This window comes from Artibeus jamaicensis, unplaced genomic scaffold, assembly GCF_021234435.1.
Source record: "Artibeus jamaicensis isolate MK-2021 breed Jamaican fruit bat unplaced genomic scaffold, CSHL_Jam_final scaffold_660, whole genome shotgun sequence".
NCBI classification, from domain to species: Eukaryota; Metazoa; Chordata; class Mammalia; order Chiroptera; family Phyllostomidae; genus Artibeus; species Artibeus jamaicensis.
The window spans coordinates 2,851,807-2,922,011 of record NW_026522052.1 but is presented as its reverse complement, the minus strand read 5'-3'; the positions used below and the strand labels follow the sequence as shown (position 1 = coordinate 2,922,011).

Sequence of the window (70,205 nt, the reverse complement as noted above, 5' to 3'; positions counted from 1 at the left end):
CTGGCATCTTCTTCATTCCTGTCCCCAAAGGTCAGATATCTTACCTTATCAACAGCCAGTTCATCCATGTATGGGCTAGACCCCTTTTATCATCGAGGACCTTGTTACTTTCATGATTACTTTTCTCTCTCTGATCAGTCTCTTCTTCTATGGGTTCATTCCAACAGCTTGAAAGATACATTAATATCTCCCAATTTATAAACAAATAGAGCCCAGACCTAGCTGGGTTACTCAGTTGGTTGAAGCATCATCCTGTACACCAAAAGATTGTGTGTTCAATCCCTGGTCGGGTACATACAGGAGGAGGCCAAGTGATAGCTCTCTTTCACAGCTCTCTCTATTTCTCTCCCTGCCCCTTCTCTCTCTCTCTAAAATCAATAAACATACCCTCAGGTGATGATGAAAAATCAAATGAAGCCCACCCTGTGGCATCATGCCCTCACTGGCTACCACCCCATGCCTCTGCTCTGCACCCTTTGCTACAAGGTGCATTAACCCTGGCTTTTATTTTCTGTACTCGAATGCTTTGCCATCTTTGGCCATTCTGCCCTTCCCAGGTATAGCTGGTTTCTAGAGACGGTAGATAATTTGCCCACAGTGCACTTTTCAAATGCAAACCAGCTAACCCAGAGTGCACAGCCCCAGCCACCATCTTCCCCAGACTCACACACAGGGTTGGTGTCCACCTGTCCCCATCATGCCTGAGCCAGGCACCAGTCAACTGCAAGCAGCCCTGTGCACTGGAGCCCGCTGAGCTTATCCAAACTAGCCAATCCTAGGCCTGCTTACTCCACCTCCCTCACCTGCTCTTGCCCATGACCTCTACAATAAGGACTCCTGCCTGCAATCCCCCTTCACCTTCCGCCTTCTGACACACCCTGGTGCTTTACAAAGTGTCCCCTCTGCTTGGGAAATGTAACACACCCAACTCTTTCAGTGCCAATTGCTTGCTGGTCTGTTGACCTCATTATACCTCAAATTTTCTATTAATATTGTACATTTTTAAATACTAGGCTTCTCAAGTGTTATGTGTATACACTGTCTCGAACTGCTCATTTCCTATCCCTCAACTTACTCCAGTCTGGTTTCTGTTCCTATCACTCTGTTGAAGCTACTCTTATCAAGGTCCCCAGTGACCTTCAGATGAAATAATACCAAATAGAACAGGCACTCTTTCAGTAAGTCATTCACAAATCGCTCTTTTATGATAAACACTTCGGCTCCAACGATGAACAGGACAGAGAGGTCCCAACCTTCAGTGAGTTTACACACAAGTGAAGCAGATACACACGTGCAAGTGTGACAGTGTTAAAGGGCACTTAGTAGGAAACACCTGCTACTTCAAACTGGCCATGAAAGCCCCCAACTGAAGACAAAGAGGAGCTAAGAGCCTGTCCTCCTCAACACGGCCACAGTCCTCAAGAGGGCCAGTCACCTCCAGCGCAACCCATCCAGAGGCTGCTGCACTGGCATTTAGCAGCTGCAGCTGGTGAGGTAGAAGCCTGGGGGGGGGGGGGCGGGGACAGAAAAGGGAGGGCACAAGTGGCAAGCGGCTTGTTCCTCTCCTCCTATGTGGGCAGAAAGGGCATGCTTTCCCTCCAAGCCAAATGAAATAAGGGCTCCAAAGTAATCTGTTGTAAAGTTTGGGGACACCAGTAAAAGAATGTCATCTCTCTCCTTGGAATGGCCACTGGCTGAGCTACAAGACCTTGGTGCTTAGCTGTGTGCTGCTAAGGAAGCTCCAAAGGAAGCTGGGTCCATGCCCTGCCCTTCAAAAGGGCAGAGAACGTCTACAGGGAGGGTGCTGGGATGGACACACAGAAAATGGGCAAACAGACACCCTTCCACCTGTGGTTTCTGAAGGAGAGAAGCTAGCAAGAGGAGCTCCCTCTGGAAGCTTAAGGGATTTTCTCAAGTTTGTTGGTCACTAAGTGGTAGAACCAAAACAAGTATCTCCGCAGGTGGAGGCAGGGGCAGGGCAGGGGGGAAGAGAGCAGAGCATAGTAAACGCAGATGGAGTATAGCCTGGGGCTGAGGAGCGAAGGGAAAGGCATCATTTTTCACGAGCAGAGTGCTCTACAACCTGAGAATTTGGGGTCATGAGGAAAGGATCCCGCCCACCTCTATGAGCGGTGAGTAGGCAGAAGTGTATATATGAGGCTTCTGGCCATGGAGAAAAAGGTTGGATGGAAATTCCCCTATGGAAATAGGAGAGTGGGCCAAAAATGGGGAGGCTGGGATGCCAAAGCAAACCTGAGCCACCTTACAGGTCTGCCTCCAGCTCACCCTGCTCCCAGGCTCCTACCTGGTCACAAAGAGCCCCTGCTGCCAGGGACCAGCCTGGCTCCACTCCCAAACCTAAAGCAAGGCATCCTGACTCCCGAAATCAGTAATCTCTTGAGGTTTCCAAAGTCTATGAAGTTTTTCCTTATCATTTAACTTATTGAATTTTCAATAAGAAAGGTATTGGCATTGCTCAGCAGGGTTCCAGTCTCATTTTCCAGGCTCAAGGAGCTCTGGGGCCTCACCTTGGAAACACAAGCCTGGGGCTCGATTCTGCCCATCTGAAAGGAAGTCCAAGGGGGGAAGGTACTAGACAAGGATTAAAAACTGAGGCCTCTTTTTATTTTCTGGTCGACTTCTTGCTGCCCTTAAGCCTTTGTGGAACAAGAAGTGGTATGGAAGGAAGGCAAGGATGGAATGGGCAGTGGGGTGGAGAGGAGAAGGGATGGGCCAAGGGCGGGGAGGGAGAGGGGAAAGGGAAAGGGAAAATTAGAAACATGGGTGACTGGCTCATTTGGGGGTTTTCACCCCCTCCCCATCCCCATCTCTAAAAAGGAGACAACATAGCACCCATCTCACTTCCCCCATAAGGTTTCTGTGAGCACCAAATGAAATACATGCAAAAGAATTTTTTCTAAGTATGGCGCACTGGGCCAACATGAATTTAGGGCCAATTTTGAAAACAGGTTAAAATCCCTTAAAGAACATAATTTAACACAGAGCAGAGCCTCCTGACCCAAACTATTTATTTTTTTTCTTACTACTTAATTTTTTAAACTTAGGTTGGCTACAAGGCTGGCAGAGCCAACAAACACAGGTCTGCTTCAGCCTATCCTGGCAAACCCTCACTCATGGAAGGCTTAGGGGCCCTGGGCCAGCCTGGCTCCCAGCCCAGCACAGCCACCTCTGCAGGGTGGGTTTCGCGATGTTGGCCACACTCACTTGTGTGCAAACAGGAGACTACAAAATTCTCCACGTGTCTGCTTTTAAAAATCAAGACCAGAGTATGTAAGAAATATCAAAAAACTTCTCATTGTGGTCTGCTAAGGAAAAGGGAAGGCAGAAAGAAGAGGCGTGGTTGAGACTTGAGAGGAAAAGAAAGCTGTGGGGGCCCTAAGAGGCCCTTCTTGTGGCGTTTAGGGAATTTTATATGGAGACATCTTACACCATGGCAGATGGCTTTAAATTTGTAAATGAACCTATTTTTGTTTAGTCGATGAGTTCATTGATTTCCTCACATGGTTAAGCGATTTCCTCATTTAACTATAGGCATTAAACAGGAATGCTACTTTGGTCTTTGCCTACCACCTATAGACCAAATAAAAATGAAAATAAGCAAAGTGGGAGTTGATAACCAGAGAGAATCATCAAGATAGAGTGGAAGAAAGAATGAATGTCAAAAAACGAGAAAGATGATGTGATCAGGGAAAAGAAAGGATGTGATTTAGGCAGTTAAACCCACCAAATCAAGCCTGGAAGTGGCCGAAGGAGAGATATGGATGCCTGCTGAGCCCTTGGAGTGAAAGGAGAGCTGTAATTCAATCAATCGTAGGAGAGCCACTGCACCGCTGACTCTGAATGTGGAGCTTTGCCTCGGGCCAGCCTCCGTGAGAGTCGGAGACTCGTTTCGACAAAATGTTATCAAACCAAAAAAAGGCATCATCACAGAACTGAGGAGTCAGCACACCTCCTACTAGTTCGTAAAGATTTCAGGCATTGTAAAGAAATGTACAGTTCAGAAACTTCATGTGCGTTAGACACGAAGAGAGAAAACTCCTACCCTCACCCTGAGGCCCCCTCTGGGAGAGGACTGAGCTGTCTGTTTCAAACTGCAGCGGACAGGCTCCTTCACACTGCAGGCGCCCCGACTCTGCTCTGAGTCCAGAAAGTCTATGCAATTCTTTTTATTGCCATGATTGTTTGTGGTCTGTCTTTCATTGGACTACGAGCCCTAGAAGAAGAAGAAGCTCATCTGTTTTGCTCACTGACGGGTCCCAAGTGAATGGAACAGTGGGCAAACACGTCATTTGCCCGCACTGTACATTTGCTTCCTGAATGAAAAGTGCTTCCGTGATAGCTGAGCCTTAATGTCCTCCAGGGTCACATTGAGCCATGACTTTAAAGTGGCTTCATTATGGAGACCTAAGCCAGGGGTGAGATTAGATAACATCGGGTATAAATAAAAATTAGAGATAAGCTTTTTTTTTTTAGCAAATGTTTATTTATATCAAAATACAAAACATTTCTGAAGCAGACTAATGTTACATGAGGAGCAATTAAATACTAAATTTCTCTTAATCAGTTTAATTTGCAACACTCCCAGGAATACCTTCAGGGGCTACACATCTTCTCATGTGGTGTGCCTTTTTTTTTCCTTTTTGTTTGTTTGCTTATGTACGTGTTTGCTTGTTTTATTTTTAACTCACTCTATGAACATGCAGTGTTACTGGCAATGAGTTGGTTAGTAGCCGGCAAGCCTGAAAATACCAGCGAGTGGAGCCGGGCACGCAGCCTGAGCCGTGGCCAGCCACAGACTCATTCTCTCCCTGACTGAGGTTAAGGGGTCACTCAGCTTTTAACTGGCAAGAGACTAAGGCCAAAGGAGTCGCTGTCCTTGGTAGCCGGGGAAGGCATTATTGCTTAAAGCCACAGAGCAGGTGTGGCTCAGGGGCCATTTCCATTCGGGTCTTCTCTGTTGACTGGGAAGAGGGGGAGGACCACCAACTGGGAGCCCGCCTGGTGGGGCAGCAGGTAGAGCAGGCCCAGACCCAGGAATCGGAGGTCAAGGGCCACTGTAGGAGGAAGCCCCTTTCCCAAGAAAGCCCACAGGAGCCGAGGAGGAGGGCTCCTCCCCGTCGTGGCGGCCTGTGATTTGGTGGATGGAGGAGGCTGCCTCTTGGACAGGCCCTTTATAAATGCTTAAGAGTTTGAAGACTCAGAGGAAAAAGCACCTAGTGGAAAGTGTAGCTGATTCCACGCACTTCCCTTTCCTGACAGCGAGGACAGCGCAGGGGACAGGAAACGGGGGACTGAACGCGCTCCCCTTTTCATTACCGTGACCGCCCCACACCCAGAGTCAACCTGGGCTTCCCTTTTAGGCCCCCAGTTAGTGCATTCACTTTGGCATTGTGCACCTGTCAGCACACCCACACACGTGTGTACACATACCCCAGCCCTCACACACGCACACGCAGACTCACAAATGCCTGCTTTCCTTTCAGAGTCCACTCAGGAAGCAGAGAAATGTCCCATCTTTACCATCATCCCCCGCTCCGAGGGGTCCCCTTGGCCACAGGCCTCCCAGACCCAGGCCCAGGCTTGGCACCCGCTGGTATTCCCAGGCTTTGAGGAGAGGGCGGCGGGGCAGGAAGCCCACCGGGGACAGGTCACACAGAGCACAGAGCATGTTCGTATAAGGCTTTGGTGCAGCACCAATTCAATGTTCTTACAGTTCGGGTTTTAGGTTGTCCTTTAGAAGAAAAAAAAGCTTACTGAAAAAATAGTGTTTTTATTTACTTTTCAGTTACATACCTGAAGTTCAAATAGTAAGCCTCTAGTTGCCATTTAAGTTCACACTCAAAGGTGTTCTGTGTGCAGCTGTACAATGCGTTGCTTTGTCTTTAACAGTTAACTGAAGTCAGCCGACCAATGCCGTGGGTCAGCTGCCCGTGACACTGACCTGCACCAGCCCATACATACAGAAAAGAGAGAGAACACAAAAGCCACCCCTAAGTCCCCACCCCAAACCCCTAGGGAAAAAATCAAATAAAAGACAAAATACAGCAAATTTTAAGGAACCACTGGGACAAAGGAGGTTCAGCCCAGCTGGCCTCTTCAAGAACAGCACCATAAAGCACCCTAGCGCAGTGATGTTGTAATACTTGACATTCAAGAAATGGAAACGAGTTGGAATGGTCTTCAGAAGACCTAGCATGGATGGAGGGTAACCCCCAAAGAAAGTTGGAGAAGGAAATGAAAGAGTTCGAAATGAGAGCAAGAACTCCCACAACGACACTGAGAAGTCATATCCAGACTCGTTAGAAAAGAACTAATGCGAGAGGTCACTGGGCATCCAGACGTAGGGGGTTTTAAGGGGTCCTGGGCTGCGGCAGCAGAAACCCCTCCCCACCCTCGCTGCCCGGTCAACCCCCATCTGCGTGTCGACAGACCACTGGGTGAGATGGGGGACATACAAAGTCGCCTCCAGGTGTGAAGTGGAAGATTACAGCGCCAGGATGACAGGTGTCTCCTGGGACAAGAGGAAATGTTGAAGAGAAAAGGAGCCTGATGTCGCCGACAGGTACGGAATGTGGTTCCTCCAATCAGTGCTATGAGAAAGGAGCACCTGGTGAAAGTCCATCCCACCCATGCCCTCAACCTTTGGCCCCACAGACGGTAGCTAGGAAATTAAATCCAAAAGTGACGTTAAGGTTTTTTGAGGTTGATGTGTGCGACTCAGTAAATGGAGCTTTGAACTGCTATTCTCTACTAAACCAACTGTTCCACTCTCGATGCTTCAGCCTGCAGTTCCAGAGACTGGTCGGCCCATGAGGCGTTCCCTCCCCACCCCGGGTGCTGCACACCCAGAGACCTCGCACGCCGGTACCACGGCCATCTCTCGTGGACAGGATGTGCGCTGCTCCGCTCACCCATGTCCACAGTGGTTTACTCTGAACATCGACAGCAAACAGGAGTGAAAGGGCCTAGCAAGAAGCCAAAGAGTGATGAACAAACCCCTCTTCCCCAAGCTCCTAGTTGATGTAATAGGGGAAAGGATGGGGCCCACACGACCCTTGGGTGAGCAGCCCCCAGTGGATCTGTTTGCTCCAAATGTTCCTTCCATACAGCAGACAGAGGTAGCAAAATTCCAACAGTGCCACTGCATGGGAGCCAGAGAGTACGGCATAGGCTTACGGAAAGGCTCATGTTCCTGGAAGTCACATGGGCCTCAATCAGAGCACCCATCCCCCCACCTGTCCCTTACCTGAAAGGTTCAAAGACAGGACATTTTGCTTGCTCCAAATACAATCAGATCCTAGTCCACTTGTGCCTTTGCTGGGCTATCTACCCTTTCCTCTTCCGATTCCACCTTCCACCACCTCTCTGAGGGCTGTGGCCAGGATTAAACCCCCTTGATTACATCTGCATCATTTCAGGGCAGGGGGCTATGTCTCGTATCTTCGCTTTTCCTCACATAACTAAGGAGCCCAACTGGAGGCTAAAAATAGGATGGGAGCGTGCAAGTCAGTGACTCTTGGTCTCATATACCTTGATGCTGCCGAGGATGGAGACTTGGGTTTAATGTGGACAGAAGTAGTGTACCATAACCCCAACCTAGTGGGGGCACTGGCCCTCAGGGGGCCTGTCCTGCTGAAGACGTCTACTCCACTGGTTACACGCACACCAGATGGGGGACAGGGCATGTGGAGAGAGAGGAGGATTGCTCTGGGCGCCGAGAGAAAAGGAATGGAAAGCCTCCTTCGTGCGGAAGCATTGGCAGGTTGGAAGGGGATGCAAACCAGGAAGGGACACGGAATATGCTGCTTTTCTCTTGCTCAACCTCCCTAAAAAATTTATAAGAAACATCCGGCTGAATCTTCACTTGGCCTCCAAGACTGTAGGACAAATTCATCACCCCCAAGAACAGACACACAGCCACCTAAACCCAGTGTTGGAGCCCTTCCATACTGCATGGACAAGACGTGGTTCTCCTTCAGTGTCCATGAAAAGGAGAAAGTGTTTTGAGCAGGTAATTCCAGGGGCCCAAGGACAGTGCCTGAGTGAAGGGAAGTGACCCATACGGTCTTCACTATGCAGGCCAAAGGGTCAAGAATCAGACAGAAGCTCCACTCTACCCATAACACTCTTCCCCTAAATGTTCAAAAAGCCCAAAAATGTTCAAAAAGCCCTGCCTGTGGCTGAGATATCTGGGTTCCTTCCTCTAATGATCAAACCCCATGGGACAAAAGCTCTTGGAAAGCATGACACTTTGGTTGGGGAGGAGGGGTCAGCATGGCCTTTCTTTAGTTGACGGGCATGATAAGAGCAGAGACTACATCCACCAGCCTCTCCCACACCATCTGGCCCTGCACCAGCTTCCAAGGCATCCCTCTCAGCTCCAGGCCAGTCAGAAGAAAGGGCTGGCACCCTGGGGGTCCTGCTGAGGCTGCAAGGTGTGTGGCTGTTGCAGCCTATGTGAAGTCTTGGATTCTCAGAGAGATATTCTGCAGGGCGCACAAAGTTTCCCACTCAAATACAAGGGAGCTCCCCCTCCCCAGAATCCGCAGTTCTGGGGCAACGTCTTCAGTTCTAAATTGTTCAGTTCTCTACGCCCCAGGCCAGGGCCAGAAGGAGTGTCCACCTGGCCCTACCCTCCCCGTTATGCCCAAAGTTCTTCTCTCACTCTTTATCCTCCCCTTAGTGTCCCCGGATTGGACCATCCCATCTCCAATGCCACCTCATTTTCCACATAAAATGCTAACTGAACAAAAACATATATTTCTACTAGCTATCACATTCACACCGGTTCCAAGAAGCTGCAGCAAGAGTGAACGGGGTATTCTTCTCCAAGACTGAGTCCACACGTGGGCCTCCCAATGCTACCTCAGGACGCCTGCCTCTCCCCGCCACACCCCCCAGGAGCGCTCCAGTCAGGACGGGGGCTGGAAGCCCCTGAAGTCATCTTGACTTTCTCCTTCTAATGCTGCTGAGCTGGGTTCCTTCGGAGTAACTGAGGACCAACCCACAGCAACATGGAGGTGAATTCAACTGCCATCCTCATTATTAAGCACCTGTGCCAAAGCTTTCAAGCCATAGTGGCCCCTCCCAGTGACAAAAAATACTGTGGCAATACTGTGACTCCTGGTTTAAGGAGCTATTAGACCCAGTAGCTCCTCCACCACCTTTGGCTCATTTGGATGGTTTTGTCGTTTGTAAAATTTTCACATATATATATTTCCACCTGAAATACCCAAGCAACTCTGAACAGAGTGTCTCCAAGGGAGAGGCACAGAGGAAGGGTGGGGAAGGAGGGGCGTCAAGGCATGAGCTAGTATCCCAGACCACCTGGAGAGGTGGTCCTGCTCCAGACATCTCTAAGCACAGGTACAAAAATAAAGCAAACTATAACTTCATATAGATATATAGATATATAGATAAGCTAGCTAGACTTTATATAGGTTTTCTTTCTAAGTACATATGTGTGCTGAGGGCGCCAGCCCCCGCCCCTCTGGCCCGGTGGTGGGCTCCTGCCCTCCCACTCCCCACTCCCCTGGTGTCCCAGGTGCCCAAAGCCTTCTACTCAGGACTATTGCATCTGATGCTTGTGCCCACCCACCCTTTACAGAGTTCCCATCTCCTTAAAATAGAACAATTATATATATTTATATAATTTTATATACAATCTTCATAAAAATACACTAAAGGTGGTATATTATTTTTACCCTCCTACCAAAACAGAAGTTGCCTACAAGAGAAAGAGTCAAACAAAAAGAGGCCCGATGCTCCTCAGGTGAATTAGTGTGCACTTACAAATCCCCTTCCACACACCACACACACACCACACCATACAGACCCCCACACAGCACAGCCCACATACACCCTACACACCACCAACACACACCACGCCACACAAACACCTACGACAGACACCACCACACACAAGGCACACACCACATACACACTCTTACTTCCTATACACACACCACACCACACAAATACCTATGACAGACACCACCACACACAAGGCACACACCACATACACACTCTTACTTCCTATACACACACCACACCACACAAACACCTACAAGAGACACCACCACACACAAGGCACACACCACATACACACTCTTACTTCCTGAGCCCAGGAAAGGAGCACAGAATAGAAGCTGGCTGGGGCTTAGAGACCAGACTGAGAACCTTGTCACTGCAGGGGGACAGGCGAGACAACCCTATTCTCAGACCCAGCCAGGACACCATCTACTCATGACAGACCTCTGATCGTTTGCAATAGGCAACATAAATATGCACTGATAGAGTGATTGACAATTTCCCTTCTAAAGACTGAACATGACTGTGGGGAGGTCTACTCCCCTCCACTGGAAACAAGTGCCCTAACCTAAAGGAAACAAAAAGGCCCTAAGCTCTCAGGACCAATATGAGGAGTTGGCATTTTTCCCCGTCCTTACACACAGGTGAAGCCCCCACACATGGCCCAAAGCATGCTTGCAAGTATTAGTAAGGCTGAAAATGCAAATCCCCCCTCCCCAGCCCAACCTTTCTCCCTGCCCGGATTCCCTGCCCCACCCAACCATCTCCCCATGGTAAACCATGCACAAGTTCAAGATCCCTGGAGCCATAAGTAAGTGGGATAAGGAAGGAAAGGGAACCTAACTGGTGTGTATGTGGGGTGGAGGAAAAGAGCTTACCCTAGTTCCTAAAATAAATCCAGGAAACCCAGTGCCTGGGGGAGATGGAGCACATTTCTCCAAGGCCCAGAGAACCATTCATGTCCCCATCTAGTGGGACAGGAAAGGCAGAGAGCCAAGGAACCAGGGACAAGAATTTGTACCGCTTTAATTCCCCAATCTAGCACTCTTGGCCAGCAGCCCAAAGCTGACAACTAGGCCATCAGCTCTCTCAGGAAACCCTGAAGACCACTGCAGACCACCATGGAAGGGAAAATCCACATGGTTCCAACTGCCGGTTGCTGTTCTACCAAAGTAGTTAGAACTCGAGATACTCTGACTCATCCTTCTCTAAGGCGTGGCCAACCATTAATGATATTTGCACTAATTCTTAATTTTTCCTTATCCTACCCAGGAACCCTGGAGGTATGGCAGTGTCTTTAGATCAGACTCATCGGCTAGGAAGTTTTCCATCAGTGTAAAATAAGGTCATGAAAATGCTTCTACTCTTTCAACAATCCCATACACAAAATATCTGGGGGGGGGGGGGCGGAATTTGCTCACAAAAAACTTATTTGACAGCACAGGCAGGGAGGCCCAGAACTGAAACACGGGACCAGTGAGGGCTCACTACCAGTCAGGGGGGTGGGTGGTACGAGATACCCCTAAGCACACAGCAAGTTGTTAAGAGTGATTAGGTCCAATCCAGGCTTCGATGCTTGGTTTATTGACTTCTTCTAAAGAAGAGATTTTGAACTCTGCTTCTTGATCAAAAAGGAGGCAGAGCTGGAGAGATCAGAGATGACAGAGGCACGGCCAGGCTGATCTCAGGGTCAGCCCTTTTCCCCACCGAGGTCAACCAGACTGGTGGCCTTAACCTACCAAACAGAGAAACTGGGAAAAAATCTTCTAGGTATAAAGCTTCATGGTCGGAAGGCAGTGGAGCTTCATGGTCAGAAGGCAGTCTCTCTCTACCCAGGAAGAAGTGGATAACAAAAACCAAACCCCAATGCCTCTCTTCATCACCAGCAACAGGTTCCCAGGACCAGTTTTAGACCAGGAGAGAGGAGGAAAAGGCCACCTGCCACTTTTGCTTGTGAGAACACAGAACACAACGATTCTTCCTTCTCCCCGGCCAGAGCTGGTTGTGCTAGACTGGGGCTCTCAAGACAAGCATCCTATCTGGGGGCCTGAGGAGCCCCCAATAACAAAGAGATAAAGTTGAAAGACATCACAAAAAATATGTCCCTGTATGCTTTGGGCACTTAGTGTTATAGGCTAATTCTAGAAGAAGCGAGGAGATCTAGGTAAGAAGCAAGACCTTTTTCAAGCTCCAGTCTGGGCCTATGTGCCAAGACCCCAACCCCAGAGTCTTTCTGCAGTAACAGTATCTCCCTCCCACCACTGCCCCCGGATGACCTTCACTGCCACCCCTTCTCAGCCTGCCCCCGCCCCGGGGCAATCGCCCCTCTCCCTTTTCTTGGGATGACCTCCAACCTGCATCCTGCACCCTTAGGGGTAGCTAGGTTACCCCGTACCCCAAAGAGAGGAGTAAGCCTGGATGTCCCCTGGCTTTGGTCTCACTGTCTTACTCCCGAGCCCCCACTTTCTACTCCATGACTCACCAAACTCTCTATCCCCCTTCCAGCCTTCCAGACACCTGGCAAAAGAACTTGACCTCCTCTCTCTGCTCTAACTCCCCTTCCTGAGATACCCACTCCATCGATTACCTTATTCACTCCTGATCTGGACATTAGCATGCCCCCTGGGCCATCTCCCCAGAGCAAGAAGTGCAGGCCCAAGGGTCCCGAGCCCCCAGGCTGCTGAGCCTGCCTCCCTTTCTTCTGGAGACAGAGGAAGGCAAAGCTGGGCGAGAAGGCCCAGTGAGAACATGCACTCTTCCTTGGGGGCTGCTCATCTACGCCTTCGACACCTTCCTACTGCTCCCCAGCAATCCCCGTGGTGCCCCCAAAGGTCTTTTACATGCAAGCAAAGCAAGTCCAAGGTTAACCATGAGCTCTTCTTTTCTTATGTTTCTCTGTCTAATAATAAAATGTACTTTATGTACAATTCTTCCCAACCCACCCCAAGCCCCCAAAAGGCTTTTTCTAACAATATTGGAAGAAACAGCCCTAGTCCTCCACATCTCAGGCCCAGATTCTAGTCCTTGGAAGTGGCAAAGCTGCCCTGATACTCTGTGAAGTCTGTTTCTTCAGCTATTTGGGGGGGAAAAAAAAAGCCTAGTCAGAAAATTGCTCATCTTAACTCTACCCAGTTTCCTCTGCATGAAAAGGGCACAGGAAAACAACTAAATCAGTTCAACCCCAAATATTTTAGATCCCAAATCAAAAATAAACACAGCCAGCATTTGAAAATATTAAAATATTAATAATTTCCCACCCCAATCCACCCCTGCTTGAGACTCCTCCACCCCACCCCAGGAGCATGACCGGGGACCCTGCCAGCCCTGTGGGGTGAAGCGGCCTTCCTACCGAGAGCAAAATCTCGGAAGACCCCTCATAGCCCCCATCTCTCAAGCAAAGCCACTGGGGAGCCAGCCTGCAGCTGTGGCGGCGGTTCCCCAGAACAGCCTGGGCGGGGCCAGGCCACAAACGCCCACCCACACGCACGACCCCACGCCTGCCGGAAACCCGCTCAGTGTTGCCAAGAAACGGGACTCCCCTTCTCTATGTTGCTCATTTTCTTCCCCCGGGCAGCCGCAGCCTCGGATCTCCCTAAGTGTCCCAGCTCCTACTAGAAGCAGGGACCCTTTTCCTGGTCTGGCAAATCACCTGCAGCCGAAACAGCCCAAGTTTCCAGAGAAGATGCAGAATGGGGCCGCAGACCAAGACAGAGACACAGCAGTAGATTTTCATCCGAGTTACTTCTACAGCGAGGTGACCAGACCATCAAAGGGGAAGTTTGGAAGACACCTGATCTCCCGTACAGTGGAGCGTGAAAGTCCGAGGAAGCTCAATAGCGCTTGTTACAGTTGTTCAGCGGCAGAGTACAAAGGACATTTGGTCCCTAGAAATGGCTACACCCCCGTCCGGCTCACAATCACAGCCACACCCTCACAGCTGCACACGCCCAGCACTAAGCGTGTGCCAGTGACATCTCGACCCTCCATCACATGGACAGAGGGGGCTGCGTTCTGTCAGTTTCCAACACAGTCCTTAAAGGAAGAATTGAAATAGCTCCCAGGGGTGTAGGAAGGCTGCTGGCCTTCAAGACACTGTCACAAGAAGGAAGCCCTCTTGGGAGGAGAAATTAATCTGAGGCCATTCAGAGAGGTTGACCAGGGTCCTTCCCTAGCCTTGGGCGTGCCCAGCACAGCTGCCGCCCAGTGGCCAGTGAAAAGCACTGTTCCAACCATTTGGTCTGATGTGCTTGAGGTAAGGGGCGTGGCCAGAGGAAGAAGGAAGGAGCCAGCGCCTTCAGCTTTGGCGACAGCTCACTGCTGGGCCCCCAGGAAAGCACACCTGGAGTCTGAGACACCTCAGCCCAGGGTTTGGCTCTGGGCCCTGTGTGACATCCCAACAAAGCAAAGCCTTCCCTCACTTTCTCCTTTATAACCCGAAGAGCCTAGAATTCCAAACTCAGGGCTTAGAAAGTTTGACCTCATTCATCTTGAAGACCCACATCCCTGACATCCCACATTCACATTCCAGTTAGGATCTGGCCCTGGTGAGAAATGGCACGTCGTGAGAGTACAGACAGAGGCCGCCCACTGACCCAGGGAGGCCCCACGTGCCCTAGGAGAGGTATTCAGTGAGTCACGGATCAGGGCTCGGTGGCAAAGGTCATGCGGCCTCAGGAAAGACAGTCACCTCACCTCGGCTCTTCCGTGTCACCGGAGCTGTCGCCTGGCGGTCGAGTGGCTTTGGATGCACAGAGAAGTGCGTTAGCCGGAAGGTCCTGGTCCCCCTCTGAGGGCACAAGCCCAGCCCGAGAGAGGAGGCGGTTGGCAAGATGAGGGCCAGAAACTGCCCCTTTCTCTCTTCTTCACCACAACTCTGTCACATTGAGAAATGAGCTGTGGCCATGTGATTTATGTGGCAGAACCCCATCGGTGGAATTGGCCCCCACGCACTAGGCAAGAGGAAGGAAGCACCGGGGTCTGTGTGGCAAAGAAGAGTTCCTCCCCAAGATGGGGGCCCCCGGCAAGGGGCAGCTTCCCCTGCCCTGGGTCATGGGGCAGAGCCGCAGGCAACAGGGCCACAAGATTCCCGAATGCCCCCAGTGCTTCCACTTTGCCAACGTCTCAGCAGGTGACTGAGGAGAGGTAGATGTCCCCAAACCCACCAAGACAGCAGCACCGAGAAGGAAATACTTCAAGGAACCTGACAGCCCCCTCAGTTCCCCAGCAGCAAGAAAAGCAGGCTCCTGCCAAGAGGGGAAGGGAAATCAGGTGCGCCCCATCGGCCCTCAGGGCCTTCCGCCTGTGCTGGGGCAGCACCATTATCTTATTGGAAGAGAGAGATACATCTTTAGTCATTTTAAGATGACCTCACAGAAGCTCCTGGGTGCTCATAGTTGGAACTAGGACAAGATCTTGGCAGAGGAAGGCTCAGAGCCCACGCCACCACCCCCCACCCCTTCTACCTTCATTCCCATGCCTCAGCCGGTCCCACTTAAATGGAACCAGGAGAAGTGAGGGGGTCCAGAGCACCCCCAGAACCCAGATCTGAGGCGTCTCAGTTTCGTCTGACCCCATCCCATCGCAGGCGGGGTCCGCAGGGTGGAGGAGGCCCGCGGCAGGGAAGAGTCTACAGGCAGCACGTGGAGATCATGGAAAGAAGACGCCAGCAGGCTCCCCACAAGTGGCAATTAATCAATCTAGGAAATTAGCTCCCACAAAAGGAAAGGAAGAACCCAGTCAGCAGCCTCGGATCAGCGCTCCAGAGGGTGCCGAGCCAGAGGCGGGAAGGATATAAATAGAGCAGCGGCAGCTTTGCGCTCAGCACAGGTGGCTCTGGAATGGAGGGCCCTGTGGCCCCAAGGCCCCGGACCAGAGGGACTGATGGGTGAGCCCAGTGCGTGCCTCAGGGCCTGCTCCTCGGCCCTGCTGCTAAGCAGCCTCTACTTCTGAGCCAAACTGTGGAGGACGATGCCAGTGTGGCCCTTCGCCCACCACCCTTTCTTCACCCAGGAACCAAGAAATAGAGGATTGTGTTTTGTTCTGTGGTAATGCATTGCTAAACCCCCAAAGCAGGCAGCTGGAAAGCATGACAAGCCCCCATCTCTGCTCTGGATGGGAGAAGGTAGTGAGTCAAATTGATGAATTCAGCTGAGAAGGCATGAATCCTGTTTCAGGAAGAATAATCCCTGAGACAGACATCCAGGCACCCGGCCAGCTCTCTGCCAGCCCTGCTCACCAAGCCCACAGGATGGTTGCCCTCTTCCTCCTCGCTGACCACAGAAATAAAACAGCACTTTGCTTCAATGTACATATATATACACATAGAGACACCCACAAACTACACACCTATGCATCTGTACCTATATCTATATATATGTAGAGTTTGGAAAGCGGGATGGAAGTCTAGCCCTCTCCTAGCACTTAAAAAAAAAAAACTGAAGCAGAAGCGGAGGCAGAGAGCAGTAAAGCCATCACTTTCCTCTTCACTGTCAAAGACCTTTGACCAGGAGAACAAGTCGACCTTGTGAAGAGGGGAGCAGGGGGGGGAGGCAGACATCTCCCTGTGCCCAGTTCACCTCCTGACCGCTGCCCACAGCCGAAAGGTCTCCCCACGCCCACGTCCTGAAGAGGAAGCCAGGCTTGGAGGAGACTGTGGCACTGCCTGCGGTGTAAACAGGCAGAACAAAGGTCTGAGCAGCCCAGAACACCCGGCCAGGTCAGGCCTCCATGGAGGGGCAGCCCAGGCCCCGGCGCCCGTGCCCACACATCCCCCCTGGCCCCCAGCCCAGCATTCTCGCTCAGGGGGCACTTAGAGTTGCGTCGTCACAGCAGAGTGGCATGGCCGGGGTCATCGTGATCCATGCTGTTGAGGATCGCTGTCTGGTCTTCCGGAAGCTGGCGATGGCACAAGTCCGAGAGGCGGGCAAAGGGGTCTGGCCGAGAATGTCTCTTCTTCTTTCGGAGGCAGACGGCTTCATCGGGCCACAGAACCTGAGAGTTTGGAAGCTGCGGAGCCTGGGAGGCAGGGCCGTCTAGAGGGGGGGGACACGCGCACGAAAGAGATGAGAAGAAAAGAAAGTGGGTGACAAGGAAGACCATGGCCTACTCACCTGTTCATCTGCCAGGGCACAGGCCCTGGGTTTCTGGCGTTACACAAAGGGGTCACCCGCGTGTGCAGGAGACCGGAGCGAAGGGCAGCAGAAAAGCCACCTTCCTCACCACCAAGACTGCCAACAGCCCACGGCTGCTCCCCCAGTTCTGACAAAGTTGGAAAGGTGATGTGGATCTGGTCAATCAGTATGTATATTTTACCTTTTATTTAATATTAAATGTATTTATTTAACATTTTATATGGCATTTGTTTTTTCTTTTCATTAAAGAAATATTAATATGCCTTTTTTGTGCCTCCTGACTACTCAGGGCTGGGCTTGGGACTGAACACATTTTTTCCATCCTCCATCCTTCCCTTCGAGCAATGATGGATTTTACACAAAATTTCCATCACGTGCAGTAGTAAGGCCTGACCCTTCCTGGACATCCCGGGGCACTCCTCTGCCCCGCAGCCTTTCTGGGGACAGAGACAAAGTCCTTGCTCTTCAGAAGATTCTAGTTGAATGCAGGGGTGAGAAGGATGAGACAAACTGTACAGACATCAAAACTACAGAAATAAAATTTCAGGTATTGCAAGTACCACAAAAAAAAGATAAAATAGGATCATAGCCTGTGACTGAGACACTGCTACTCTCTGAAGGAGAAACATTGAGTCTTGAATCATGAGGCTTCAAAGGTCTGAGGGCAGAGCACTGCCCACAGAAGGCACATCAGGCATGAAAGCCATGAGCTGAGAGCAAGAGTGACATGTCCCAGGGACAGAAGAAAGGCCACTGCAGCGGAAGCAGAGTGAGCAGAGAAACTGAGTCAGGACTGACAGACGGGGCATCCTAAGGAGTTTGAAATCTGTTCTGGTTTGGGTGGGAAGCTTCTGGAAGGCTTTAATGAGAAGTGTGCGTGTGTGTGCACGTGCCCCTGACCAAAGGGGAGGACACGTTCCTACATTTCCTACAGATCGTCTGGTTGCTAACAGTGCAACCTGCTGCAGAAGGAGCCAGGACGGAGACACGAGGGCCCGTTAGGGGCTCTGGCAACCGTCAAGGCGAGAGATGAGCGTGAGTCAGAATTTACTTCTTGTGGGTGAAACAGAAAAAAGTGGGTCGGATTCAGAATTTGTTTTCAAAGCTGAGCCAATAGGCCTGACCAAATGGATTGGGTGGAAGACATCAGAGCCAAAGGAGACTCGAGGTAGAGTAGCCTGAGCAACTGGGTTGGTAGCAGTGCTATTTATGAAACTGGGGGTGAACCGAAAAGCAGATTTGGAGAGGATGACCAATAACTTTATTCTGGGCATTATAAAGGATTATAAAACATCCAAATGCATGTTTAGCAAGCAACCGTAAATATGAGACTGGAGCTCATGGAAGAGGACTGGGCTAAAGGCAGGGGGAGCACCCCAGGGCACAGGACCACTGTAACAGAGCAAGAGAGAACATGGGCACCTGATGTGGCTCTTTTGGGGGAAAAAGATGATAGATAGATAGACAGATAGATAGATAAGAAAAATCTTAGGCTGACGTGAGCTTATGTAAGTTGAAAATTCAGCTTTTGGATCTAATTTCCCACCCAAACTCCAAAATTTTCATTTTCTTTTTCTCTACCTCAGTATTCCCATCTATAAACTAACAGGATCCTAGCACCACCCACAGGCTAAGTGAGAAATGAGTGCTCACCTTCTGCCCAAGATTCAAGGGGCCCCTGTATATTCCTTTTCTATAACCCAGTCTCTAAAGAAAGTCAATGTACGATAGTTATTAAAGAGCTGCAAAAAAGGGAAAACTATTCCACGGTCTTCTCTGACTGCCTGTCGTGTTCTTTAAACCACTGGTAAAATGAGAGGATGGAGGAACTACGAAGGAATGTTCTACATCTGAAAAGGGGCTGAACTGTTTTTATACCAGCTTAGAAGCTATCTATTACTGATGGACACATTAGACATAATGCGACAGAGATGTCCTTTTTCCAAAATGAGATTTCGCCATCCAAGAATAGTCTAGTTTGCCTGCAGAAGCTGGGTCTATGCCACAAAGTCCGCCAAGCACTGAAAAAGACCCCATAATTCCCATGTCCAACTGGACGGCCTGAAATGATATGGAGAAAATATATAAGGAAATCAGAGAATTCCCAAGGCATATTACAAAATGGAAAAAACTAAGACACCATTTATGTTGTTTAAAAATACAGTAAAGCTGAATAAACAGAAAAGCTCTTGAAACCCAAGAGGAATGATTCGCAGGTGGAAGGAAACAGAATTGGAAGGACAATCAGACATTTTAACCCTATCTTTCTTATTTTTTACATGAAAATTATATTTGTGTATTAATAGAAAATTAGTGTTAAAGAGAAACAAAGAACAAGTTAACTGATAGATTAAATTCTAACAAAAAGCCAAGACTTGGACCCTGAACCAAATAATCCCATGATAATGGCGGGCAAGGCGGAAAGAGAGGAGCAAGATGCTTCCCGCCATTTACCGGATCGTTTCTTTGACTTCGAAGAGCCCTTGGATGGCTTTTTGGGCTTCCTTATCCGTTGGTATTTCAGAGCCTCCAGCCTCTCAGGTGCGGCAGCATTCCCGGGTGCAGGTGGATGTGTTCTGGAAAGGGACAATTAGAAAGGCACAGGTCAACCCCCAGAACAGGGAGTTTTGGAATCAGAGTGGGAAGAAATCCGAAGAGCTGGCCCATAGAAAGACAGAGTATAGTTCTGTGGAGTACCGGGTGTCCACAAGGGGTCCTTGACTGCTGTGTCTTTCTATTGCTCCTGGAAGGGAGAACACCCACCCAGTAGAAAGCTCTAGCAGCAGGAGGCCTACCTCAGACGGAAACAAATCTTTGAGCACCAGAAGACCTAAGAAAGGGAGAGAGAGACTTTAATAGTAAGTGCCATCATGCAGAACTCAAGCAGGGAGGGGGAAGGTCAGCGAAGGAAGCACCTTCAGCATCTGAAGTTCTTAGAAGTCATCACAACCAAGACCTTTAAATGAAAAGGGCAGATTAAAGCAGGAGCAACCCCAACCCCAATCCACTGCCCTCCTCCAGCAAAGAGAAGATCAGGGCCAAACAAGGAACCCGGCTTCCTAGGGCTCCTTCCTCTCCATCTACAAGGGTCAGGCAGAACCCAGCAGCTAAGAGCACCGAATACTTGTCATCTACCAACATTGCAGCAGTTCCGGCTCCCTGACCGTCCGCAGATGGGGCTCAGGTGTCTCCAGTCATGTAAGAGAATAAAAGAGGGTAGAAGTAGGTTACAATGATTACAGTGTCCAAATCTGCCGCCTTGCAAAGCCCATGACACCTGTAGCAAGTATCCAATGAACCCCTCTATTGTAAGAAGCAACGGAGGAGCCGAGGTTGTTGGGAAAGGAGACTGTGTATACAGGTCTCTTTCTCTCCCAGCCGAGCGGATAGTGCCGTTTGCCTGATGGATCGAATGCATGGTTAGAATAAAATCAATAATTTAAGTGAAGCCTGTGCAGCCCAGGTGACAAAGGGGACTAAAGACAGCTAAGAGGAAGGACTGCCTATGACAGACAATCTGTACTTGACAGAGAGAATTTTCAAGAGTTCATAAAAGAAGAAAATCTAGATCTGTTATGAAGGGCATTCCTTCCCCACGTAGGCCAAGCTTGGAGCCTGAGAAATAAAGGGGAAGAGAGATACAGGTCACTCTTACTTTCCTACCAGTGCATTCACAGTCATGGACTGTTTTTACACCACCTTTTACATCACAGTCTGAGTTGCCCTGTGACACATTCTAGGGCTACGGTGAATCCCGCTCTGCCTTGATCCCTGCAGCTGCCGCTTCCATTCTATCACCATTAGTTTGGGGTAAATCCTGATTCAAGGGAGCAGGAAAAGATACCCTGTGAGTGGAAAAGAAGTCCCCACTGGTAAACAAGCTACTCGAAGTATTTTTTAAAGTGATAGAGAGATGGGAAGATCACAGCTACATCACCCCAACATTGGATATCTTTGTGGGAATGAGGAAGAAGAAAGTTACAGACTAACTGTAGCTAGGTCTCTGGTTTCTGGGGCTTCCTGCATTAATGGGCCATGAATGCAGCAAAGAAGATGAAGCAACCTTCATCTTCTTTGATGGATGCCACCATTATATAGCCCTTTAGTAAATAAAGTATCAAGAAACTCCTTCCAAGTTCAGATCAGAGACAACTTCTTGATGGTCCGCAGCCCCCTGACAGCACAGAGATAGGCAGCCCAACCCACGTGTGCGTGAAGGCACACACAGCCCAACTCACCATTAGAAGCCAGGTCTTCCACCCCCAAACACCCAAGCTGCCAGTTCCCCATTCCTTCCTCTTTCACAAACTCCGTTTTCTACCCACAGCGATCCCACACAGCAGCAGCAGCAGCAGCTGGAAGGGAATTTGGAAGGCAGGCAAAGGATGGAGATGGCAAGGGCATGGGGGGCATGACTTTCCAGTGCTGGCGGAATGTCCTCACCCCCTTCTCATCCTTGACTAAGGCTTCTTCACGCTGCCTAAAAAGAAAATCACAGACATAAATCTTCCGCTCAGTGCATCTGTCTCCAGGTCCCAGCCAGCCTCCTCAGAAGGACCGAGTGATGTACGGTCCGAGGAGGCATATGAAAAGCCAGTGGACCTCAGAAGCCGTGCTTAAACACACCATCTACTAGGACATGCAAGAAACTGGTACAGGGTGATCGTAAAAATTCTGCAGCTTCTCTAAGCCAGGTGAAACTTCCAGGGGTGTTTTTATTAATACAACCAGCAAACTGTTGCCATTACCGTTTTTATCGCATAGCATCTGTTTTACTACTTACCGTGCCAGGCCCTGGCCTATGTCCTCTACAAGGATTTCCTTCGATCCTTACAACAACCCTGCGAGGTAACTAGTGCGCTGAGCCCATTTGTCAGATGGAGAAACTGAAACGAGTGGCTCATCCGATTATCCAGTCACCATGGGACAGAGCCGAGACTTTCAACACTAGGCTAACCTATTTTTCCAACCTCTTCCTAATAAAGCAGGTATAGAACTTGCATCGAAGAAAAAAACTGCTTCCACATGTCATTTGAGAACTAAATCTGCTGACTGAACTGGCGTTCTTGGCTGTGGAGGCAGAGCCAGGGTGAGACGCACCAGGGAGGGAAGGGCTGGCTGCTCCAGGCAGCAGCTCTTCACTCCAGCAATGACAATGCCTGGAGCAGGGTCAGCCCGTCCGCTCTCATGAAATAGCCAAGCTCCAGCCCTTCCGGGACACCTGCTGTTTTTTTGGCTCAGCTCTCAAACAGAAACACGGCAGAAGAAGGCTCGTGTAGGCACCCAGACACTCTCCCAAAGCAGAACAGAAAACCACAAGCAAGTGTCTGGAAAGACAGGAGAGAGGAAGGGAGAAAGAAAGGGAGGGAGGAGGGCCAAATGGGTCTTTATTTTAGCAAGTTATACAGAAAAGACACATGAAACATGGTCCAGCAGATTTCACCTGCAGCATGGTAAAGCCCTTTGGCATCAAATTGCCTCCATTTTCTTGGAAGGGTGACCATGACCCCTATCAGTGTCAAGCTCACCAGGGGGACTTCCAGGTAATAAAGCTTTAGGTGCTGGTGTCTCCCTGAAAGCTCGGGTGAAGCAACTCCATCTATCCCTTCAATGAGGCCAGCAAGTACCTGTTAGAACAGAATCCAGCCCTGGGCTCTCCAGGAAGCTGAGGAGATACCAGTTCTCTTTCTAATCAGCCTCAACTCTTCCCAAACCTACTGCAGACTCTGGGGTGCTCCTTCTCCCAGGAAGTCGGGGTACTACTGAAAGGTGAGTGCCTCCAAGCTCAGGTACTTTTCTGGCTCTTCCCCGCTGCCTTTTGCATAAACTGCAGCACTCTGTTCCAGCAGGGTCTCCTTGCAGTTCAGAATCACCAAAAACTGCCGAGAATTTTACTTTCACACTCTTCCCTGCCCCTCTCTCTCTTCATAAAATCCACACAAAACCCAAATCATTTAGCTGAACTTCTCTTAGCTGCTTAGCTCTACATTGACCTGGGGTCGTGGAGGAAAGACACAACCTGATTCAAAATGTAGGCAAACCACAGGACAGGAAAGTCAAAATCCAAAAGCCATTAGGGTACTTCCTGTCCTTAATGCCCGAAGAGCTGCCGGTGATGACACATTTGCAGCTCTACCCCAGTCAACAGGCAGGAGCAATGATTTAAAGAGCAATGTCTTCCTCTCCTCAATTGCCTAGAGCAGAGCCTGCTTGTCAGATCGCACACCGCAGCTGGCAGGCCAAGGAAATCACAGATGGACAAGGTGTAGCCCGGAAGAGGGGGATCTACTCCCCACAGACAAAAAGGAAGGCCAGGAGTCTGGGCGGCAGCTGCTACTCCGCTGTGACCACAGATGGTACCTTTCTGGTCGGGTCAGGACACGAACCAAATGCCTGGCCTCGGAAGTCAGGAGCAGCTCGTTCCAAGTGGGAGCTCCTTCCTATGGCTCACCTAGTAAAAGGGCCTCCGTCCACAATTCCAGATGCTCCTGCAGAATCTCCAAAGTTGGGATCAGCAGGAAAGGGGATGCGAGGGAGAGGAAAATGGGAGGCCACTGGACTCAGACAGGGAGCTGGGGCAAGTGCCCAGCGCCCAGCCCCTCACGAAAGGACAGGCCCTCACAGTACAACTCCCCGCGGTGGGAAGGGAGTTGGGAAGAGGAGAAGGGGCAGGGGAGAGAGGAGGAGAGGCAGGAAGACAACCGCAGGTATGGGAGTAGGAACAGGGAGGAGACTGAGGGACGTAGGAACAGAGCGAGACCGGACGCAGACAAGACGTGTCACATGTCCAAGCAAGACCGAGTGGAGACACATGCAAAGGCGCAGCGTGGAGACAGCGTCTGAAGAGAGGCCTGCACCTCCCAATGGCCCCGCAGCAACCGCCCCCTGGGAGGCCTCTGCAAGCAGGAGGGGAGCGGGCACCTGCTGCCCAGCACCGGCAGGCGTGGCTCCGAGGCCGTGGGAGGTCTCCCTCTCCTGGGCTGGGGATGCTGCCTGGCCCGCAGGGAACAACGTTCTCCCTGGGCGGCCCCTGGTGTCTGGGTTTGCCACAGCAGTGAGAGAACGACAGCTTAGCTCCCTCAGATCTGACGCAGTGGGGACAACGGGGAGAAGGGCCAGCGGCTGGGTTGGAGGAGCAAATGAGAACAGGGTCTGGGCACCTTCCAGAAGTGGGATGAGAGCCGTGCTGGAGCTGCCACACCCCTGGGGGGTGGCAAGGGGCAGGTCATAACTGGGCGGCAGGGGAGGAATGCAAGAGAGAGCGAAGGCAGTCCAGCCTCCGCCACTCCAGAGCGCCCGCCAGCAGGCCACAGGAGGCCCTCAGCACAGGTGGGCTCACAGAGACTTCCTGACCCTGCGTGTTCCCCCAATGTGAACAGCCGGAGCGGGAGCTCCCAGCTGGCCTCACACCATCCTGGGGCTGAGGGATGCCTTTCTTATTACTTCGAAAGTCTGATCATCTTGAGTTAGAATGGCCAGGCCTCCTGGACATCCCCAGGGGCACAGGGAGGCAGCTGCACCTTGCTGACTGCAGCCAGAGGCCTCCCTCTCCTGTGTGAGGGAGGCTGGCTCACGCATGCCCTGGAGCACCACAGTGGCACTCACAGCAAGAAGGAAGGGCCTTCCTAGTTACCATGAGAGTGGGTGGGCCTCGCGTAGCCCTAAAATCCTCTAGAAAAGAGCGGACACCCTTCTAACTGCCCTGTTCCTGACAGCCCACCAGGAGGCAGGTGGGAGAGGCGCTGCCTCGGGGGACAGGAGAGGAAGGAGCGCAGCACCACCCCCCCAGGTGCATCCATCTCCTGCCAGCTCCACGTGCTTCTGCCCGGGAGCCTGTCCTCTCCTCTCCAGAGCTCCTCCGAAGACTCTCCCACAGCTGTGCCTCTGGGGCCGGGAGTGGCCACTACAGGGACCTGAGAGCAACTGGAACCTAAGGGGAGGCCCGCATCTCAGTCTCCTAACTGATGGGCTGCAGGATCCAAGGCAAAGGGAAGTGGTGTCATTTCCCTGCTGTGCCCTCAGAGGGCCACGGAGGACCTGGTCCTGGGAAGACCCAGCGGGCCCCTCCTCAAACCACGCTGCCTGACGGGGCTGAGGGTGAGCAAGGCCCCAAGAAGACAGGGAGGGGCCGGCCACCCCAGGAAGCTCTGCGTGTTTGGGGGGCTGGGCAGGAAGGGGCTGCTATGCCTGAGGCTGCTGGGAAAACAGTGCAAAGAGGGATCAGATGTTCCTGGGTACCAGGGTACCCCAGACAGGTTTTTAGGGGTACAGAGATGCAAAGCAGGTCTTAGGCATTCTGGGTCCCTCAGGGTGCATGCAAGGTCCCAAGGGACTTCCATGGAAGCTCTGGGTATGTTGGCAGCAGAATGGCGGGGCATTTGAGTGAGGAAAACTGCAGGGAGGCTGTGGGAGAGAGCTTAACATGTGGGGTGGGGCGAGAAGCTGCAGCTAGGCAGTGCCGAGCGTGGCCTGGGGGGGCGGGTGCTGTTGGAGCAGCATGATGTGGGGCACCCCGAAGCCTTGGGAATCGAGGAGCAGAGGCCGCCACCCCCACAGAGGGGGTGAAGGGACATGGTCTTGAGTCCCCCGTAGAGGAAGCAATGGCCCTGCCAAAGCCCCGTCCGCCTGTCCACCCCCCGCCCCGCCCCGCCACGGAGCTCCCTTACCTATTGAGCTGAGGAGAGGCTTGTCTCGACAACACTGCCCAGATAGCTGAGATCAATCAGAAACAAAGCAGTTATCAACACAGGCCTGGGGGAACCACCCACGCACACCCAGAGGGGGGGGAGCACAGGGACCAGAGAACCGACGAGGAGCGAGGCCAGAGAGTGGGGTACAGGGAAGGAGAGGAGAGAGACAGAGAACCAGACGCGACAATGGGACAAAGCAGATGAGAGCGCGGCAGAGCGGACGACAGGGCTGCGCCCAGACACTGGCACAGACACTGGCATGCCCACCACAGCGCCCCCGCCTGGCGCACTAGCTAGAGCCGTCCTCCACCGCCGGAGGCCCACTCCCTTCGCCCCGCCAGGAGCAGGGTGGGGGGCGGGAGGTGAGGCTTGCACTTCCAGGTACCAGACAGGGTGGGAGTGAATGGGGCAGGGGAAGGGCGCCAGGCTCCCTCCTCCTTGGCCGCAGTCCATCCTGCCTACCACCGGGCCAGCCCCCTCTGGAACTCTCTGCTCCCCTGCACAGGCAGCCACATCAAGACCAAAGGACGGAACCAGAAAGAGAGGAGAGAGAAAGGAGGGAGGGAGAGAGGAAGGGAGGTCGGGCGGGCCTGGGGGAGCACTACCAAGGCACTGCAGGCTCTTCTGAGCACGCTGGCCACCCCGAAGAAGAAGGAGAAAACCAGACATGAGGAGGAAGGAAAGGGAGGAGGTGGAGAAAGAAGGAGGGCAGAAGAAAGACAAGAGAAAAAGAGGCACAGACAGGTGTCCAGGCTGACTGGTACCTGGAATACCAGCTGCTACTGTTTAGAGTGTGCTCTCTCAGGCAGGCTGATCGCAGGAGCTTGTCTGTCTGTCTGTCTGTCTGCAGCTTCCTGCGAGGCACACCAATCGGGGTGGGGTATGTGGCTCCAGGCACATAATTCATAGCCTGAAATTTGGCTCCCAGCCTCCAGGATGTGCCCCCGGAGAGGCTGTGTGGGGCCCCAAAGCTCACTAGGCTGTTAAGGGCAGGGTTTGGGAATAGGAGCGAGCCCCTGGCCTAGTGGTTCAGAAAAGCCAGGCTTTGGGTCCTGCTAAGCAAGGAGGGGTGGGTGCTGGGGAAGAACAGGAGACTGGGGGCAAGGTCTCTAGGCACACCCTGGAACCAGCCCTAAAGTCAGAACACAGGGACCTGGTGAGCTCTCCACTCCATGAGAAATGAGGGTAACCACTCACTGGGACATGCCTCGCCCCCCCTTGCCCATGTGTGCCCACACCCAGTCACCCCAGGGCCCTCCTGAGAGCTCTGGGCTGGATGAAGATCCCTCATGCCCCTGGCAGGGGACCTGGACAGATACGCCCCACCCTGTGCCAATGACCACGCCCTGCTGAGGCCAAGACCAGAACTCCTCTCCAGAAGGGATGCTGCAGCACGTCCAGACAAGCCCTGTCATTCTGGTTGATGGAAGGGTGGAGGGCGGGGCAGGAAGACGACCAGGTGAAGGTGGGCAGGAGAAACCAGCTCACACTCACCCTGAAGAAGAAATCTGTGGTGGGGGGGGCTCTGGTCTGAGCAGCTCCTCCCCCATCCTTCGAGGGGAAGGCGTCTGTCCAAACACATCCAGGTTGTCCGCAGGCCCTGCAGGGCCTGGAGGAGGGGAGGGGTAGCCCGTGGCCACAGTGCTGAAGCCCACGGAGGGCCGGTAGCTGGGGCTCCCGCTGCGGCTGCTCTGGGACGGGGAGCCCGTGGATGGTGTGGACTTGCAAGAGAAGCTGACGGCGGCTGGCGGCTGCAGGGCGATCTCCGACATCTCGGCCTGCTGTAGGAGGCCAGGGCGAGGCCGGGCCCGGGCAGCGAGCTCAGGAGAGCCAGTGCGGGAGCTGAGGGGGCTTTGGGTCAGAGGTGAGAGCCGGGAGGGCTGTAGCACCACTTGATGTAAACTGGGCTCGGTGCGCCTGGCCTGCCGGGGGCTGGGCCGGGGCCGGGGCTGGGGCTCATACCACCGGGTGTCCAGGCCAAATGTGCTGGGGCCACCGTGTCCCCCCGGCTCAGCGGGCTCGGGGTAAGGCAACACGGGTATGCCCATACCTTGGCTGGTATGTCTTAGCTGCCCTTGGCTCACCAGAGGTTGCATAGGTCTGTCCTGCCACTTGGTGGCAGTGGGCACTGGCACAGGGCCCCTGCCCGGTGTCTTGCCTGCCCAGCCCTTTGGTGCCTCCAGAGATAGCATGCCCGGGTAGGCTGAGGGCACCTGCAGGGAGGTGGGGGGCAGTCCTCGGGGGAGGCAGGCCTTGGGCTGCAGACTCTCAGCTACATCACAGGGGTGTAGCTGGTGCGGGAACATCATGGCTGGGGTTTCCAGACCCCCAAAGGGGAATTCTGGCCGACCCCAGGGCTCAGGGGAGCGCCCGCCCGTAGGTGTCTGAGTCAAGGGCAGCGTGCTGTTGGAAGCATTCTCTCCGTTTTCCTCAGGGATGGTGGGGTGGCCAAAAGGCCCCTCAGTGTGCAGGGGCGGGGAGGACATGACAGAGCTCAGGGGACTGCCCACTTCCGGCATGTAGAAGGGTGGCGGCTCCACTTCCCCCGGGCTGCTGCTGCTGAGGTACCCGTAATACTGGCCGTGCTGGAAGGGCCGGGGGGCAGGGGGCCTGGCCTGGCCGGTGGCCTGGAGCCGGCCTTCCAGGCCGCTGGGGCCCTCCAGCCCACGGGGCTGGAACCTCGGGCTATATGCTGGTGGTGGCAGGTAGGACTCCTGGCTGGATGACAGAGGGGTCAGCTGGGACTTCAGGGCAGCCACGGATGTGGGCACAAGCGGGTCCTCATTCTCCTCATCAGACTGGCGGAACTCAGGGTACATGTCCGTCTCCTCCGCAAAGGGAAAGCCCTCGATGCGCCTGCCCTTCACCGGGGGCTCCACCTCGGAGGGACCCATCACGAAGCGGCCGTCAGGTCCTCTGCTGATGAGCTCGATGGGCGTGGTGGCCTCGGCCTCAGCCTCGGCCTTGGCCACACTGTACTTCTTGCTGCTGATGGCCCTCTTGGTCTTCTTGTACAAGGACAGCTCCTTCTCCCGGGTGGGACTCAGCATTCTCTTGGCTGCCGGCTGGCCCTGGTCGTCAGAGGATTCTGACGGGGCCCGGAGCGTCCGGACGCTCTCTGGGCTCACCTTGCCCGAGGACAGGCTGTGGGAACAGGTGAGAGAGCAGCAGGGCTCATCACTCCTCCCTGTTCTCTTAGCAAACACCAACCACAAACGTCTGGGGAGACAGGGCTACGGAGAAGGACCGCAGACGGGCAGCACGGTCGGGCGCAAAGCTCTGGGGCAAGCTCCCAGTTGTCTTGATGTGTGTCCTGAACACCCATGTCTCTGGTTTGGTGCCGCCCCACCCCTATCGTTTGCCTTTCTCTGTCTGGGCAAACCTGCGGCTTCCCTCCCGGGTGGCTCACGAAAGGCAAGCTCATTTCAAGATGAACACAAAATTAAGAAGGCAAATCTGTTAGGATGACCAAAATGTCACAGAAATACATTTAGAAGCTAAAGAGAAATGGGTATTCCGTAAACTGGATTGTCTACACCACAGCTCCTTCCGAGAGCAGTGTGGACCACTTAAAACTGCCGAGCAGATCAAACACCAGCACAGCTCAGCAGGGCTGGGAGGTGGCTCAGCGGGCACAGCACCTGCTGTCGGCGCCCACACCCCACAAGCAGCACATCCCATTCTCCAGGGCCCGGGGCACTTACGGAGACTCCAGGCTCTTCCTGCAGTGAGTGATGGAGAGTGGAGGGTCTAGAAGGGAAAAATGGAGAGCCTGCTGAGGCCCAAGACAACAAAACACATTCCAGCTGTCCAGAGAGCCCAGAGCAGAGCCACGGTGGATGCACCTCCTTTCAGCACCTGGCTGGCGCCTTTGGGTCCAGTTCAGCATCCTGACGCCACACCCAGGCCCCACCTTCCCCCACCTCTGGTCCACGAGACTTTCCCCACCACCCCCGCTTCCTTCTTCCCCCTCTCAAATCAAGTCCACTGGCTGATCTAGCCACAAGATCCCACTTCTCTCTGCAAAGGGTGCTGTGCTAAAAATGGGCTGTCTCTCCTCACGGGGAGCTTTTGAAACTGAGCCAGCTAGAGCAGGGGGGTGGGGTCGACACCCACCTTTTTTGCGCTTGAGCTTACGCTTGCGCTGCTTGTTGACAAAGCAGGCAGCCAGAGTGCTAAACAGGATGGCAGCTGCCAAGAAGCAGATGGTAGCTACGATTCCAGCCAGCACAGGGCGCGCTAACCCATCATCGGTCAGGTCCGGCTGCGGGAAGATGTCTGCAGGGAGGGGCAGGGAGCATTCGTGAGTCCCCTCCTCTCCCCAAGAAGCCCTCTGCTCTGACAGCGACCCCCGGCGTTTTTCCTGCCTCTGCAGTGCAGACGATTTAAGGCTGGGCCCCATGCTCAACTCAGCCCCGAACACATGTGTGTGGCAAAGGAGGAGAAAAGAGGGGTGACTACATTAGACAAGTAGTCACCACACAGCGAGTCCAGAGGAGACGGCACCCAATCCTACCCCTATGGGGATAACAATTTCAACGATGATCTAGTGCTTTTTGTCCAGCGCTGTCTGCAATACGTTTTCGCACATATTGTCAGATATTCTCACATTAACTCCATGAGTGGACAGAGCATGCATTATTGTCCTCCTTCCCTAAGTAACAAATCTGGGCTCAACTGAGTTTGAGTGACTCGCTTGCACAGATTCTGTGTGTATCGCGGCCGAAGCCACACTCCATGCTTCTGACTTCCAGTCCAGGGTTTCCTGCCTTCCCGCACAGAGAGCTCAGGCGGGGGCTCCTTGAGGGGGAAACACTACTGCCAGGAGAGGGGTCAGGAGAGGGGTCATGACCACACAGCGCACTTCCATCCATTCCTAACTCCTCACTCTGCAGGCGCCCAGTCTGCAGGGAACCGCAGCTCAGGCCCAGAAGGCTGGAAGCGGCAGGGACATGGTTAATGGGCCTAATTTCCTCGTGTTGCAGGCAGAGAACTGAGGCTCACCTTGTGCCCAGACCCGCGGTGCTCATTACTGGCAGAGCCACGACTCTCCCTCGGTCTCCTGTGCTACACTGCATGGGGCACTGCATCAGGGAGTGCCGCTCCTTAGCACCATCAAGGGGGAAATCCACACATCCTGATACCACTGGCCAGAATCCATGGCCATGTCGATAACAACACAGATTGAAAAATCCAAATCATTCTGACTGGCTGAGTAGAGAAATGAATGCTAAAGTCTTTGGAAACAGGGGCCTTAAATTCGGGGAAGGCTGAGGCTGCTGTGTCCGTATTCCCCATGAGGAATCTCCTAACCGTGTGGGTTTCTTTTCGGGAGCCAGACACAAAGCCCCTGAAAGAAGAACAGTTGGCGGAGCTGGGCGCCCCGGAACCCCCCCTGGCCTTGGCTGCAAGCTCCATTCCCTGTTCCTCCATCTCTGAGACCCTGCCCTGCAGGGAACACAAGACAGACGCATACTGGGCTCTGCTGCCAGAGGAAGTACTTTTGAACATTAAAAAATTTTTTTAAATTTTAAAAAGCCCCCTGGTGCACGGAAGTCTAACTCCACTCCCCCAAACACTCTCGTGCCACTTCCATCCGCGTGCCTTCTCCCTGGTCTGCCCGCCCCACACTCGGCCGAGCTTCTCGCCAACTGGGCCCCGGAGTAGTGTCCATGGAAATGGGGCCTTTGCTTTACCACTAAGCAAGCGCCTCTTCCCACACCAGGGGAACCACTTCATGGGGAGACAGGGGCCCTGCTGTGTTTTAGAAACCATCGCTGGAGAGAGATGTGTAGAAATGGGACCAGGGGAAAGAAAAAGAAAGAGAAAGAGAAAATGCTAGGGAGTTGGCTTTATTGAGCTGGGAAAAAATCTGGGGAGAGGAAGGAGCGGAGGGAAGCAACACTAAATGGCAATTTTCCAATAAAATCATCGTAATTACAAAGCAGCCTTATAACAGGCTTTGGGTGGGCACCTGCTGACTGTCGTCTGGGCTCTGACCGATTCATCGCCCCACCTCCACTACAGAGGCTCACAGTGGAGGAAATAGATTTCACAGAAAAATGACTTGAACCAAATTCTTTCTGACCATGGTAACGAGAAGACTAGCCGACTCCCTCTCTGTGGCTATCTTGTAGAAACTTTCATTAATGCGGCTCTCAAGCCGGAGAAATCCCACCTGTCAGGGGAGCAGAAGCTGACAAGGTGAAGCAATGCTCCAGCCCATGCAATCTCCACCGGGACTCTCCACTATCTCTAACTCAGGCTCTCTTCCTGTATTAGCCATTTCCTGAAGGGACTCCCCATGTGGCTCTGGGGCTTATTGTCCCTGCAGTTGCAAAGGAAGCCCCACCCCCAAAGTACCTGTGCTGGAGACTCCGGCGATGTTGCTGGGCTCGCTGATCAGATCCTGCATGACGGCCAAAACCCGGAACTCATACCAGGTGTCCTACAGCCCCAGGGACAATACCTGTCAGCCAAGGAACCTGAGACGGCCACTGACCGCCACAGACCCACCGTCACGGACCCTGCAGTGGTGTGTCATGAACTCGGCACCCAAAGCCCTCGCTACTGCAGATGTTTAACAACCAGCTCTCAAGTCTAAAAAAGCCCTGACTTGCAGCATCTGCCCATCGCTACGCTGTAGCTGCTCTGACCGTGGCTGATTTGGGGCGAGGTCACAGAAAGGAGAGCTGGGGCTCCCGAGAGCCACCACAAGCCAGTTCCAGCACTGAAGGAGTGCTCAGGGAAGGAAGACAGAAACAATGAAGTGAGTTGCTTCCTCTCTCCAACCAGACAGACATCAAAGTTCGGAGGAGATCCGTTGGGAAAAAATACAGTATCCTCCGGGGCCCTGAACTGTTACGGGGAGAAGCCAGAAGATGTCCACCTGGGAAATCTCTGTCCGTCACTGTTAGGCCTGGAGTGCGGAGCCAAGGTCAGTGTCTGGTGGCACATCCTGGGCCCCTGCCCCGCCCCGCCCTAGGCTGTGTCAGCGACACAACTCCCACCGCCCCAGTTGGTCCTCAATCTGGGGGACCTTGGCCCCCCAGTCTGGGAGGACACATGGATAGGGCTGGGGTTCACTAGGGTGTGGCCACACCTCACCCACCCGAGCTGGGTCATTCATCACTTCCAGTGACTCTAGAAAGAGTCCTGTCACTTCGAGGACTGGGGAAGTAGAAGCAGGGGGCAGCTAAATTCTCACCTGTGATAGATCCTTGGCAAAGAATTCCCCATCAGTGCCTGGGATGGCATCATCCAACATCTCCCAGCGCTCTCCGACGCGGAACTCCATGACGTAGCGGTCAATGGGAAAGCTGTGGTTGGCAGGTGGGAGCCAGGACAGGAGCACGCCCTGCTGGGTCCGATTGGCTGTGAGGCACCTCGGTGGGGTAACCAGCACCAGGGGTTCTGGAGTAGTGATGGGGGATGCTGCAGCAGGCAGAGAGAGGGAGACGGCGCAGGTGTGCTGAGGCCGCGCATCCTCACTGCCCGTGCTGTCTTCCGGCTCAGCATGCGTCCCTGGACACCATGGCCCCAGGCAATGGTTGCATGGCACACGCCAGTGCATGGGTCATTTCAGGGGCAAGCGTGCCACAGAAAAAAGCCCCCCAAGCCAAAGGAAGGGGGCATAGCAAGTGGGTCCAGAGCTTCCTGTTCCTGCTCTCAGAGCCCTTCCAAAAGTCTCCTGGAAGGGGATCAAGTGCCTCAGAAAAACTAAAGATAAAAAATGAGAACTAGCCTTCACTGGTGTAGCTCAGTGGATTGAGCGCACGCTGCAAACCAAAGGGTCACCGGTTCGATTCCCAGTCCAGTCACATGCCTGGGTTGAGGGTCAAGTCACCAGTAGGGGGTATGCAAGAGGCAACCACACATTGATATTTCTCTCCCTCTCTTTCTTCTTCCCTTCTCTCTAAAAATTAATTTTAAAAACCTATTTAAAAATGGCAACTAGAGGGAAGAAGAATTAAATGTAATTATCTTTTTGTTTTTAAGTTTTGTATTTATTTTTAGAGAAGGGAAAGGAGGGAGAAAGAGAAAGAGAGAGAAACATCAATGTATGGTTGCCTCTCAAGTGGCCCCCACTGGGGACCTGGCCCATAACCCAGGCATGTGCCCTGACTGGGAATCAAACCTGCGACCCTTTGGTTCACAGTCCGCGCTCAATCCACTGAGCTATGCCAGCCAGGGCTATGTAATTCTCTTTTTAATAAAATGGTATCTTTACAAAAATACTGCAAAACACAGCTTCTGTTCCCTTCTCAAAGAAGTAGGAATATATTCCCGTACTTCTAATTCCCTTCCTGGCCCAGGTGGAAAGCCACAGCCCAGTGAGGGGAGATCCTACTGCCCCCTGGGTGGCAGTAAAGCAGGCTGGAGTGGGGCCACTTGTTCCTACCCACACTCTCTGGCTCCAGATGGGACAGAGTGAGCCACTAGGTCCAGGAAGGAAGAGTTGGCCACACGCTTGTCACCGACTGAGGCTGGGGGCCAGAGGAAAGTAGGAGCAGAAGATTCCCCATCTCCCCTCTGAAGCCACACAAAGATGCAAACACGTGGCCCGACCGGGACACAATTCAAAGCCTCTTCCCTCCGTCTAAGGATGCAACAGGAATCTGGCCCAAGGTGCTCTGAGGTGGGACCCGACAAGCCTTGCACACTCGTATAACAGACCCTTCTTGGGAGATCAAGTGACAGGACTGCGTAGGGCACTCGGCCAGGTCCCTCGCATGCAGCAGGCAGGTAGACATTAGCTTCCAGAACCTGCCATCGCCATCTCTATATCCCCCGGGACCCCCGGGAAGCACCCTCACCTAAAGTGTTCACAGTGACCACCTCACTGAAGGCGCTGGTCCCCAGCTTGTTCTGCGCCAGGACGCTGAACTGGTACGCTGTCTCAGACTCCAGGGCGTCCACCAGCAACCAGCTGGGTCCCGGAGGAACTGACAGGGACAGCCAGTCGTGGGGTCCGAACTGCGCCCGCTTCATCCTGACCGAAGGAAGAGAGGAGACCCAAGACGATGGGGTGGGGTGGGTCACACTGGAGACACAAGGGAGCGTGCGTGGGCCTCCTGGAGAAGGCCGTCTGTGGGCCCGGCCTTCCTGGGCCCCAGGAGCAGGTAACGGCCAAGGAGGGGTGCCCTACCCAACTCGGGGTGAGCCAGGTCACCAGCCAAGACTGCTACCTCCTTTTCCAAAAGGGACGTTCGGGCGTCAGTAATGCTCAAAACATGGTCCGACTGTATCCTGGGATACTGGTGCCCTGGTCCTATCTCTCAGAGTGGCTCTGCTTTGGGAAAGTGCAGACAGGACACTGGACACAAGGCAGGTGTCACAGTACAGAAGCCAAGATGAGCCATTGGGCAGCGACAGGACGGAGGAAGGAACCCAGATGACCTCAGCAGCCCTGCTCCCAGGGGCAGCCAAAAATGGGGCCTGGAGCAGCCGAGAGAGCTCCCTCAGGCCAGCCAGTTTTGTGTCAGGCGAGCAGGTCCTGGGTGTATGACAAGGATGACCTGGGGTCTCTCCACAGTGGGTACCAGGATTCCTAAGGCCTCACAGGTTAGAAATCGCAACAAAGGAAAAGCTCGCATGGTTTGTGGAGGGCACTGATACTCTTTCTCCACAGCCCACCTAACGCCATCGTCTGCCATGAAACCAGCAGTCTACAGGTGCAGTGCCCAGCACCACCACTGGGGGGAGCCAAGGCCCCGTGGACTGAGATGCTACGCAGCCTCTCAGTTCTGAGCTCTGGTTTAGGGTATGCCCACCATTTCCCCTTTAGGTTAAAGGCTCAACATCATGTGAGCCCAGAAGTTGAAGCTGAGGCAGCAGAAACCACAGCAAAAGGAAAAAAAAAAAGCTAGCTCCCAATATCTCAGTCAGTAAGTACACAGAGAGTTAGAGGCAATCAGAAAGAAAGAGGGAAGGATGGGTGAAACATCCCACCTTTTCACCCACCCTTCGCCACCCAGGCACCAAAGCAAGTGTGCAAAGTGTGAAAAGCAACACAGGTGAGCAAAAGCATGGAGCAAGCCACAAGCAGTGAGGGGAGCCCTATCTATGCCCAGACCTTCCAACAGGCACCCCCGAAGGTGGCTGGGCCATGCCAAACACAGCCCCAGCCAGGGAGCTGCCCAGCAGTGAGGGCCGTGACGCTGCAACAGCCACTCAGCCGGGTCAGGAGCGCCCGCCTCGCCCCTGTGCAGCCCGCGCAGGACTAGAGTGGGGGGTGCTCTGTGTGAGCCCCAGGCTCACCACCCAGGCCCAGTCTGCCTCTCTAGCAGCCAACATGCCGAGGACAAAGACCAGGAAACACGCGCCATTTCACCACGGAGGGAAGGCGAGCAGGCTCCCTCTGGGCTTCCCTCGCTGCTGAGAAGTGCACCGAGGGCTCTCCCTGAATCTGCAGGCAATTTCCTCTGGAGAATGAGGCTTCCTCCCCCAGGCCCTGGCAGAGTCTGGCAGGGAACGCCCACCCGGACAAGCCCGGTCTCCTCCTTCTCAAGGAAGAAGTGTGGGGGCTCCTCCTCCCCGCCCAGGGCTGACCCCGTGACCTGGGTGGCCGGTCCTTGGCTCAGGGTAGCAATGTGGGGACAGGGAAACCCAAAGGTGATGAAAGGGGTCAGTGGTGCCTTCCCTCCCCCTTTTCTGTCCCTCAGCTGCTCAGCCTGATTCGTGCAGCTTTGAGACCTCTGTGTAACCCAAGGTTTGGGCAAAGGCAGCGCACCACTGCTCTGCCTAACTTAGTAACAGAGATGTAAACACAACAGGAACAGCCCGAGAGAGAAAGTGCGGGTGCGGAAGCCCGGCCGGGAAGGTGAACGGCCCTTCACACTGGTTTTTGGAACCACTGGGGAGGGGCAGAATGAAAATCAGCATCTGCACTTCTGGCCGGGCTGCTTCACATGCCCTTGATGATGAGAAGTCTCTTCCAGACTCCAGAGGACACGGATGATGAACCACGGACACAGGGGACGCAGGGAGATAAGCTGGGAGGAAGCGGCAGAGGCCATGGAAGCAGCAGAGGGCCACAGCCCAGACTGGCTCCCCAAACCTCCCGGGCCAGGAATACAGGAACGCCCAGAGTCCCGTAGACACACCCATCCTGCACGGGGCTGTGGTGTCAACACGCCTCATGGTCTGGCAGTCTGGTAAAGGACCGTAGCCTTCTCATGACCTCCACCCACCCTGGGGAGGGACTGGAGTGGGGGTGGGGAGGGAGAAGCAGAGAGCAAAGCATGCGGGGCTGACTCACAGAGGTCCGTACCAAACTGAGAATGTCTGCTCGAATCCTCCATCATAGCCTGGCTCCCAGGACACGTTGGCAGTTGTCATGGAGACCTGGACCCGGACACTGCCTGGGGCATGGGGGCTGGTGCCTGGAGACCAAGTGGAAAACTGAGTCCACTGCGGTCTCCCAACAGCACAGAACTGAGCCCACTGGGCTGGGCAGCTGTAACCTTGCTGCATCAATAGCAAAAGGAGGTATCGCGTGTGAAGTGAGTGAGGATGGGGTGCACTCTGAGAAGCTGACACTCTGGCCCCCCGGGCAAGAGGACAGGGGGACACCCAGCCCACCAAGCGGTCTAGTCCGTTCAGCAGGAGAGGGCACAGCCCTGGGACCACGGGCCAAAGGGAAACCGGACCCCTCGGCCACCCTGGAACAAAGTCCTGTGCTCACCGCCGAGCACAGAACACTCCCTGAAGGTCATGGGCAAAGCCAGAAAGCCCCGCTCCTACAAGTCCCAGCCTCCTGAGATGGCCACACTACCCAACTGCGGGCACCAGGGGCGGCACAGCCAGCAGCCGACAACCTCGCCCGGCCTGAGTTCAGACTGGCCGCTTCTCAGGGATGTGATACTGGGCAAGGCATGTCGTCCCCAGTGCCCTCGCTTTCAACGAGTGTGCTCTGGGGCCAGCGCAGCTCCTGCCTCCCAAGTTGTAAACAGTGAGGCGCCTCTTGGGACGGAGCCTAAAACTGGCGGCAAAGGCCCCACAGTGTGGGCCATTCGTCGCTACAACTGTAGCTGTCTGCTCCAAGAAGTGCAGGCAAATTGGTGCGCACGGTGGCGCTGGGACACACACCTCGCCAGGTAAGTGGCAGCAGAATGCCTGGTGGTGCCCCAGGAATCAGAAACAGCAGTCCCCTCCTCTGGGCCAGGCCCGGCCAGTGGGCCTCAGCACCTCCCTGCTCCCGGGCCCCCCCATGCCAGGCCTTGCAGCCTCCGCACTAGGTCCTGGCCTCAGAGCTCCCAGAGCCGCTACTGGCCATGCAAGTGCCTCACTTCTGTGTCGGGGGTTTGCTGGGTGCATCCTGCCTGTCCCCATCAGGAAAAGACCTCCGCAGGAGAGGCCCCGTGTCATCTCCCTCGCACAGAGTCCACAGAAGGCTAGGGCTGCCCGTGGGAGGCTCCCAGTCCTGGAGGAGCCATCTGGGGACAGCCACCCGCAGTCCCCGGCACCCAGACCCCCAGCCACCCACCCACCCACCCGCCTTGGCCCCATACCGATGACAGTCAGGTGGGTACTGGCAGTGATGCTGGTGACCACGTTAGTGGCGATGCATTCCCACTCCCCATGGTCCTCCTTACTCAGGGCTCGGAACTGGAGGCTTCCGCTGGGCAGGGCGTTGTGCTTGCTTCTGCTGGGCTTCCCTACCTTGGCCAAACAAGGGGGCAAAGAGGAGGCAGGACAGGGCACAGAGGAGGAGCCGGGTGGGACGGGGGAGAAGAGAAGCCACCAACACCTCAGGGCCAGGCGAAGCGGACGCAGAGGTCGGTGCCTGAGCACTCGGCCCACACCCCTGTGTCCCGGGAGCCTATGGGGACGTCCCCCTGGCTCCTCAGCACCTGGACCATCAGAACAGGGCCGCTGCTGGGCCCTTCCCCTCCACCACGTTTCCCGGAGCTCCGGAACCCAGAGGTACCTTTCTCCACTTGATGACAGGGAAGGGATCCCCTGCGGCCGCACAGGGGATGAGCAGCTCCCGGCCGGCCTCCTGCCTGTACTCCCAGCCCGGTAGCACCGTAAAATACGGGGGGTCCTAGGGAGAACACCGCAAGGCCGTGAGGGCGGGCATTTGGGGCACCCGCCCACTAGGAGGCCAATGGCGGTCCTGGGCCTCACCTTCAGGACTAGCCGTGCGGGAGCAGACTGGCCCATGGTCCCCAAGGTATTGTAAGGCACACAGGTATACGTGCCAAGAGCCTCTTCTGTGGCCTCCTCGATTCGGATGGAGCCATCCTCCATCAAGGTCCAACCCAGGTTCTGCCGGAACAGGCAGCAGAATGGGGAGCCAGGGTCAGGGGTACACACCTAGGCCACCCCGCCAGGGCCAGGGCTGGGCCGGATGGGCCCACCAGCTGCCCTGGGGGCAGAGTGTCCCAACGCCCTGCCAGACTGCAGGCCCCCATGGGAAGCAGCTCTGTGCCTTCCCGGAGTTTTTGGTGGGGACAGGAAAGTTCCCGGGGAACCAGGCCCCGAGAAGCGGCACCTCAGTGTCGGGAGGGTGTGTCTCACGGGGCCCCACATGCATCTCTCTAGCACCTTCTCGACCTGCAGGGGGCGGCCATCCTTATTCCACTTGACCACAGTGGCCGGTGGCTCTGCGTCCACAGGGCAGCGGATGTAGCCATGGATCCCCACGGGCACGTAGATTACGGGGGGCATGTTGAGGACACGGGCTGGATCTGCAAGGGGTGGGGCGGGGTGGGAGAGAAGAGAGACGCAAGGGGCATCAAGAAGGAAGAAGCCCGGGCAGGAGGCCGGGCCTCCGCAGCACCCCCAAAGTCCAGCCTTCCACACGCTCCGCCCACTCAGTAAACACTGTTGGGCAGCCCAGTGCTGAGTGCTGGGCCCCTCCTGGCGAAGGGTAAACTAGACCCGGCCCTCCTGGGCTTATCGCCCAGAGTCCGCACGGGGGCCAGCGCGGGCTGCAGACTTCTTTTGTGTGTGCGGCTTACGGCATCCTTTAGCACTTCTGCTTTGAAAGCTCAGAGGCACGTGCTGGCCTGCCTTGGTCTGAAGCACTCCTCAAATGCCTCAACTCTGAACATCTCTGGGGACGGGAGCTCTCCGGTCCATTTCCCTGTGGACCTCCGGGGGGGGGGGGGGGGGGGGCGCGGCCCTCCCAACCTCAGAGTCAGCATCTGACCACACCCTCCCCCACCTGCTGCTTGTCTCAGGCCCTCGTCACCAAGCCAGCTCCTCCCTCTGCACATCCTAAGCCAAGGGGAGTGGCAGTCCTACGCAGGAGGTGGGCGGAGGCACAAATAAGCTCAGCTGGGTCTTCTCATGTCCATTCTGCCGGGTGCCCCACCTCCCAGGCCTCGGTTTCCCCTCTGTGCAGCTGGAATGCTGCGCCAGCCTGGGCCCCAGAAGAGATGACTGGTCCTGAGGCCACAGCGAGAGCCCCACGTCCTCTCCGGTGGGTGAGTCATCACCTTTCAGCTCTCCGCCATTCCCCCAGGGGCTACCAGGAAGAAAGATCCAGAACTTCCAGGGAGGCGGTGGGGATGAATGAGCGGGATCTTTAAGCATTTGGAGCTCTTCAGAGAACAGTATTACATAAATACCAGGCCGAGTTATATATTTAGACATAGCTTCCTACTTTTGTATGGTAGAGACGGTTTTTTTCTTCCTCCAAGGTTTTCAAAGGGTTTGTGAATGGGAAATACTCTGAACACTGCTTTTTCACAGAAATAAAGATCCTTGTCTCACCCACCTGAAAATCTCACCCCCCGGATTCTCTCTGAAGGCAGGAAGGAGGTAAAAAGGGACAAGTCGGAGTGGGCGAGGGCTGGAGCGCAGGGAAGCCACACCCGCCTCTCAGCAGGACACGGCCCAGAGCCCTGGGCATGGGGCTTACTCCCAGCAGGATTCAGCACCTTCCTGCCGACTCCCTGCTGTTGGCTCTCTCCCTCTGCCTCTGCCGCTGCCACCTTCCTGCACAGGTGGTAGACACCAGCCAAGGTGCTGTTCCAAGAGGAGTCCTTCCTCCCCTTCGCTCTTCTGCGCTCAGCACAGCTTGGGGCACATGGTAAGTCACTTACGAAAAGGTTCTTGACTTGCTGTTTCCTGCTGCAAGTCTGGGTGGGACAGACCTGATGTCCTGGGTCGCAAAGCTTTTCTTGGACCTCACAGTTCTTAAAAAGGTGGGACTCATAGCATGCTGTTAAGTCCTTGCAATTTGCTGACAGCAGAAGTGGGGAAATGATGCCTTTGCCCCACGCAGCAACATCATGGTGTAGAGAAGAAAACAGTAAGAACAAGAGATTCAGAGCTCCAAGGGGCTCAGGTCCAGCTGGGCTCCACCTCCACGCCCATTCAGGGGCAGACAGTGCAAACACCCAGCTTCTTGAAGGGGGTCAGAGAGGCGCCCGCCCCCTGGGGCCGCCAGTGGCTCTTCTACTTGTCTTCAGTTTGAATGCTGACCATAGCCACATCTCCAGATTGTCATACTCCTCACCCTGCTACTGCGCGCCTTGGGGTGAGCAGTTCTCCTACACGCTCCTTCAGTGACGGAGAGCCTGTCACCTACAGCAACAACCTGGGGCCTTTGTTGTCTGAGTGACAGGGCCATCAGCAAATCAAAAGGAAGAAATTCATCCTCATTACTCATCCTTCTCACTCACAATGATCGGCATGCAGGAGGGTGGGGCAGCAAGGACCCTGAAGTACTGGAGATTAGCAAACTGAATGGTGGTGCTCACTCAAAAGCTGCCCATTGTTCAGGCAGAGGAGCATCTGGTTCAGTTGGAACTCTGGCCTCCTGGGGGGAGGGAGGCCAGGAAGCCAGGAGGGAGCCAGGCGGTGGTGGAATTGGATCAGCTAACCCCAGAAGAGGGTTCTCCATCACCCCTCACCCCCTCTGGGATTTGGGAAGGCAGGGAACTACCTGGAAATCTAACCCTACGCAGCTTCAAGTTACACTTCCTCAGATACCTGAGAAAAAAGCACCAGGGAGCCTCTCGTTCAAGGTGCTGACAGGTGCTGGCCAGCACTCAGTGCAAGGGCAATTGTTCAGGTCTGCCGGTCCCCGAATCCCACCTGTGCCTGGCTGATGCCATGAACTGGCTAGTACACAGCCACAGCTTCTGTGGCCCACAGGAGACCAACAAGGGCCAATTTCACCTCAGCTGACCAGCCCAGGTATGGGCCTCTTCTCGGCTGCCTGGCCTCCGGGCCCAGCCACACCTCTACCCACTCCCTGACTCGAGGCTGCCTTCCAGCCTGCAGCCTGCCCAAGGTGGCCCGGACCTGCCGGAGCCACCGCCCCCCAAGGTGCTCCCTTGTCCCTACTCACACTGCACAGTCAGGTAGGCTGAGGCCGACGGGGAGCGCCCCAGACTGTTGCTAGGGACGCAGGTGTACTTCCCTGCATCCTCGGGCTTCACCCGGAAGATGATCAGGGTCCCATCGATCAGGATCCTCACTCTCAGCTTCAGGTCACTGTCAAGGCAGCAAGGAGACACAGAGGGGAGGGCATTGGCAGGTGCGGGGAGAGGCCCTTCCATGAAACCCCAGAGCAAGGCGGCACCTTGAATCCTTCACCCCGGCGCCTGAGCAGAGACCCACGGGCCCTCGCACTCCCAGGGCCCCTCTCCAGGCCCTCACGAGTAGGACTGTGGACTGACAACCCCATCTCCAAGGACCAGAGCCCAAGGCAGCCTGCAGCATCCCTGGCCCAGAGGCCTTGCCCCTGCACACCTGGCTGCACCCCGCCCCCCCATCACAGCTCGGGCAGGTTGCTCACTTCTGAAAGTAGACATTCTCATCCTGCCAGTACCAGGTGTAAGTGAGGTTGCCGGGATACGCCTCCGCCCGGCAGGTAAGCAGAGCATCCTGGGAAATATTGACGGTGATGTTCTCAGGAGGGGACACTATGAAGGGCGGCCCTGGGGACACAGGAAACAAACATGACCTCACCTGCAGGGGCAGGGAGAACAAGGCCTCCCAGGAAGCTCTGAGATGCCTCAGGAAGGGTGCTCTGAACTCCAGGGGGAGAGCGGGGCAGCACTGGCCCCAGAGTCAGCAGAGCAACCCCAGGCAGTTGTCATGGAAACGCTCCCAGCTGCTGTCAGGGCTCCAGTCCTTACTCTCCCTACAGGTCCCAGAGATGCAGACAGTGCTGCTGTGGCCACAATGTGCCCGACCCCTTGAGCCAGCTGTAGACACCTTGGCACATACCTGCCCCCTGCTCCCATGCCTAACCCCTCTGTAAGTCCTGGCTCCCCAAACCAGCCACCTAACACCCCAACACACACACATACACACCCCAAGCCCTGCCAGCCCATCCTTCTCTCCAACAGAGCCCTGAGCAAGAGGCACCCGGAAGGGAGAAAGGCCACTCCTTCAGAGCAAGGACCAATGCTGCCGCTAGAAAAGCAAGAGGCCTGTGCTTCTTACCAGGCGGAGGTTAAGAGGGCAGCGCAGGGAGAGGGGCGGGGAGAGCAGAGCTGAGGGAAGGTAGAATTGCAGCAGTTCCTGGCACTAGCTTTCCAGACAGGCCGCAGCTGCCACCTGGCTGGCTCCCTACTGACAGAGGGCAGCTCTCCTCCAAACCGCGCCGCTCACACTCCACATCAAAATACAGGAAGAGCATGTGCCTCACTCAGCAGCCCCAGCAGCCCCAGCTGCTGCCACCACCCTCACCAGCTCCCCCAGCAGGCCGTGGGTGGGAGGCGGAGCAGGCGGATGGGCTCAGCAGAGAAGAAACCCTGCCACCCAGATGCCACCCCCGCTTCTGGCACACTGAGGCCCCAGGCCGGGCAGACTGGCACCGCCAGGTGCTGATTGTGTGGACCTCAGCTCTGCCAAATGCCAACGCTACCTGGGCAGATACAGAAATCAGAACCTCCCACCCAGCACCAGGCCTCATGCCACTGGTGTGACAGCCACGGCCGGCCACACGGGAGCTCCCGCAGAGAAGATCATGATGTGTGGGCTGCCCACTTCCACGTGCCCCCAGCTGTGCCCACGGCAGATCTGCTGGGCTGCAAGTCCCTAAAAGGGCCCAGGGCACCGAGAAGTCAGAGGAATCCGTGTCACCTTGAACAAGCAGGTGGGTGGTATGGACGGCCTCCCCTTGGATGCTGTATGCACGGCAGGTGTAGGCACCTCTGTCCTCCCGGCTGACCGATGTCACCGTCAGGCTCCCGTCACTCACCTGGGGCCGAGGAGAGACGGGGCTCAGCACCCACCCCGGGGCCCAGCCAACACCACCCTCAGGAGGAGGCGGCCTCAGCTTCATGCATCTCAGGGATACGCAGGCAGGTGCCTCGCTTGCCATCTCCCTCCAGCCACACAGACCCCAGCCGGTCTGCCTGCTGTTTCCTCCTCCTCTGCGCCTTTGCACAGTGCCATGGTCATGTGCAGACAGCCATGGTGAGCAAGAAGGGGCCAAGGAAGGCCGAAGGGAGTGCAGTGGCCCCAACAAAGACCCACACGTACCTGGTATTTCCCACTGGCACCTAGGAGTGTCCCTTCCTTGAGCCAGGTGACAATAGGCTTGGGGTTCCCAAAGGCTGTGCAGGTCATGGTCACGCTGCCACCCTCCTTGGCCTCGATGTACTGGGGGGGTGTTTCTGTAAAGGTGGGAGGGGCTGCAAAGAGACCACAAAGGCTCAGGGTGAAAATTGTAGGCGGCTGCCCCACGCCGTGCCCGCCCGCCCCAGGCAGCACGCCCATGTGATCTTCATGGCCCGCACAGGCTCCTGCGTGATGCTCTTCAAAGCCTAAGGATGGAGGAAGGAAGGTGGAGACAGGTACAGTGCTCTGCCCATGAATCTCATACAGGGAGAGACCTGGAATTCAAAGGCAGCCCGGCAGTGTCCAAATTCTAAATATTATCCATTGTAATTGGCAAATTCCCAAGAGATGCATGTTTGCTGAGCGCCCATCAGGCAGCACCGAGCTCAGCACCGGGATGAGGGGACAAGAAAGACAGCTCTCCCCTGGCTTCCACTGAGCCTGCGTCTGCCAGCAGCTCCATGGGCTGCTCCACCATCCTTCCGTCTTTGTCGTCCTGGGCACCACCCAGCCTGGCCAGGCCCTCGCATCTGGGACATTCGCCATCTGTCTCCACCTAGGCTCTCTGCCTTCATCCCCAAAAGACAGGCTGCTTGCTGCTTACCACTACTCTAACTGCACAAGGCTGTCCCCCTCCACCACCACCTAGATTGGAAGTTTAACTGAAATTCCATCCTCTTGAACAGTCAGCTTTTAAGAGACATGGTCTCATGTCCTCTGAGCTGCTTCCAGAGGAAATATGGTCAATCCTGACCCCTTGGACCATGAGCTCCTCAGTCTTCTGAAATGACAAGGAGGGCCCCACTTCTGCACACTGCCCTGCAGGCCCACAGTGCACTCTGAGCTCATCTCCAGGCATCCCAAGCTCAGCACCAAATTCACCGTGCCAGCCTGACACCTGTTGTGCCACCCTGGGCAAGTGACTCAGCCTCTTGGGGCTTTACCTAAACCCCCACCCTCCGAACTGCTGTGCAGAATGAATGAGCTGCAGTGTGTAAACAGGAGCTTGTACCATGTAAGCGTGCAACGTGTTGCGTATTTCCCCAGTGGCATCTCCCCGGGAGCCTCTGGAGCATCGTGAGACGCATGCCTCGGGGCCTCTCCTCTTCAGACAGCCCTGCCCCGAGAACCAGTCAAAGTGTGGTTCTGCCCCTTTGCCAGCTTCGCCCACCAGATTTTGCCCTTCACTGTGCCCTGACCACACTGCCCTCTTTGTCTTTCTCAAATGTGCCAAGATCATCCAACCTCAGGGCCCTTGCGTTTGCTGTCCTCTCTGCCTGGAGCTTGATACAAAGACCTCCCTCCTTCAGTCACACAAGTCTTTGCTAAGATGCCATGTCCGCCTTGCCTGGTCAGCCAATCTGAATCTGAGATGGCACTTCCAGCGTCGTCTATCCCCTTAGACTCTGTGAGTGTCTTTACAGCATTTATCACTAACTCTCCTAAGAACAGAGGTCTTTTCCACAAACCCCACTGCATGCCCAGCTTTTAGCATAGTTCCTGGTGTGTAATAAAATACTCAACAAGTATCTGCTGAATGGATCTATGAATGAACAATGAATAAATGAATGATGAATGAATGAAGGCGCACTCTCACACACCTACAAACCAACACAAATGCAAACACATAAAACTCCTGATGATCATGAATGCGGTAGGACCATTTACTTCCTTGACCTTCCAAGCCCTTAGCTCAGTGTGGGCACATGGGGACACTGGGAGAGTGAGTGTTGAATGGATTAAAAAGCATACACCACCACACACAACAGACATCCCCAAGGCAGCCAATTCCGATCCAATGTCTAATACACCAAAGAAAGGCCAAAATCATCCACATCCTTGAAAAGGGATCCTGTAACCCTAACTTCCGGCCTCTTCCCCTGCACGGAAATGTGCTCTCCTCCCCAGCAGAGCCCCCCCACAGCCACACACCCCCACCCTGCAATCAGCCAGCACAGCCGCAGCCTCTGTTACCCCTGGTACTAAACTTAAAGGAAAGATAATAAATTAAATTATGTCCTGAAGTGACAAATTAATTGCAAATTACATAATTACTTTATTATTTAGGTGCTAATCAAGAAAGTGCTTTGAACATGTTCAAGTTTTCAGGAAAATAATGGTTTGACTCTGGATTATTTACTGAATTAGGGGTTAGCTTGCCAGCTGCATTTCCAGTCTTAATTCTTTTTTACAAGTGCCCTATAATTAATAGTGCACGTTAGAGATAGGCTGGCCTCTCTGCCGTGGAATTCGCCAACCTGGAGTGAGGCTTGCTTGGGCTTTTCAGGTATTTTATACGTGATAAAGAAATAATTCGGTCTTGTTGCCACACAACTGATCTTCAAGAAAACACACCAAGAGAATGAGACAATTTGTAATTCTAATTTTCACTGGCCTTTCATTTTCCAAAGGTGACCCCCAGTCAGAAAACGCCTGACATGAAGTAGGCACACTCAGAAGCAATGAGGTTAGTGCTCGGGCTCCCTCCTTCAGCAAGGAGGACCTTTACGCTGGAAGGAAGCGCCGAACTTGGGAGCCGGGGGAGGTAGAACATGGGGAGAAAGATCCCCCTTCTTGTCTGACCTGGCGGCTGCACTGCCCTACCCATCTGGGAGGGAGGCTCCTTGGGAAGGGCAAAGTGCTCTGGAGAAGCCCTGGGTCTAAACCTGAAACAGGTGGTGCACATCCTTAGCTTTTCTGCCTAACCCATCCGTACAAACCACCCACCTGCGTTCCCTGGGTGTAGCAGCTCTCCTTCCCCTGGGCTTCCGGGCATGCTGTTCCCTCCACCTGGAATACTCTTCCCCGCCTCCCAGCCCTGCCCCTGGCTGACTCTTCCTCCCTGGTTGGAGAAGCTCCCCCTTGCCCATGCCCCAAAGCCCACAGGGCCACTGTCTCAGGACCTGACTGCCCACTGCTGTACCCCCAGTGCTGGCCAGAGTGGACGTTCAAGAACGTGTTTGAGTGGTTGATTACTGGTGGCCTCACCAGGACTTTCAGGCTATGACAGTCCTCTCCGTCCTCCAGCCTGAAGTACCGTCCTGTGCTGCCACATCCCTGTGGATGCACCTCCATCCGACTTCACATTTTTCCTCTGGACAAGGAAGGTGGCCAGCATCTTACACACAAATACCCCCATGTAATGAACATTTCAGACCTGGGCAAGGCGCTCTCTCACCCCTAAGCCTCACAACGGCTTTGCACATAGGCATTGTTTTGGGTAACGGAAAAAACTGAGGCTTAGGGAGGTGAATCCCAAGGTCATAGGGCGAACATGCCCAGGATTCATGACATGGATTCAGGGTCTATTCCATGCCAATTCCACTCCAAGCAACTAGGAATCCCCAGAGAATCAACTCCCACTGGTGCAAACTGAGACAGAGACGTACTAGAACACACACTTCCACACTACAGTCTACTTCCTGTCACGTGGGCGTCTGCTGAATGCCTAGTCTCTCAAGTTGCTGAAACCAACACCGGCAGGATGATGCGAAAGGAACGGGGGGAGGTGCTTTGAGATTCCAGCCTCGCTTAGGAAAGGGCACGAGAGAGAAAGAAAGCAGCGTGGGGACTTCTGGCTCAGTGTTCAGTCAGTGAAGCTTTTAGCAGCAGATTTACCTTCCTAATTATGTTTTGCTTGGGCTAATATTAAGATGAGTTTTCATTCCCAGCACACACAACAGCTGGCATCAAAAGGAGGTGACTCAAAGCTTGCTGGGTGCTGGGGACAGCCCACCCAAGGTTTAAAATGAGCTTCCCATCAGCCTCTTGGGACTGGCTGACGAGAGCCAACTACGTCTAATGGGTTGAGCAGCCTGGACCTACTGTGACCAAGGGCTGCATCTCTGAGTTTACTTTTCCCAGGGGTCAGCGCTCTGGCTAAAATTCTCTGTACCTCCAGCACCCTGGAGGGGTTCTCAATCCAGAAGGGGGATGGCCTGACCCAAGCCCTGAGAGGAATGACCCAGCCTTGCAAGGTAGGGCAGGCAGAGCCGTCCTTCAGGGCAGATCAATACTGAGGGCAGCGCCTAAGCCAGAAACACCACCAGCTTCTCTCTCCCAAGCACAGCATCTACCGTCGCAGACATCAAAACCGGATGGACCCAAGCTGTGTGTGCACTTCCAAAGCATACACGCTGCTGAAGCCTCAGGAACTAGCCCAGGTCTGCAACACAGGGGTGGCTGGATACATCTTGTAACAAACTGAATAAAGAAGAACAAGGGTCTAGCCAGAAAAACAAAACAGAAACAGCCTGCTTTCCTCACACAAGGGGATTACTCTCCTTCAAATTTTCTGCACAGCTCCAGCTTCTCCTGGCTTCCCCAGAGGCTCCTCTCCCAGGCCAGGACGGCCAGTGACATGAGGGGGACTCCCATCTAGGAAGACCCAGGCCCCTAGCCTAGGCCAGCACTGGAACCAGCACGCACTCTGGGGCTTCTGCCGGCACAGGGCTTCCTTGCCTGCATGCCTGAAATGCATTGTGCACAGCACAACTCATTTAACCTGAGCTATAAATAACTGATCGCCATTAAAACTGTTACTTTTCTCAGGATTCATCCAATTGATCAGACAGCGTACCCAGTATAGGCAGGGACTGAGCCTGGGTTTGCTCAGCTTCGTCTTCCCACCATCTGGTGCCAGGCTTGGCACACTGGCAAACCCTCAGTACATGCTACGCGAATGAATGCACCTAACAAGGAACCCAAACGTCACCCTGAAAAGGAAGGCTGCCATGGTGGACTCTGGAAACCCCTCTGGAGAGCAGGGAGGCAGATCTTGCCCAGGTCAGGAAGTGGTGCCAGCAGTTGCCACTCCTGCTCTCAGGAACCAGATTCTTGCCTCCCCAACATGGAGCTCTGACACACAGCAAGCGCCGCCTCGTGCACAGGGAGCTGCTCTTCCCAGGCACCACACTGACCTCAGAGGCCCTGGGGGACAGCTCAGGGGACACAGTTCGGGGAGCCCGGCATTCCGAGGCTCCTCTCCGCAGCAGGGATGTGGAATGGGGATGGGGTGCTGTGCAGAGAGGCGTCCCCTTGACCACGCCTCGGAGAGCAGGTTTCCTAGGCTGCTGCCCCCTCCCGGGGAAGGTGGCTGGTACTCACCATTGATGGTGAGGTGGACCCAGCTGCCGTTGTGGAAGGTGTCATACTGCTGGTCCAGCATGAGCACTTTGCACTCGTACCAGCCCTGGTCCTCAGAGCGAACCTGCTCCAGCCGCAGCGATGCTTTATCATGAAGACTCGCTCGGCCTGAGGGACAGAGTGGACAAGAGCCCCAGTGCTGCAGCCAACGCTCAACGCCCCCTCTCTGGCTGAAGGCAAATGGCCTATTGCCACCTGCAGACCATTTCCCATGGCAGGGCCCCAAAATAACAGCTGGCACCGACCTCTGGCTGCAGGTGGCAAAGCAAAAAGGCATAAAGCCTTGGCTACGGAGCCACAAGCCCTCCCCAGCTCTCCATCCTCCGCAGGCCCCATCGCAGCTGCAATGGCAACTCTGTGCCTGGTGCTGAGAAGAGCCACAGTCCCTTAGAACACTCCCCTTTTGGAGATCTCTTGGGACAAAGGAAAGGGATACAGAGCTGAGGGGAAAGGAGGGTGAGAGGGGAACGAGGGAGTGGGGAGGGAGGGAAGTTGGGGGATCTAGAGCAACCCCCAGAGCACTCCCATTCTGGGAGAGTAACACCCCTCTCCCAGCAGGGCCCCACACCCCTTCGGTTTAGCAGAGGGAAGGCAGGATGGAGACCAGGGTGCCACAGTCACTGTTCATCTAGCCAGAGCCCAGCACCCCCAGGTGGCAAAGGCATGAGGCCCATAGCCTGTGAAGGAGGAAAGGGCCAGCCAGCAAAGCAGAGGCTACTGGCCAGTCTCCTTACCTTTGCCCTTGACCCTTGAGGAGATCAGTTTTGCCTCACAAAAATGCTTGTCTCACAGCACCGAGAAGGTAAGATCTGCAGCAGGAGCCAAGCAGGAGGCAGAGTGGCCCCCTTCCCCCACAGCAAGGGAGGGTGTCCAGGCATGCTCGGGGCCTCCCACCCCTTGGCCACCACCTCAGCCCCCCACTGCAATGTCATAAGCTCCTCTGCTTGACTCCTTGTCTCTACACCAAAACTCTGCCTATAAGCCAGACTATCAAACCAACCAGGCCAAAAAGAGCAAAGGCAGAGGCGCAGGAGGGAGGGAGAGAGACCTGAAGTTTTCTGAGAAATGCGCTGCAGTGAAGATAAAAGCCGTGTCCCACTGGCTTCCTCTCTTCCTTTAAAACCCAATACACAGACATACACACACACACTCACATGCTCGCCCATGCACACACATTCATGTGTGCACATGTATGCCTACAATCACGCTCGCATGTTGGCATGTGCACATGCTCTTGCAGGCTCAGACATGTACTCACATGTCTGTGTACATGTGTGTGCCCGTGTGTTCACAGATGTGTGTTCACACACGTGCACGTGTGCGCTTGCAAGCACATACACATCCATACTCATGGAGGTGCATGCTTGCACATACACGTCTGTGCCCACACATGTGTGTGCACTCATGTGCTTTTCACACATGCACGTGTGCCATGCCCTTGCATGTGCATCTACACTCGTGCATGTTCACACATGTGTGCATGTTGCGAATATTTGTGCGTGCATGTGCACGCGCTAGCACAGGTATATGCATTCGCATGCTCACACATGCACACACCCACACCCTCTTCCTGGGCAGGCGCTGGCAATGACCACAGTGAGGCCACAGCTGCAGGGGTAATTGCAGCAGCGGAAGCCGAGAGCAGGCACTGCCACAAGCAGACACACACTCAGAGGGAATGAGGTCCAACTTCAGAGCCAGAGGGAGGTGTGGGTATAGACGGGCAGAGCAAAGCCCACAGCTGCTGCAGCCATAGCACCAGCCCCGGCGGCTCTGACTCAGCGTCTGTCTGCACGGAGCTGCCCTCCGCCCCACTGGCTCTCCCCTAGGGTGGGCCTTCTAGGCTGCCCTGTCTCCTACTCCCGCCTCTGCCCCTGCAAACCACGGGCCTTATGGTTTGGGAGGGCTTCCTGTCTGCATCATCCCCTTGTCCCTCTCCCTCCACCACTTAGTTAAAACCTTCCAAAGTCCAAAGGATGGGAAGAAAGAGGTAGAGACTGTGGCAAACAGAGATAACAGACCAGTCAGAAAAACACAGGAGGTAAAAGAGATGAAGGCAGGAGGAAGCTGGACCACTGAGCACTGGGACCCGGCAGGGGAGGGGCAGCATGGCCAAGACCAAGGGCAGGAGGCAGAGTGGCCCGGAGCTTACCTGCATACTCAGGGTCCACATGGGGTGGGTAGTAGCCAAACTTGATGAAGATCGGGATAGGCACCCCGAACTTGAACCACTCCACGACATAGGGTGGCGGCTGTCCAGTCACCGGGTGGATCACATCGCATCGCAGAACCACGCTCTCACCGGCTCTCGCCGTCACGAACTCGGGCTCCTCTCGCAGGCCGTGGGCAGCTGATGGGACAGCAGAGTTGGAGCGCAGAAAAGGAGGTGACAAGGAGATCCTGCCCTGGCAGCCCCAGGGGCAGCCCCCTGCCCATGTTCAAGGACATCTGCTCCCCTCCCAAGGTCGCTATCCCCCCCCAACTGCCCTCTTCCTAAAGAGGAGCTCACCGACTCCTCAGAGGGTCCCCAGTGCTCCCTCCCGCCTCCCCCAGTCCCCGCAGCCATGACCCCACAGGGCAGGGGCAGGGGCAGAAGCTCGGTCCTGCAGGCCAGCTCTTCCGTCGCTGCTCCTGAGGAGCAGAGGCACTGCCCTTCCCTGTGACCCCCGCCAAGAATTCTAAGGGGTCTGGACACTGAGAAGAGGCAGGGGCTCAGCAGAACTGCCACCAGGGCTGTTGTGGCCAAGGGTAAACTCAGGCTATCTTCCTACACCAGGACGCTTCCCACCAGAGCCCGCTAGGAGCTCCCTGCTGCCGCCCGGCCTCCTCCTACACCCCACCCCCATTCAGTCTGATGTTGGCAGCACAAAACAAGAGCGCTCCACACAGGAGCAGGGAATCCCTACCAAGCTGAAGGGAGGCTGCTAGGGGCAACACCAGAGAGGAAAACGCTATCAGGCCCCTCCTCCTACTCCCTGCTGGGCCTGCAGCTGGAGGTGGGGGGCTTCCGGCCTTCCAGTTCCCAAGCGCCAAACCTATCAGGCTGCCAAACCCCAGATATCACTATTAGGACAGCAGGATGCTGGGGACAGAGGAGGAGCCCTGGGGCCCACTAACCTCAGCCAGCTAAGGGGAAACCACGCTTCCTTGGGCAGAAGACACACCATGCAGCCAGGATGGGTGCACCCATCCTCCTGGCAGGGGGTTCGGTGAGCAAGCCCCAGCCCGCACGCTGGAGGTCAGCCCAGACACTGCTCCACGTGACTCCACAGCACGCTCCTGGACCCTAATCACTGGAGGCCGTAAAAAGGGGTGCAACCCCCACCGCTGCCCAACACGCCTGACTCCACGCCAGCCCTCTGTGCCCTCAAAGCCACCTTGTTCAGCTTTCTTCCCAATCAAAGGGACAGCTGAGGAATCCTCTCTCTCCTGCCTGCCTTCACAGGACCCAACACAAGAGTGGCTAGACCAGGGTTTCCCAGTCCCCACCCATTTTCCCCTCCCAGCCCATGCAGGCAGCACCATGGACAGCAGCTCCTTCTTGAGGCTGAAAACCGAGGAGCCGGGGCCTCCCACCAGCCCAGAGAGGTTGCCCAGAGCAGAGCGAGTCTGTCTGCCTGCTGCCTCCGAGTCTGATTCCTGATGCAGCTCTGACCCCTGTATGCCCCTGCCTGTCTCCTCCTCTCATCTGTCTCTTTCTCCAGTCCGTCTCTGCTTTTCTCTAGTTGTCGATGACTCCCTGCTGTCTGTCGGCTCCTGTTCTAGCTCCTTCTCCATGTCTCTGTCTCTCCAGCTCTCACCCTATGGGGTGATTCTGTCTACTCTCCCGTCTCCCTGTTTTTGAGTCTCCTCTCAGAGTGTGTGTGTGTGTTGGGGGTGGGGTGTGTGGATTTCTATTCAGCTGTGCAAGGGGAAGGAGTTCACCTGCTTTTTTTCTCTGTGAACCTCCCTCTCTTGCTTGTGTTTTTGTGTTTCATTTGTTTCTGTGTCTGTCTGTATGCTGTCTGTGTGTCTCCCTGTATCTCTCCTTCTCTTCCTCCCCCTCTCCCGCTTCTCCCCTGCAAGTTGCAGAAGGAGGAGGAGGCAAGACCTTCCAGAAGCTGATTGGCTACTGGTGACATCACTGTTTTCTAGAGAAAGAGCTAAGATCACAGAGTATTTTTGGAGCAGAGTGTTGCACTCACCTGCCTGAGGCCCCAGCAGGTTTCCCAATTCCCCCCACCCCCAATCCTGCCTCAGACTAAGTCTGAATTCCAGCCCCTCAGGGAAAGCATGGAGAGGGCCCTGCTGTGGCAGGTGCCTCCCCCGCAGCCCCAGGGGCACCCACATAGTGACAGAGCCTGCCTCCCAGCATCTGGAGCACAAAGGCAGATCCTGGACCCAGGTGGAATGGGCGAGCAGTGGGTAATGAGTGAACAGGGGGAGCCAAGTGCATACGCATGTGTGTGTGTGTGTGCATACCTGTGTGCGGCTCTAGGCAAAAGGACATGTGGGTGTGTGCAGATGTGTGTGTGCAGTGGAGAGGCAAAAGGGAAACAGAGGAGGGGTGGGGAGGGAGCTACTCCCCTGAACCGGGTAACCTGGTAGGGGGCACTCCTTCTCAAGGAGCACTGGAGCCTTTGACACTGGAGCCTAGGGCAGCAGAAAGAGAGGCCGCGCCCTGCCGGGCAGGTAGGTGGCTGCCCCCCTCTACCAGTGAAGCTGGGCTCTGGAGCTCTCAGGCTGTTGGGGTGGAGGACTCCAGGGTCAAGCCCAGGAGGCAGGTGGGCTCTGGGCTCTGATATGGGTTCCTACTGGGCCAGCTGCTCATTCGCACCTCCTGCTGCCTCCTTCTCACTGCATGGCAATGAGGCAGCCTGGTTTGCACCTCCCCCCAGCCCAGGAGCAGGCTGCAGGTCTCCACCCCACCCCCACCCCCGCCAGCCCTGGGGCTCACCCCCAGCCAGGCAGCCACATCCTGAATCTCTCTCTTCTCAAGGACCCCACTGGGGACAAGCAGCTGAAAAGGGGCACAGTGAGCTAAGCATCCGAAGATGAGAAAAGGGCAAAAGAGATGGAATTCCCCAGGAAGAAGGCCTCCGAACTCAGTCCCACCCTCCTGGGTTTCCGGATCCTAAACTATTTACCAGCTTTTTTCATCTCTTCACCCCCCCCACCACACACACACACACACACACACACACACACACACCCTACATGTGTTCTCTCCATCACCCACCAGCACTTTTCCCTAAGCCTGATCCTTTCTGAGCCAAAGCATGTCTAATAAAACACTTTCTACAGAAAATCTCACCATACACACACACACACACACACACACACACACGTAAACAGGCTAGCAATGAAGAGGGAAGAGAGGCGTGATGGACGAGAGAGAAACCCCAACCCAGGGGGCCACCAGCCCAAACCGAAGAGTGACAAGAGACTGAAGAAGCGAGAAAGGAGGGACACAGAGAGAGGCAGGTCCAGTGCAAACCAGACACAGGCAGAGAGGAACACAGGCACCAAGGACTCGCTGCTGGGGTGCAGACACACGCCTTCCCAGGACCCAGGACCAGGAGGGGACGAGCTGAGGCTGCTCCTGCAGGGAACAGGTGGGCTTCTCTCCAGCAGAGCAGACTGAAGCACATGCCCACTGATTCTGAAGGGAGCGGGAAGGAAGGGGGGAGGGGCTGAGGAAGGGCTGGGGAGGGTGGGGAGGGAAGAAAAGGATGGATGTGACCTGAGGTGGGGAGAAGCTGCAAAAAGTGGAGAGACCCCCAACCCCCTCCCCCATCACAGGGGCCTGAGCATCTCACAGGGGCGGCTGCAGCTTCATGGAGGAAGCTGGCATCCTCAGGGGCGACGACAGCAGGAGGCTGCAAGGCATCCTGGAGTTCACATCCCCAGTTTAGACAAGGCAGAACACAGCAGTTCCCCAAGCCACTCTGTGCCTGGGGCTCTGCCGGCCCACTTTGGAGCTGTTCCACCCCAGTAGGAAAAAGGGAGCAGGAGGGTAAAGGAGGATGGGGTGGCCCCTGCAGTCTGGCTGACCTTTGGAAAGCCCACAGGGTACAAGTCTCCTGCTCTCTGGGCCAGGTGGTGCCCAGCGGGCACTGAGTCCAGGGCTGCCACGGGATCCCCTGTGAGCCCAGAACCATGAGCATCCAGAACCTGGCACAGCCCCATACCTGACATTCACGGCCTGGAGCTCTTCCACCAGGGCAGAGCCACCAAAACTGGGAGACACTCTTAATACCAGAGAAGGTGCAAGTACCAGTGCAGGGAGAGCCGCAGCTTCCGCTGTGCACACCTACCACACCTACCGTAGGCCAGGCTCCCCGCCGGGCATGTAAGGCGGAGCTCACCAAGTACCCACCTAACAGGCCCCCCTGACGGGAGGACGCCATCTCCTTCTCACAAGTGAGCCACGTGGGAGGGGCAGCCTGCCACCCCTCTTTGCCTGCATTCCTTTGCGCCATCCTGCAGACTACAGTTCAGGCACCGAGGCCTTCTCGGGCCCACTGCACCCAAGAAATCACACCCCAACCCCACTGCCCCATCCCCACAGCAGGCCCCTCACAGCGTCCAGCAGCCTGGCTCCTGCAGCCCAGGACCACGCAAGGTCGACAGGGCAGGCACCACAGAGGCCAGCTGGCATCGCCGAGCCGTCAGAGACAAACCCTGAGTGAGCTGGGGCTGCAGGGCCCAGGAGCGCAGGCACCTCCCAGAGCCTCCTCTTTCTCCTCCTCCTTCTCTGCCTCTGGGCACCAGACTCCCAAACGACAGGCCTGTTGTCTAATAATACAAGCGACAGCCACTGCCACCTCCATCTGCCAGCCTAAAAATAATCTCTGCTGAGTCCAAAAAAGGCACAGCCCCTGATAGTACCCCAATCATTTCTCCCTGACAAGCCAGGAGGCCCCAGGAGTTTCCAGGGAGCCGGCAACTCAGGCTTCCCGGGAGGCATACCCACAGGGATGGTGTGAGGGAGGCGGGAGACAGGCTCCCTGCCGTCTGAAGCAAAGCCAAGAACATGCCGGAAGTGCGAGATGGAGAAGGTGCCTGTCGTCAGACCATCACACTAGGTCCCGTTCTTTCCAGAGGCAGGTGGGCTAGAGGCCACCTGGGTACCATTCTGCCTCGAGCGAAAACTGCACACGGCTGCTAGACAAGTCCCAAGGGACAGCCCCACCTCCTGTGGTCTCCCCCTAGGACTAGGAAACCCCACTTCAAACCTCCCAGGCTGGGAAGTCAGAGGTCAGGCAAGCCCAGACTGGCCTAGCAGGGAAGTTTGGTGCCGAGGTGGAAGGCAGGGATGGCAGGCCTCCTTCCCCCCATGGGTACCTCTCCCCACAACCCCTCTCGGGAAGTTCCCCCCCCGCAGTCCACAAGGCAGTGATGCGATTAGCAACCTTAATTTGCTCTTGGCTACTAGATTATCTTTCCAAGAGCCCCGGACAGGAAGAAGCCAGTAATTCAACCTCTGCTCTGCTCCTGTAATAATGGCTCCTCAGCAGAAAGGCAAAGCCGCATCCCACCCCAGGTCCTCCCCACCACCCAGGCAGGCGGAGAGGCCTGCACCTACAGGCACGTGAGGCGTGGTCGAACACGCACATGTGCTCCGGGGCCAGTGGGCAGGCCTCACCAGGTGAGGACACAGTGGGCTCTGCCTGCCACAGGGTCCCAACCCTCAGGCAAGGTGCCAGGTAGACAAGGTAAGTGGGAAGTCAAAGCCCTCTCTTTGCTGACAGTGCAGCATTCCCTGCCTTGAAGCTGGAAAATGAGGACAGTGGCTTACCTCGCACAGTTTGTGAGGACGAGCTCGGCTGCAAGCTGTCTGCCACAGACTGTCTTGGTGGGTGTGTCTGTGACCAGGAGCGAGGTAAAGGGGCTGGGGACAGGGGACAGAAGGACAGGCCTAGAGGAAACTATTGCAGTCCCCTCTTCTCCAAAGAACAGTTAGGCTGGCTGGGACTTCCCCCAAAGCCCTGGCCACATGGAATTTTTTCCCTGCTCACCAGTCTGCTGCTCATTCACGCAAGAGAAAACAGAAAGCAGGAGATTCCTAAGAAAATGGGTCAGCTGCTAGGGGCAGGGTGAACTGGCACCCATGGGCAGTGCCCTGAGGGGCTAGGCTACCAGCTGCCTCTCCAACCCCGCACCCTTTCCCATCTTTCCTGGGACCCAGCCCTTCCATCCTCTGGGCTGCCCTGAGTGACAGGCAATGGGCGTCAGAGCCATGGGAGCAAGACAGACCTACTGTCAGCATTCCCAGGGGCTCGCTGCATTTGTCCCCAACTCAGGCTTTCTCTCAGGGATTTCAGCCATCCTTAAATCTGGAGCCTGGGCTGAGCCCCCAACTTTGGAAACTTCTGGGCTGCCTAAACTCAGGTGCAGAGCTAAGGATAAGGGAAGGAAGGCATCTGCTCTGAGTCTAGTCTTGCTGCCACCCACGGCACTTGGAGAGGAGTGACTCCCCACTTCGTGCCCGCAGACAGACGGCCCCTGTCCTGCTGCATCCCACACAGGTGCATATAAACCACATAAGCACACACAGGCATGCACGCACATGTGCACACACAGATACACACACGCACACACCTCCAGACAGCTTGCACCAATTACATCTCTTCTCACAATTCACAGCCATTTTTCACACAAGATGCTTAACCCATCCTGGGGAGCAGATGGAAGAGAATGGCTCCCTGAGCCCCTGGGCCCCATTCTGAGGAGGCCACAGGATGGGGGAAGAGGGGAGGAGATGTTAGTGGAGAAGTGTGGAAAATCTCAGGCCTAGCCCCCTTTGGGGTTTGTCTCCCTGCCTTGACTCCCTGGGTAAGGCACACAGGAAGATGCCCAGCACGCCAGAGAAAGACGCAGGGGAGAAGGGAAAGCAGCGGGCCAGGCCCTGGGAGCCACACCCTGGCTGTGCCGGTGGTGGGGGGAGAGAAAATGTAAGCACCTCGGAAGGAAGAAGAGCCAAGAGGAAAGAGGCAGGGGAAGGGAGATGCTGAGTTTCTGCATCTCTGCAACTAGGAAGCCTCTGCTCCTTGGGTAACCAGATCTCTGCTTTCTATCTCAGGGCCATAAACATGAAACCACCCAGCTCTAGGACCTGACAACTCCAAGTCCAGCCTATGTCGGGCCTCAGGCCAGTAGCTGCAAGCTGACTCTTCCCACTGCTCCTCCACCACACCCCGTCCAGTCCAGCCCACCCCCTCCTCAGGTTCTCCCAGGGCACACGCTGCCTCCTACAGACACAACTCTGCCTCCAGTGTGCGTATTGGGCGGGGGCACACACTTGGCCACTTCCTGAGCCAAGTCTCTCCTGGCTTGATAGGCTGCCTATAAGGTCTTGCTTGCAACCCCCAGGTCCCTAACTCCTCCCTCTCATCTTCATTACCAAAGGGAGAGCGAGGGAGAGCGAAGGGTCAAGGCCAGGCAGAGAGCAAAGGGCCCTGGTCCAGCTACCAGCAGGATCTGAGTCAGAACTCCACTTTATTTGGGGAGACACTGTAGTCAGGTATAATCCAACCACAGAATCGGTGGTAGACAGGAGGAAGGAGACTTGGAAATCAAGGCCCAGAGTCAGCTAAGCATGGCCCAGAGTCCTCCCCCAACTTTGCTCAGTAAAAAATGCTGAGACTCCTAACACCCCAGACTCCGGATAGTTCTCTGGTCCCTCTCTCCTCCACACCCCACCCCCAACCCCAGGAGCCCATCCCTACCACTGTCCCACCCCCCTTCATCCCTGTGCTTGAGCAGCCCCTGCTTCCGGCAGACCCCAAGCATGGCATCTCAAAGTCCCGCCCCCTCAGGAATCTCCCCGGAAGTCACCTCTGCCAGTCAGAGAACAGCTGAGCTCTCACGCACAGGCGGCGTTTGAACACTGCTGTTTCTCATGTGAGCAGGCGCCTGCCACGCAGGGCCCCCCTTTTCCCTCCCTGCAGAGGCTCTGAGGCTACGCGACCTGCTGCGTTCTTCCCACAAGCCTCTGGCCACAGGCAAAATCCCCTTTTTGCAGACTTTTCAAAGGATTTCCAAGCAGCCCAGAAGCCTGCACGCCCTCCACACATCTCCCTGGGCTGCGGAGGAATATGAGGCTCCTCCCAGGCAAGGTCAGCCTATGAAAGGGCACTTGGTTCCTAAGAGAGGCAGCCTTCTGACCCTCCCCCCACCCCAGGACACTGCTGGTTCCCAGTGCCCTGAACGGCCCTGAGGGAAAGAAAATGAGAAGCCTCGAACCCCAGAGATAATGAAAAAATAATAAAATGTTAACATTTATTGAGCACTTACTATATAACAAGGAGTCACTCATTAACAACAATATTAACATTTATTGAGCACTTACTATATAACACGTAGTCACTCATCTCTTAGCACTAATATTCACAAAAATCCTACAAGTTCATCCTGTTAAACCCCATTTTCCAACGAGGCAAAGGACACCTAGAGAGCTTAACCACTTGTCCAAGGTCACGAGGCCAGCAAGTTGAATCGATGCTGTTTGACTCTAGTCCTAGGTTCTTAACCACTACATACAAACCCTCACTAGGCTAAAAAGACCCCAAGACCAAACAGGAGTGGCAGACAGGGGTGCATGTTGAGCCATCCCAAACAGAAGGCCCTCTCCACACCCAGAAAGAAGGCATAACCTTCACGCCCAGCAACGTGCGATATCAGGAATTCCTTCTTTCTGCCTGGCCATTTTGTGGGTTGCTGCAATATAAACCCGTTTTCCTTTATTCTGTGCTTAAACTTGCAGTCCCCTCACCGTTAGTCCCCAGCTGTGGAGGCTATTTCAGAGCCTCCCTTCAGTGTCTCTTTTTTATTCAAAAAGCCCAGCATATCCTTTTGTGCTTTCAGAGACAGTCCCGTAACAGGAACACACCAAAAACTGGAGGGGAGGATGAGGGCATTAGCGCACTTGACCCACCTCACACCCATCCCCACTCTGTGGGCTCCTTGCAGTCTCCCTGGCCTCAGTTTTCCCATCTGACAAGTAGAGTTTTAAAACCATCCAGGTCAACATACCATTTAACAAAATCACCCTTCCCCCAGCCCTTCTCTGGTTGTTTCCAGACGTCCCCCTCCTCCAATAGCAGGGGAGGTATTCCATTCCAGAAACTTTCTCAAATCCCTTCCCGCTCCCCCTCCACAGCCCCAGACAAGGTGAGGAGAGGACGCTGTAAAAGGTGCCTCCTGCCCACACCTTCTTCTGCCCTAGCGCCGCTGAGAGTGGGTTCTCTCCTTGGCGGGTTCTCCCTGCTGACTTCCATCCAAAGACCGGTTCTCTCCGGCAGCCATCTCCTCCAGGCTTTGTGAACTTGTCCGCTGCTGGGTCGTGTCTGAGAGCCGAGAACCGTGAGCTCAGAGTCCTGGCACCCTCCAGGCTGCGCTCCTACTTCCATACAAGGGCCGAGAGCTGGGGGTGCCACCCAGCGGCTTGTAGGTCGCTTTGCCCGTCTCCGGAGCAAAAGCCCGCGCGTTCACGCGCGCATCACCCAACTCGTCGGCTTCCCTCTAGTCTCATCCCCAGCTCAGACGAAAGACATTCCTGGGCTCCAAGATGCAGCAACGGGGACCCCCTCCCCCGCTACTCTTGGCCCCAGCCAGCTGTTCCTCGAAGCCTGGGAGGGCGACCTGGAGTCAGCCTGGCTGCGGCGCGCTCTCAGGGAACTTTTACCTGGCCGGGCCCAGGTAGGGCTCAGACAGGCGCCAGTGCCTGATTTGGCTAGCCAAAAAACGGACACTCCTCGGAGCCCACCTAGGGACACCCGCTGTTCGCCTCTCTTGGGTCTACGTGCACCCCCAGCCCTGAGAGGAGGATTCAACCTCTGGTTGCCAAGATTTGTGGTCAGGAGGGGCGCAGGCTGGAGTGATGGGCGCCCCCAGGGCGGACAACCCTGTCCCTTAGCCTTGTGTGAAGTCCCAAGGCTCTGGGTCGCGCCTCCCTGCAAGGGCTCGTCTGCGGAGCGGTGGCGCGAGAGTGCTGCAGCCTGCCCAAACACCCGCAAACTCCCCGGCTTCCAGAGTTAGGAAAGCCGCTGACTCCCCACCCAGCCCTCAAGAAGAGGGCATCGGGCTCCAGTTAAGGGCATCGGGCTCAGCACGCCGGTGTAAAAACCTGGAGCCGAGTGTGAGCAAAATCAACCCCGATCCCTAGGTGTCTTTTCCCCTGTGCCCGGCAGCCCGGGAAGTGGGACCTTATCCCGCCTGACCCTCTGGCCCGCGGGCCCCGGCCCTCCCCAGCAGTGTCCCGGAGCGCGCCTGGCCGGAGCCCGAGCCTCACCCGCAGAAAAGGCGCGGCGCTCTGAAGGGCCAGGGAGCCTGAGGCGGAGAGGAAGGGGATGAGAACATCGGGAGGGGCAGAACAGGGACGCTGCACTTCAACTCACCTTGAGCCGCAAGACCTCGGGTGCTGATCACACTTGCTATCAAAGTGGCCACATACCAAATCATAGTACTACCGCGCGCCAGCCAAGAACCTCATCCTATCGCAAAGTGCTCCTGCGCCGCACACTTCTCGCCCGAGCGCTTGCTCACGCCCGCTCGACCCTCCTACGCCCCGCGCTGATGTTCCTGCAGTCTGGGTGGCCCGCTCCCCATCCCTCCGCGGCTCCGCTAGGCTCGGCGCGCAGGCTCCCGGGGCCGGCGCAGCGGCACCTGCACTACCAGCCCAGGCAGAGCGCAGCCAGAGCCACGATGAAGCCTAGCAGCCGGGCCTCCGGCTCCGCCCCCACCTCCCGCCCATTGGTCACCGCCCACAAACCTCAGAGACGATTGGCTTCTGGGCCTGCCCGTCACAGCTCGGAGGCGAGCCCATTTCAAGGTGCGTTGAAGTGTAGCCAGCACAGAGCCGCAGAATCATGCGCATTGCCAGAGACAAGGCGTTGTAGCGACTCTGCTCTGTTCCCTTCTTTGCTCACACGGCATGGCAAGTTTCTGGTAAAATAAATGGTAGCTTTTCTGGCTTGATAATGGGACCCTGTGAGTCTCAATTACCCATGACAGTTCTGAGGGGACGTTGCCCCCGCCCACCCAGGGAACCCAACATCCGGTTTCCATCCAGCTAAAAGCAATTCCCGAGAGTATGATGCTGATTCAGTGATGGGGAAACCCAGGAACTGGCAGTCTGGGAAAGCTCGGGAACGTCCTTCGCTGGAGATCTATCTTTTCAAAGAGGTCATGCGCAACCTCCCCCACCCCCAGCCCCTTCCTCGCACGGACACACTTCCCTCAGCAATGCACCCCTCCTACCCGAACGTGATGTTAAGTTAAGCTCCATCCAGCCTGAAGGCAGGGGGATGACTAAAATGACCTCTGAGAGTCGCTAAGATTTAGAATGAGTCATTGGTTCAGCGACAGGAGTGTCAGGGACCCGCCTCTGGAACACAGACTGCCTCCCCCAGTGCGGGTCAGCTGTTGCTCATCATTACTGAATCTCAACTTCGAGCAATAAAAGTTGTTCCCCCAGCCCTTCTTCTAAAAAAGGCTGTCTCCTCATGTACAAGTTTCCTCCCCTCCCCACCTAACTGGGGCCTAGCCTCATGTGAGTGTCATGAAGCAAAAATGGATTTGGGGAGCAGTCTGGGGGTCTGGAACAGAGGGATAGAGAGAAAGAGGGAGGTGGGCTTTCTGTTCCCACAGAAGGAGACGTATGAACAGGGAAGGTCTTCATACTTCCCAGTCTCTCTACTGTAACCACTCCTCACCCCCTCCCCCAACACAGTAGCATTTGCAGAAGAAATAAATGAGTGTCATGGAAACTACAAACAATCACCAGCATTCTGAGGCTGCAGCAAAGATGGTTGTCCTTTCAGGAGTGCGAGCAATGGCAAGAGTGGCAGAGCTCCCTAGGATGGGCTGTTGGCCAAGGAGGGAAGGCAGAGGGGCAGCAAAGGGGAGAAGTTCAGCTTCTCAAAACACTTCTTGGCCACAAAGCACTGGCTGTAGGATGTGAAGCTCTCAGTAGAACAAGATTTGCTTCTGTGAACACACACATGTGCGCACACACACAACATATATTGACAGTGGCCTTGAATACTGGACAAACAGCTTTCCCTGAAACCTGAAACTTCTTAGCTCACTGCCAGCCAGGAGATGGAAAGCAGGGATCCCCAGCTGAGCAGCAAAGACACTGGTAAAGTTTTAGCATCTGGATGTAATCTAAAGAACCAGAACCCTTGAATAACCTCCTACTCGACCCACCCACTGCAGTCCTGCAAACACTCAAGATGCGTAACTTTGTGGGCACCCCTCACTGAGTCTTTGCTTTAGGTTCTCTTTCTCTGCGAAGATGCCTTTCTTGGGGATATGAAGTCAATGAATTGGGAGCTCTAGGCCCCCACGGATTGGCTAATTCCCAGATAGCATTCCCAAGAACAAGTCCACCCTCAATGTAATCACATTCATATGCTTTCCAGGGTCCTTGCACTGTAAAGCCTGCTGAGATCCATTTGCAGAGCTGGCAACAGCAGGATTCTTCTCCTTCCAAAACCTCTAAGCAGCTAACTGGCCTAGAGACATATGCCGGACTCCTAAGGGCTAAGCCCCAGTTCCTAGCTCTTTTTAGATACAAATAAGGCAGAGGAGTGACAAGCATCTATGCTCAGAGAAACATTCTTCTAGTGGCCTGCAGAGTAAGGAAAAGGATAGAGCCACTCTCACCATCATCATGACTGATTTGCTGGCCATCTACTTTGTCCTACTCGGTTTGCTGGTTTCTGCTAGGGAATTAAAACTGTCCGATTGAAGGGAGAAAAAACACATAAAGAGCTTAAGAGCACGAGTTGGATTGAGAAAAGCTTCGAAGAAACTATCTAAAAAGGAGATCAAATTTCTTCTAGATAAATCTATTGGAAAGGGAGTGGAACAAAGGAGTAAAGGCAGAGAGAGGGAAGAGAAGTTAAGGTACAAAGGGGAATGTTAGCATTGTCACCAGACATGTCTCAGTTTGGTTTCATGTCAGCTCAAAAGAGACACGCAGTATTGGGTCACAGTGAAGACTGAGACCAATTAAGTCTTTCCCTCTTGGCATATAACTGATCTCCGGACCCAGGAAGGATGGCAGCCCCTCCAGGGCATGGCTACATCCAGTGGAGCATCGAAGGTGAGCACGTAGATCCCAAGGGTCCGAGAGGAACGTGAGGGAAGAATGTGAACCATTTCATGAGCAGCTCATAGGTATACCTGGTTAGTCATCCATGTCACTAACAAATGCAGTGCATGTACATTGGGTATGAGAGTATATGTGATCCTTTCTACTTTCTGGAAACACAAAATGCTAGTCTTACTAGTTACTCTGAAAAACCACATCCAGCCACACATCCCCACAGGCCCGTGGAGGAGTGAGAAAGGTGGCCAACAGAGCCGCAAGTCTACGAGAAGGGGAGACCATCCTGCTTCTTCCTCATAGGCACTGGGCAAAGAGGACTCAGCAACAGCGGTTCCCTTGTGTGCCGCCCCTGCCCGTCCTGCGTGGTTGCAGACTTCTTCGTGGAGTCTGGGTCGGGACAGTTGTTGGCACAGCAGCTTGTGAGGGGAGAGGCAGCTCTAACTGAAAACAATTTACCCAAAAGGAATACCAAAGAGCATACTGAGTGTTCATATCATTAGGAAACTGTATCAGTTATCTAGCCATATAAAAAATAACAAAATGTTGTGACTTAAAACAACAGTCATTTATTTGCTCACAGATTTGTAATTTGGGCAGGGCCTTGTGGGGACAGCTCTTCTTGACTTCCTATGACATCTGACCAACTGGAGGATGGGAGTCATACTTTCAGATGTCTCACTCACATGCTAGCGAGTGGATGCTGGCTGCTAGCCAGGACCACAGGCAAAGAACCGCAGTCCCTCTCCATGTGGGCTTCTCCACGGGCTGCTTGGGCTTCCTCACAGTGTGGTGGCCGGGTTCCAAGAGCTGGAATCCCTTTATGTCCAAGCCTCAGAAGATGCAATTCATCATTTTTGCCAAAGAAAATGACCTGCCCCGATTCCAAGGCAAAAAATACAGATCCCTACCTCTCACCTGGAGCAGTCTCCACATCCTGTTGTACCAAGTGCTGATGGGATGGGAGGTTGGGTTGTAGCCATTTGGGAATGACACAGTCTACAAAAGTTAACAAAAATGAACTATAGAAGAAATTCCTAGAAAGAAAGGGTTTGCAAACAAACCCTTTCTAGATCTTAGAATTTTTCACTTTAATTGCAGCTGCCACCACCAAATTCTAGCCTATTTGCGAAGTAAATCATTTCACCTTGTTTTCTCTTGATGTGCCAAGGACCAGTCAGCATGTTTTAAAAGAACTTGGAAGGAGAGAAGAAAATAAACAAAGGAAATTGGACTTCAGAAATATAAATATCTAATCTTAAGATCTGATACAGAAGAAGTGGAGAAAAGCTTTGCAAGATTCTCAAAACTCCTTAGCATAAGAATTTTTCACTTAGGCTCAGAATGTTCACAAAACTTTGTAGGCATCTTGCTTCACTTCCTCCTCTCCCAGAGCCCTGCTGTTTTTTCCGGCAGGTGGCCTCTGTTCGTAAGTTGTCTTTCTGGACTTAAGTAGCTATTTTAACGTCCACTTTGCTCCTCCAAAAATAAATTCCTAAAGACTCCTTCTTATTAAAACTCAAACTTCATTATGATTCAAATTTCCCAGGATATCCAGTGTTCCCCTGCTCGGCGGCAGCTCCCCCAAAGGCCGCATCGTTGGGGCGGTGGTGGCGGCGACGGGCCCGCTGACAGAGCCAGCCCTTCCAACCATCGCAGGATCACTGGCCTTACCCTTTCTTCTTGGCTTTCCAGGCCAGCTCTGAGGAGTCTTGAAGAAGACAGGTTTCATAAGTCTGTGGCTTTATCTGAGAATGTGGAAAGTAGGTTCTGTGCTTTGCGTCACATTTTTCCTGCAGAACTTGGGGTCCTGGTGACAGCCCTCCTTGTGCAGTGTCCCACAGAAACACGTGGCCATGAGTCTTGAGCAAGCCACCACTCTGCCCAGGGTTGATCATAGAAAATGTGATCTGCTGGACTCCAGGGGAACTCGGGCCCACCTGAACATGCTCTCACCTGTCCAGTACTGAAGGCCCAGCAGCAAGTTGCTGGAACAGGCAGGCAGCAGTGGCCCATACTTACACACTCTGGCATTCAGGAGTCTGAAGGACAGCTAGGTGTCAGGGCTCTGCTGACTCATCTGAGCTCTGGCCCTAGCAAGTAGGGGGCCTGGGTCATTCTTTTGTCTGCGTTAAACTTTCTCCTGTGTGGAAGAGGCAGTAGATGGCAGCAGGAAAAGGAAGCGGGTCTGAAGGTTCTTATGTGCTGTTTGTCTGTCACAGACTGTTCAACAGTCTCAAACAATAGTTTCTGTGTCCCTGTTATGTCACATAGAAGGATAATCGAACCGGGCCTTATTCTAGAGTTCAAAGACTCTTGAATCATCAGGGATCCCAGAAGAGTACAGGAGTTTCTGCAGAGGCACATGAAATCATGGATTGAAGTCACCGGCATCACTGAAATTGGCAAAAGGTTGACATGAGCAGAGGAGCAGGAAGTTATAGGGAATCAGCCAAAGAGCAAGTCATACCCTAGCATGACTCAAGAGGCAGAAAGATCAGAGACCTGGGCTCAAGAAGGAAGAGCTCTCTAATTAGCAAGTGGCCACTGAACTGTGCCAGGCCTTCAGGAGAACACAAAATTGATGAGCCACAGCCTGTATCATTCGGAACCTTAGCATCTAGCTCAAAGGGCAAGGCTGACCCCCTGAAGAACATAATAAATTCTGTCAACATGAAACCTGGAAAAAGACTGTGCCCTGGGCTTGAATTGCCATAGAACCTGAAGAAGGTGGGGATAGCAGAGATAGGTGACAGGTGAGTGAAGGAAGTCAGATGAGAGCTAAACCTTAAGTAAAGGAGGAAAAGACAGAATGGATTTAAAGAAAAGGCACTGCCGTCCAGAGGAGCTGCTGGTCTGCAGTGCCTGGAGGGCGGAGAGCTGGGCTGTGTAGTTCACTGCTGTGTCGTGCCCCAGGCACCTGCCATGTGGAGGGTGTTGGGCAGAGGTTTCTGGGGAGGGAGCGTGCAGAAGAGGAAGTCGGTGACATGGGGGACAGGCCCGTGCACAAGGGAAAGGCTTCCACATTTAGAGCAGAGATGATGTTAGGGCAAAAGGAGGAAATAGGTCAACTGGGGAGGTGAGAAGGAGGAGTAAGCAAATAGGAGTAACACAAAGGAGTCCTGGGTTGATTGGAGAGGTAAAGAGGGAGGAAGTGAGAAACTTCCTCCCTCCTTAGGAAAAGCTCAGGGCCTAAGGAAAAGCTCCGGAGAAAGCTTCTCCCTCCACTCAAATAAAGCCAAGCGATAAAGTGGGGGAGGGGGGCGAGACAAGCAGCCCAAGCAGTGGTGTAAGAGGGGGCTGTGCTTCTGCTTTGGACCCACAGAGGGATAGGCTATGGGTGGGGGAGGGGAACAAGCTTGGGAGCCACAGCTGGAGGGCCTTAGGGGGTCTATTTCTGGCACACATTCGACCCCCAGACCACTCATTCTTGGACCCTCTGCACTTAGTTCTCATCCCCCACACAAAAGGGCCTTGTGTCTGAGTGCTAGGAGATGCCAAGTGCATCTTTATTCAATTGCCCCCCAGTCCTCCCCCAAACCTTGGCATGAGCAGCGTTGTAGCAGGTGCAGGAAACAGGAAAAGAGGGGCTGAGAAGAGATAGGAGCCGGAGGTCAGATGGAAATGTCAGCTCGCCCGTGTCCAGTCTCCATTACTCCCTGCTGACTCCTGTCTGACTCTTGTCCTCAGCCACCCCCATCCTCACCCCCTCCCCTCTGTCCCTCTCCCTAGGCTTCTTTCACTGTCCCCTCTATTGCAAGACTACACTTCTCAATTTGTTCTCCTTCTCTTTCTCTGCATTCTACTCCTTGCTGGGTTTCAGCATGGTACGGAGAGCATAGAGACAAAACCAGACTCACTCTTGTAGAAGACATTCATGACAAGGCACCACAGCAGCAAGTTTCTAAGGCCTTGCAGGGGAAATGCGGCACAGAGGCCAGGTTACGGGACTCCAAGTCAGAAAACCTGAGTCCCAAAGCTGCCTTGCCTCACTGGCACTGAGTACTTAGGCAAGTTGTAACTTCCCTAAGCCTCGCTGGAAATTCCACTAATGTCCGACCATTCAGACAGCAGCTGGCATTCACAAATATGTAGTGAGTGACCTATCATGAGCCATGTACTTCGCTAGGTGCAGGGTGAGCAATGCAGACATGGTTCTTGACTTCACAGAATGTACAGTTAGCAGCCAATAGGGTTGTTGAGAAGAACGGAGTGCACTCAGGGGTTAGCATAGCCAGAGGTGTCCCAGAGGTACTGTGCACATAAGAAGCCTGGTGAGGAGGGCCGCCTGGCCTGTACACCCCCCAGGAGGCACAGCTGCTACAGTGCTGGTTCAAATCAGAAGAGGGTGCTGACCCTCTAGCCTTGCTTGCAGCCCAATGGCAGTCTCTAGGTGATTAGAAACTAGGGAATAGTGTGAAATAGTGAAGAATCATTAGGAGATGGGACACTCCAACCTGGGAAGGCCCCTCTGTGTGGGAGATTCTGGTGTATAAGCCTAAGAAGCATGTGTCCCTGGGGTAGAATGGGGGAAATAGAAAAATAGTGATGGGGGCTACGCGGGAGGGAGGAGAATTCATCTAGGGCCTGAATTCCGGGGGCTTAGACGCCACACTCCCTCCCCCTCCCTTTCTAGGAAACCAACATGGTGAAGACTGTGGACCGGGTGGCGGGGGGTGGTCACAGCTGCCAGGGAAGCCCAGAGCGGGAGGGCTCTGTGGGTGGAGACCAGTTGAGCCACTGAAAAGAGTCTCATAGGGAACCCCGGACAATGAACTGATAGAGGGGGAACGTGAGGAGAAGGGGGTAGGGAGGAGGCTGCTGCCACGGCTGCTCTCCTGGCAGCATCCCAAGGTTAATCCAGGGGCACTGAGAGGCCTCCGAGACATTCCAGCATGAGGGAGGCTGATTTGAAAAGAGCATTTGCTGTGGGGAGAAGGGGCCTTTCTCTGCCTGGGCTGCTGTTCCTTTGCGCAGGGTCTTTAGCACCTGAGCTCCATGAAGTGGCATGGGGTGGGGGCGTGTATGGCTTGCCATTCATTATCCAAGCAAATGGCCATGCTTGGCAGACAGGACAGGGGCCTGCGACTGGTTCGGCTGCCTTTGGAACCTGAGACAAGGGTAACGGGGGTGTCTGTTGGTGGACTTCCAGAGTGCGTCTGTACCTCAGGAGCTGTGGGTACTGAGAGGAGAGCACAAAGGAAGACAAGGGGAGAAAGCTGAATGTCAACTGAACATTGGGTGGCACCGTTAGAGGGGAGGGTCAGGAGCGACAGTGTAGGGGAAAGCCTTGACCCGCACCGAGCTCTGCGCCCTGAGTCCAGGGGGCACGTTTGACTCAATAAAAATACCAAGGCTTCTGTCATGTGGCACATCATCACACAGCATGTCAATACAACCAAAACCCACATCTCTGCACAAACACACACACACACGAGCAACACACTGTGCACACACCTGCTATGGGAACCACACACACACAACTGCAGGACACTCCTGCCCACGTGCGCACAGGCAGAATGGCTTTGGATAATGACACAAACGTCACACCTGCATCTGTACATCTACACAGTCCGCATCCTCTTAAGCTGCTCATGTGGGCATGTGCACACCATATCGTCACATGCACAAGGTTAACACACACTAGTTCGTGTATGCATGGGACCTCTGGCTTTCCCATACAGGGACCAACTGCTTGTATGTCCCTGGAATGTTCTTCTCTTCTTGTCTAAGTCCAATCCCAGTGAGACTTGTTTAAGTGAAATCCACCTTCTGAAA

General features: G+C 54.6%; 1 protein-coding gene across 2 annotated transcripts; it reads right to left on the bottom strand.

Annotated features, from left to right (window-relative positions):
- Positions 1-13,104: 13,104 nt before the first annotated feature.
- On the bottom strand, positions 13,105-61,963 carry IGSF9B (immunoglobulin superfamily member 9B). Of its 2 annotated transcripts, none has more exons than XM_053659466.1 (20): positions 61,711-61,963; positions 51,483-51,680; positions 49,292-49,438; positions 44,108-44,259; positions 43,706-43,823; positions 42,411-42,552; positions 41,961-42,106; positions 39,203-39,345; positions 38,783-38,923; positions 38,583-38,699; positions 38,164-38,314; positions 36,912-37,035; positions 34,468-34,643; positions 32,859-33,085; positions 32,015-32,099; positions 29,768-29,929; positions 29,356-29,401; positions 27,146-28,795; positions 19,416-19,537; positions 13,105-16,862 (listed from the first exon to the last, which is right to left on the bottom strand). In XM_053659466.1, the coding sequence occupies exons 1-20, from the start codon at positions 61,772-61,774 to the stop codon at positions 16,654-16,656; spliced, it is 4,320 nt and encodes a 1,439-aa protein (XP_053515441.1). In that variant the 5' UTR covers positions 61,775-61,963; the 3' UTR covers positions 13,105-16,653. The 2 variants fall into 2 exon arrangements, with proteins under 2 accessions (XP_053515441.1, XP_036994179.1); XM_037138284.2 differs by having other exon boundaries at positions 36,924-37,035.
- Positions 61,964-70,205: the final 8,242 nt, after the last annotated feature.

What these genes read in the sequence shown, in the direction of transcription:
- IGSF9B (XM_053659466.1), bottom strand. Translation starts at nt 61,774, where the DNA reads ATGATTTGGTATGTGGCCACTTTGATAGCAAGTGTGATCAGCACCCGA. An exon ending in CGCCGGAGTCTCCAGCACAG is followed by an intron (nt 29,930 to 32,014) that starts GTACTTTGGGGG and finishes CCCTCCCTGCAG; the next exon opens with ACATCTTCCCGCAGCCGGAC. An exon ending in GAAGTCAAAGAAACGATCCG is followed by an intron (nt 16,863 to 19,415) that starts GTAAATGGCGGG and finishes CCCCCCCTCTAG; the next exon opens with ACGGCCCTGCCTCCCAGGCT.